The sequence below is a fragment of the Malus sylvestris genome, chromosome 16 (assembly GCF_916048215.2).
Source record: "Malus sylvestris chromosome 16, drMalSylv7.2, whole genome shotgun sequence".
Classification (NCBI taxonomy): Eukaryota; Viridiplantae; Streptophyta; class Magnoliopsida; order Rosales; family Rosaceae; genus Malus; species Malus sylvestris.
The window spans coordinates 22601823-22673911 of NC_062275.1; the positions used below are offsets into that span (position 1 = coordinate 22601823).

General features: G+C 36.5%; 2 protein-coding genes and 3 long non-coding RNA genes across 9 annotated transcripts; 3 read left to right on the top strand and 2 right to left on the bottom strand.

Moving 5' to 3' along the window:
* Positions 1 to 5868: 5868 nt before the first annotated feature.
* On the bottom strand, positions 5869 to 15011 carry LOC126606971 (uncharacterized). 3 transcript variants are annotated; one of them, XR_007617437.1, is made up of 5 exons: positions 14846 to 15011; positions 7904 to 8063; positions 7730 to 7798; positions 6951 to 7009; positions 5869 to 6056 (listed from the first exon to the last, which is right to left on the bottom strand). It is a non-coding gene; the product is annotated as an uncharacterized LOC126606971 (long non-coding RNA). The 3 variants fall into 3 exon arrangements; XR_007617438.1 differs by lacking the exon at positions 14846 to 15011 and adding an exon at positions 8147 to 8304 and having other exon boundaries at positions 7900 to 8063; XR_007617436.1 differs by lacking the exon at positions 14846 to 15011 and adding an exon at positions 8147 to 8300.
* On the bottom strand, positions 12247 to 14782 carry LOC126606970 (uncharacterized). Its single transcript, XR_007617435.1, has 3 exons — positions 14429 to 14782; positions 13650 to 13708; positions 12247 to 12755 (listed from the first exon to the last, which is right to left on the bottom strand). It is a non-coding gene; the product is annotated as an uncharacterized LOC126606970 (long non-coding RNA).
* A 2884-nt stretch (positions 15012 to 17895) lies between the features above and the next one.
* LOC126609209 (uncharacterized protein At2g27730, mitochondrial-like) lies at positions 17896 to 18935 on the top strand. The gene is made up of 2 exons (XM_050277190.1): positions 17896 to 18027; positions 18452 to 18935. Exons 1-2 carry the CDS (start codon positions 17896 to 17898, stop codon positions 18659 to 18661), a joined length of 342 nt encoding a protein of 113 aa, XP_050133147.1. The 3' UTR covers positions 18662 to 18935.
* Positions 18936 to 21698: 2763 nt separating this feature from the next.
* LOC126606973 (uncharacterized) lies at positions 21699 to 23027 on the top strand. Its single transcript, XR_007617439.1, has 2 exons — positions 21699 to 22347; positions 22440 to 23027. It is a non-coding gene; the product is annotated as an uncharacterized LOC126606973 (long non-coding RNA).
* Positions 23028 to 31039: 8012 nt separating this feature from the next.
* On the top strand, positions 31040 to 47356 carry LOC126606965 (myosin-8-like). Of its 3 annotated transcripts, none has more exons than XM_050274379.1 (38): positions 31040 to 31623; positions 32293 to 32421; positions 32906 to 33049; positions 33312 to 33457; positions 33540 to 33696; positions 33864 to 33922; positions 34102 to 34261; positions 34654 to 34803; positions 34875 to 35011; positions 35121 to 35267; positions 35379 to 35480; positions 35933 to 35990; positions 36087 to 36188; positions 36300 to 36337; positions 36474 to 36600; positions 36719 to 36889; positions 36992 to 37123; positions 37227 to 37336; positions 38537 to 38597; positions 38932 to 39109; positions 39207 to 39412; positions 39791 to 39910; positions 40757 to 40855; positions 41473 to 41727; positions 41893 to 42032; positions 42124 to 42238; positions 42433 to 42507; positions 42639 to 42809; positions 43496 to 43630; positions 43730 to 43912; positions 44412 to 44543; positions 44624 to 44694; positions 44788 to 44887; positions 45022 to 45078; positions 46141 to 46197; positions 46350 to 46430; positions 46518 to 46600; positions 46686 to 47356. In XM_050274379.1, the coding sequence occupies exons 1-38, from the start codon at positions 31621 to 31623 to the stop codon at positions 46798 to 46800; spliced, it is 4506 nt and encodes a 1501-aa protein (XP_050130336.1). In that variant the 5' UTR covers positions 31040 to 31620; the 3' UTR covers positions 46801 to 47356. The 3 variants fall into 3 exon arrangements, 2 of the variants coding, with proteins under 2 accessions (XP_050130336.1, XP_050130335.1); XM_050274378.1 differs by lacking the exon at positions 31040 to 31623 and adding an exon at positions 42322 to 42342 and having other exon boundaries at positions 32281 to 32421; XR_007617434.1 differs by lacking the exons at positions 31040 to 31623; positions 46350 to 46430; positions 46518 to 46600; positions 46686 to 47356 and adding exons at positions 42322 to 42342; positions 45708 to 45844 and having other exon boundaries at positions 32281 to 32421; positions 46141 to 46195.
* Positions 47357 to 72089: the final 24733 nt, after the last annotated feature.

Genomic DNA, 72089 nt, shown 5'->3' on the forward strand with positions numbered 1-72089 from the left:
GTTTCGTAGAATGTGTATCCCATCAAAACAATAGATTCACTAATACTTAAGAGTTTATTCATACTTTCATTAAGTATAATATAAAATTTTGTGGTATCGACTAGTGTAAATATTTTAAAATTGAAGATCGAGTTCATTTATTGTATTCATATAGGGTCATTGTATTCATATTGATGATTATGCCATACCTAATTTGGATGATCGGATACTTGACAATGAAAATTTCCATACAAGGGTTGGCATGGAAGAGACTCATTTTCATGAATCATTACCGTATGTGATGATATTAATTAGACTATGTATTAATTAGACTAAATATATTAATTATTTTATATATTAATTAGACTATGTTTCAATTCGTATGTGATGATATTTTATTACGTATTTTATTTATTTAAATCTTAAAATATTATATGAGATAACATTAAAAAAAAAAAAAAGTGCTGGTTAATTTTTTTCTTTGGGTTAAACATTTTTTTTTCTTTCAAAATAGTTGTCGCTTTTATCCAACGCCATTTGTAAGATCCCACATCGCCCAAGGGAATGATCCTTATATGTATATTGCCATCCCTACCTAGCATGAGGCCTCTTGGGAGCTTACTGGCTTCGGGTTCCATCAGAACTCCGAAGTTAAGTGAGTTCGAGCGAGAGCAATCCCATGATGGGTGACCCACTGGGAAGTTCTCGTGTGAGTTCCCAGAAACAAAACCGTGAGGGCGTGGTCGGGGCCCAAAGCGGACAATATCGTGCTGCGGTGAAGTCGAACCTGGGATGTGGTGGGGGCCAGGGCCGAGATGTGACAATTTGGTATCATAACCAATCCTTAGTTGGATGTGTACCGACGAGGATGCGGGACCCTTAGGGGGTGGATTGTAACATCGCACATCGTACAAGGGTGAGGATCATGTAAGTCTTATATATATATTCCCATCTCTGCCTAGCATGACGCCTTTTGGGAGCTCACTGGCTTCGGATTTCATCGGAACTCCGAAGTTAAGCGAGTAGCGCGCGAGAGAAATCCCATGATGGGTGACCCATTTGGAAGTTCTCGTGTGAGTTCCCAGAAACAAAACCGTGAGGACGTGGTCGAGGCACAAAACGGACAATATCATGCTACGGTGGAGTCGAGCCCGGGATGTGGTGAGGGCACGGGCCGGGATGTGACAATTTGGTATCAAAGCCTAACCCTGGCCGTGGTGTGCCGACGAGGTCATCAGGCCCGTTAAGGGGGGTGGATTGTAAAATCTCACATCACCCAGGGGAGTGATCCTTCTATGTATATTCCCATCCCTACCTAGCATGAGGCCTTTTGAGAGCTCACTAGCTTCCGGTTCCAGTCACATCCCGACCCGGGCCCCCACCACAACCCAGGCTCGACTCCACCGTAGCATGATATTGCCTGCTTTGGGCCCCGACCACGCCTTCATGGTTTTATTTCTGGGAACTCACACGAGAACTTCCTAGTGGGTCACCCATCATGGGATTGTTCTCGTCTGAACTCGCTTAACTTCGGAGTTCCGATGGAACCCGAAGCCAGTGAGCTCCCAAAAGGCCTCATGCTAGGTAGGGATGGGAATATACATATAAGGATCACTTCCATAGGCGATGTGGGATCTTACAATCCACCCCCCTTAAGGGGCTCGACGACCTCGTCGGCACACCACGGCCAGGGTTAAGCTCTTATACCAAATTGTCACATCCCGACCCGGGCCCCCACCACATCCGGGCTCGACTCCACCATAGCACGATATTGTCCACTTTAGGCCCCGACTACGCCCTTACGGTTTTGTTTCTAGGAACTCACACGAGAACTTCTAAATGGGTCACCCATTATGGAATTGCTCTCACGCGCTACTCGCTTAGCTTTGGAGTTTCGATGGAACCCGAAGCCAGTGAGCTCCCAAAAAGCCTCATGCTAGGTAGAGATGGGAACATACATATAAGACTTACAGGCTCCTCACCCTTGGGAGATGTGGGATGTTACAATCCACCCCCCTTAGGGTCCCCGATATCCTCGTCGGCACACATCCGACTAGGGATTGGCTCTAATACCAAACTGTCACATCCCGACCAGGGCCCCCACCACATCCCGGGCTCGACTCCACCGTAGCACGATATTGTCCGATTTGGGCCCCGACCACGCCCTCACGATTTTGTTTATGGGAACTCACACGAGAATTTCCTAGTGGGTCACCCATTTTGGGAATGCTCTCGCTCAAACTCGCTTAACTTCGGAGTTCCGATGGAAACCGAAGTCAGTGAGCTCCCAAAAGGCTTCGTGCTAGGAAGAGATGGGCATGTACATATAAGGCATAGATGATCCACTTCCTTGGCGATGTGGGATCTAACAATCCACCCCCTTAGGGGCTCGACATCCGCGTCAGCACATTTCTGGCCAGGGATTGGCTCTAATATCAAATTATCACATCTTGACCTGGGCCCCCACCACATCCCAAGCCCGACTCCACCGTAGCACGATATTGTTCGCTTTGGGCTCCGACTACGCCCTCATGATTTTGTTTCTGGGAACTCACACAAGAACTTCCCTATGGGTCACCCATCTTGGGAATGCTCTAGCCCGAACTCGCTTAACTTCAGAGTTCCTATAGAAACCGAAGCCAGTGAGCTCCCAAAACGGATAATATCGTGCTATGGTGGAGTCGGGCTCGAGATGTGGTGGAGGCCTGGGTCGAGATGTGACAATTTGGTATTAGAGCCAATCCCTGGACGAAAGTGTGCCGACGAAGATGTCGAGCCCCTAAAGGGGGTGGATTGTTAGATCCCACATCACCCAAGGGAGTGGATCCTTTATGCCTTATATGTACATGCCCATTTCTTCCTAGCACGAGGCCTTTTGGGAGCTCACTGGCTTCGGGTTCCATCGGAACTCCGAAGTTAAGTGAGTTCAGGAGAGAGCATTCCCAAGATGGGTGACCCATTGGGAAGTTCTCGTGTGAGTTCCCAGAAACAAAATCGTGAGGGCGTAGTCAGGGCCCAAAACGGACAATATCGTGCTACAGTGGAGTCGGCCTTGGGATGTGGTGGGGGCCCGGGCCGGGATGTGACTCCATTGATCGAATTATTTGAAATACTTAGGTGGGAATTTTCCCTCTTGTATCTCTTAATTCGACGCCATGTGAGTAGTGTCAGTTAAAAGCGACGTAAAGTGACTTGGGAAGAGAAATTCAATCAGTCACTTGGGAAGATAACCGTCAGTTAGTGTGTCAGATGTGCTGTCATTTTTAACCGACGCTGTATCCATTTAAACCGACACTGCGTATATTTCAATAAAGTGTGTCAGAATCTAGTGTCGGTTATAACCGACACCAATTTTCATTAAACTGACGATGCCTGAACTTCAATAAAGTTTGTCAGGCTTCATTTAATTCAACATGCATATCAGTAAAGTCTGTCAGAAGTTGGTGTCGGTTTTAAGTGACATTAAGCTTAATTTATTTCGACACTAGTGACTTTTATTTCGACGTCATGCAGTCAATGTCGATTTTAACCAACGCCAACTCTATATCCATATTTATACCCTTTCTTCCCCATTTCATCGGTGCCTTCATTTCTATCTTTCTCCTTCTCCATCCCCACCCATGTGTCCATTTCTTCCCTCGTTTCAGTTTTTCTCCTTCTCCTTCTAGAAACTTGTGCTATGGATCAACATTTTGAAACATTCTGAGGAACTCCAATTCGAAAAAGAAGAGTTAGAAGGTGGTTCATTTTTAAATTATTATGATTATTAATTTTTGTTTCTACATTGTAGTCTAACTAGTATTATGCTTATATTGAAAATTTATTTTTTGTTTCTTGGGTTTTAACTGTTTTTTCTGTATTTGTAAGGATCAACTCAACAAAGACGCGGACCCTCAATTCCCAGTTGGGAAGAACAACCTTGTTCATTTGATTCATCTGGAGAATGCATTAGTTATAATTCTAGTGCGTTTTCTAGACATGTAGCGGCAGAGGTTAGAGATTACAAAAATATTCCAATGGTGAGAGATTGGCGTTTGATCAAAGAAGAAGACAAGGAAGTGTTCTAGAATAGAATAAAGGTATAAATATTTTTTTTTACTTGAAGATTGTAGAATAAGTCAGTGATTATAATAATAATTAATTAGGTTGAATTTTTTTGATGAATTTAGAACAATGTTATTTTTCAAGAAGAAGATATAGTGCCAATGATCCGCCACATGACGCTTAAGATTGCGGAGCATGCACATAAAGAGTATAGAAATAAATTTAAAAAAAAAAACGTATTATACAAATAAACCAGTCAAGTTTGTTATGGCGGATGAGTTTTTGTATGTTATATGTGATATAAAATGTTTGTTATGGTAGATAATTGTTATTAATTTTTATTAATGTTTGCTTTGGCCTAAAATATGTTGGGAATTATTTTCTATATAATTTTATTATTATTATTATTATTATTATTAAATAATTTTATTTTTTTATTATTAAAATATTTGGTGTCGCTTATGGACGACATCGCAAGAAATATTTCATGTATTGAGATGTTAGGTAATGTCAGTTCGAACCGACAATAGGTTTGATTAATTTATTATTTAAATTGTTGATGTCGGTTAGGATCGACAGTAGGTTTAATATTTTAATTCTTTAATTGTCTTGACATCTCTCAGAACGTAACGTCGCTTCTAACCGACATAATGTTGGATGTCGCTTTTAAGCCACGCTGTTGTTTTATTTTATTTTATATTACTTTGCTTCTTGGTGGCGGATTAAAAGAACTAACCGACGTCAATACCCTTTTGGTGACGGTAGCAATGGTGTCACTTCACCTATGCGACATTGCACGACTTTATGTTGGACTTTTACCAAAAATCCGACAGTAATTGAGTTTTATTGTCAGTTTTTATACCGCCAGTGATAGCCTCTTTTGTAGTAGTGTTACCCTCCAAGATACAATAACCTATGATCCTCGTAAGCGTACACTCGCAATACTTGAATCGAGTGAACAACTTGATTCTTTCCTTTGACATATAAGAAGTGGAAATTATAATAGCATTTGAGATAATACAAGAGATTAGGAGAGGATGATGGGACTGTGTTTTAACTAGGTGGGGTTTGTCCGTTGGACGAAAGAAAAGATAAATCATTCATAAAAATTGGCGTAAGCCCCAAAGATAATATGGGACAAAGTAGGCTATACATGAAGGCCAATTAACAGCATAGAACGTTGGCCATTATAAACCAACGGTTATAAATGAGTTAATGCATCAGTTTCAGTTTTACAGATAAAAATTGAAATTAGGACTTTAAAACCAATTGAATATTAAGTGACCATGAAGAGTTGTATTTTTAAATACACAATCAATAATTTCAACAATTTACTAATATTATATCTTATATACACACTTCATTTACTCAATGGCCTTTTTTAAAGCAATGCAGAGAAAGCTTAGGTGAAGATTACATGGTTGCATGCAAGGCACCAACTTTCTCTTGAAGAGCGATAACCATTACACCAGAAAAACCCCAACCCTTCTCCCTTCACATATATTTTTTTTAATTTTGCAGGATACCAGTATAGTGCTAGCCACCTTTGTATTAATCTTTGCATTTGAACTTTTCCACTTCTTAAAAAGACACGTGTCATTGTATTACAAAAACAAAAAAACAAACGAGGAAAAATAGAAAATATAATTTCAAAGGCATTAAGCCCTTGTTTGATAGAGATGATTGGCTTGGATATGACTATTCACTATATTGAATACATTTTGTTACAACCCGTAACTTAAATATTGTATTTTAATCTCAAGACGTGTGAATAACTATTTTACCCCTGAGTGGGTGTCTTAATTAATTTATCGAGCCTTGACTCGAGAATAATATTCGTGTAACTGACACACCCCGTCCCGAAGGAGGGCATGCTGGCCGTCACGTGAGAGTGACGTAACCATTTGCACAGTACGGAAGCTTTAAGATACAATTTATAAGTTGATACACCCGAAGGTGAGTCCTAATTTTGTCCAATCTGTCAGAACACCGTCGAATTCCTCGTAGTCACCACACCTTTGTGATTCCTGAACCTGGAGGGGCGCAAAACCAAAATTGAGTGGGTCAGTAAAACAATTCTTTTCCAAATCCAAACATTTCTCAAAACGTTGTAACCCTTCTCCGTAAAACCTGTATACTTTCCCAAAAATGTAAAATATAAATATACATATATATTCTCAAAACTTCATTTTTACTATCTCAACATTTTTCTTTATCAATCATGCCATGCCATGTCTAATTCAACAGTTAAGTATGGATGCATCAACAATAATCATATCAGGTGCAAGAAAGTAATCAACCGGAGGCCCTCTAATAGCCTGTACGGTTGAACCTAGAGCTCAAAATCTATCACTCTCACTCTGCCGGAGTCACCTCTGTGACCCGTCCGGCCTTCTGCACACAAGTTACGCTCTAGTGCTTCTCATAAATCATCTGTGCACATAATCTAAGGTCACCCACCAGTCGGAATCTCACTAACACTCTCGCGACTGGCCTGTCGTACCCACTCCGCGTGGACTGTACGACTAGCATCTACTTGGATCCAAGGCGAGCGTGCGATGCGGTGAATACTATAAGCACTAAACTATGGTGCAGGATTTGAGCTCAATATACATCAACATCATCATAACAGAAATAAATACTCACCTGTGCGTCCACCGCACCATTTCATACATATGCATCATAAATCAATTCTTACCTGTGCGTCCACCGCACCAATTCATACATATGCATCATATATTAATTCATGCATGGCATTTCAACTCACATTTCTATATACTTTTCATATCAATTCTATGCATGGTATTTCACTTCCCGTTTTTCCACATAACTCATATGCATTTCATTTTAAACATATTTTCATTTCAATTCAATTTCTGGGAAACGTCAAGTATATATATATACGGAAAACAAAACTGCCCACTCACCTGGAGTTCGTCCAACAACTCCCTAGCACCACACATCAAGGCGTCATGACGATCGCCGCCTAGAATAGTAATCAAATCCAGGCTCAGAATTCATATCGATAGAATATATAACTTATATAAAATACGTCACTACGTTGATCGATCCGGAAGATCTGCCACTCAGATTTTAAATCCATAACTTCCAGAGGTCCACATTATACCTCTAGGACAACATCCTAAAATTTCATTACCATCCAACGGTCGGATCTCCGTCAATTTCCAAAACTAAGTGACGGTTAACATTTTATTTTATGAACTTACAATTCCAATTCCGGAAGATCCGTAACTCGGATTCCCAATCCGTAAGTTCCAATAATCCTCAAATATTACGTATTACAACGTATCAAATTTTGGTAACGATCCAACGGTCGGATCATCAATTCACATTTTCACCTAATGCGAAAACTATAAAACGTTATTCGAACACCTAACCAACAATCCTTAATAACTTTCTCATACGGTGTTCAATTTGGGTATATGAATATAACACAGTGATCTACTCGACGTCACGGACGTCGACATATTTTTAAAATAATTTTTTACTGTAGAACGCGCCCCCACGCGCCAAGGAAGGCACGGACCTACGCGCCCCCACGCGCACCTTCTTCTTCCTTGGGTCGCCGGACTGTTTTTTTTCCGGCGGCCGTTTTTCAAATTGCCATAACTTTGTCATTTCTCAAAGAAATCAAGTGATTCAAAAACTAAAGTTGTAGCCCTTGAAGAGAAAAAGAGAATAGTACCTTGCACAACACCTAGTTCGCCGTGGTTTGGCCGGAAACTGCTTCGAAAGCCTCGGAGGTCGCCGGAAACTGGGTATTTTTCAAATGAGTATAACTTCTTCAATACTCAACGAAATTGAGTGAAACAAAAAGGAACGTTGTAGTACTTGACGAGACGAAGAGATTGATACCTACCTCGACTCCTAACTCGCCGGATATTAGCCGGAAAAAGCCTCGAAAGCTCCGGCCAAACTTTGAACTTATCGATCTCCGTGTTCTTACGTCCAAAAACTTCCAACGAAGCACTCCGAGCTTCCTTGGGACCTCACTAAGCTCACTGTGAGCTTTTTTTAGCCTAAAACGTAGTCATTTAGAAGATCATGAATAGTACCATTTCACGGTGCTTTAAAAACTTGGGTTTTTCGAAATGAAACTCACCTGAATTTGGTATCCCCGTGTTCGTGAAGTCCTCAGGATCACGATGGTAGTCTTAAATTGGACGTTCGTGGAGGTTTGATTGAGGTTGTGTGTGAGTCCGTATGTTCGAGAGTAAGAGAGAGAGAGTGAAAGTCTGAAATGGAAGAAGAAGAGAGAGAAGGAAAGGTTACGGGTTTTAGGGAATGTTTTGAGGGTATGAGGATCCCACCTCAACCCATACAATAATATTAACACCTAAAATAAAATCTAAGCCTAAGTTCTTAAGCTACATAACAAAATAATTAACCAAAAACTATGACTTAGATAAGATCCAACATTATTTTTACTCACCTTGTCACGTTTAGGGATAATTTAGTACTTTCACGTCCTCGGAATTAAAATTCCGGGACGGGCTGTGACAATCTCCCCTTCTTATAGAATTTCGTCCCCGAAATTCCAACAACCAATCCAAACATCTACTCATACCAACCTCGGTAAATCTCTCTTATCCGATTCTCTTTCCCCCACATAATTTTCTACTGAATGGTTTCCTCACCAAAACTTTTACCACTTACTCTGTCTTAATTCTCAGGACCTTCTTTTTCCAATCCAAAGTCGTCCTTGGTTCCTTATCAAGTCGAATCCAATTTAATTCTCAATAGTTGCACCAGAATTCCATGAGACGACTTGCCACCTAGTGACAACGCATCGAACACAAAATACATTAAGTACCGTTGCCCTGTCTGGGAAAAAGTTATTACTCAGCACTGGAGTAATTGTACTAACTTGGTACATTGACCAACTATCACTTCAAATTCGATCATAACCATCCTATGTACAAGGAAACTTGTACACATAATCCAAAGTAATATCTTTCCATTTCCACTGCGAAACAGAAAATAGTTATCTCAATCCAAAGGTTTATCTCTTTCTGCCTCAATCTGCTGACCAAATAAAACTGTCGAATGGTATGATAAATCTTATTACTTTTGGAATATTGCAGAAGTTGAACAGTGAACTTCGTCCAATATTTGCTTGCTTCAAATCCTCAGCATTAGGCACATACTTTTTGTTTTCTTGTATCCACATACCATTTGATTCACGAATCATGTACTCATTCTTTTTCCCTTCTTTCTCTGCCTTGGTTAATTCTTAAATTTCCTCGTCAAACATTTAAGTTTCGAGTACGAACTTACCAAAAATGCCTAACTTGAAAATTAGCAAGTAGAGCTTCTTCTCGATCTCCAGTTCTCAACTTTACTTCAGTTGATTTCCAATCCAGAAGAAGATAATCTTGGCAAACGTACCAATCATTAATTCTTACTAGAGTCTTCTCATCAAGTGCTCCAGCTACAACAATTCACGATCACCCTGATCGTACAATCATAATCACTAAGTAATTCAATTCACTTTCGCTGCCTCATATCAAAATCCTTCCAAGTAATGGATATTGAAGACTTTTTGGATTCGTAAAAAAAAAAAAAATTTGCATTCTCACTAAAATATAATGTCTCCATAACTTCACAGCAAGGATGGTAATCGTGACTTCCAAATCACCAGTAGGGTAATTCATCTTATGAGATTCCATTTGTCGTGAAACGTATGCAATCACCCTAACATTTGCATCAACATGCATCCAATACCATTCAAGAAACATCACTAAAAATTTATGATTACCACTATTCTCTGGGATTACTAAAATACGTGCATGAGTGAGGAAATACTTCAGTTGTTGAATCCTTTGCTCACAATTTCCTTCCCACTCATACATAACCTCTTTTCTCAACAGTCTCGTCAATGACAAAGCAATGACTAAAAACTCTTTCACAACCATCCAAGATAGCCTGGTAGGTTAAGAAATTCCAAATCTCAATTACGACTCGTGGTTGTTCCAAATTCTCAATTTCTGCTATCTTTTAAAGATTCACTTGAATACCTCAAGAATATATAACAAATCTCAGAATGCCACCTGATTCATCTAACTTTAGCATTTGCTACTTAGCATACAACCAACGTTCTCTCAATCTTTGCTTCACCAACTTAATATGTTTACATGCTCTGCTCTGGCTCAGAATATGCCAGAATATCTTCAATGAAAATGATATCTATTTATCAAGGCATTATTGGAATACTTCATCCAATAATTCATAAAACAGCATGAGTATCCATATAGCATCACCAAACTTCATAAAGACTATAACAAGTCCAGAAAACAATCTTAGGAACAACGTCACTCATAATCTTCAATTGATAATAAACAGACTTCAAGTCAATCTTTGAAAATATACAAGCACCTTTGAACTGATCAAATGAGCGTCAATACACCACAATGGATAACGGTTCTCAATCGTTACCCGATTCCATTATTTATAATCAATGGATAGCCTTAAAAATCCATTTTCTTCCTCACCAACAAACTGGGGTTCCCCCAAAGCGTTGTACTAGGTTGAATGAAACTTTTATCAACCAATTCTCTCAACTGAATTTCCAATTCCCTTAACTCATCCTGAACCAATCTCCAATATAAATTTATACCTGGCAACAAATCAATAATGAACCTCATATCTCTGCCTGAAGACAATCCAGGTATACTTTTAGGGAAGACATCAAGAAAAGTCTAACCCCTTTTTCATTTTTCACACTTCTCCGAGCAACATCCTTAAGTACCACATGAACTAAGTATTTTTGGGCAGCCTTTCAAAACAATCTCTTTGCTTTCACAGCATAAATAATGGCTGAACTCACTTCACTTTGTATGCCCACCAAAGTAATCTCTAATTAATCAACTCGATGGAAAGTAACTGGTTTCCCGTAACATTCCATCTAGTCACAATTATAACCAACCAATCTAATGGAAATAATTTAATTGACCCAATACATACTTTATTATTACTGAACATTCTAAATAAGTACAATACTAACATAAAATAATCCACCGGTTTACTTACTTAACGAATCCACGAATAAGTTATTAATATTACGGTCTGCAGCCCGCAATACTGATAAATCATCGTTGTCTCGATAAGTAGGCAACCACTCTCAAAGATATAACATTACTATTGTGATACTCAATGCAAAATACATACACTCGTCTCAACCACATTTATTTACTACTCTCTAGGTAATAACATACATAATAAGAAATATATCAGCCGAAGTCAACTAGAATGACCAATACGGCTGATTCAACTCTTATCTCAATAATACGTCGGCCGGATCCACTCTGCGTGGTCGGTACGGCCGAGCCTATAACTCACCAATTTCTCATGTGTCAATCGAATCCACTTCTCATGGTCTGTACGGCTGAACATATAACTCATCAAATCTCTCTGTACTCACGGTCAATCCGACCAAACTACTAAGTCCATAACTCTGCTGAATCAACACTATGATATCATGGAAAATTGTTGAGCACAACTGATTCTAGGGACGATTCACAATTATGTGTCCCCTCTGTTCACATAAACACATTCATTAATTTCACACTTCCCAAAGTGTTAATTTTTGTACCTGCAGCACAAAGTACATTTCCTTTACTCGAGACACCTTGTCTCAAATATCTGGTATTACCAGTATATCCATCACTTTTACTCTGACCAACGACATTAAAACCTCAGCTGGAAGAATTAACTCTAGCTTCACTTCTTTCGAAGCTCTGAATCCTTCTATATCCTTGATATGACGAATCATTAACTTTATCGTCTTCTTTTAATTCCCATTCATTTCTTATTCTTCTTTATTCTCGTTGCTCATGTTCTCATAGTCTTCAAGACTCAACAGCATCTCGTATATTCCTGGTAAGAAGTATAATGGATAGTGGTCACCCAAAATAACACTTCCCTTTTTGCCACCCAGCTTAAAACAACATAACACCTCCACCAAATTAACAACAATATCTGGATGGAACGAGGCAAGTCTGAAAACTTTCTATAATATCCCTCGATCATCACCTTCCTTGTCTCATATTTGTAAACTCTTGTTTACTACCATCGATAAATGCCAGAGGGATAAACTTTTTCTTAAACAAGTCCTTAAACAATTTTAAATCGGCTGCTTCCTCTGGTGACAACAATTAATACTCCTGCTTCCATCAGGATACACGTTCATAACTCAAACCAGGTAGTCGTCTCAACCCACCTGTCAGAAGGAAATTTCCTTTAACTTGCATATTCCGAAACATCTTTTCCAATTGGTTAAACCGTCACTCCGCTCCCTCAGGTTCATCATTTCATAAGGTGATTCAAATTCAACTCATAACTCGTCTTAAAATGTCCATTTTGATAATATACTGAATCACCATAATAATAGTTTCCCCTAAACCGCTAAATCAGGGAGACTAAGTTCCTCTAACTACGTGGTTTGCTACGAGGCGGTGTAGTTATGACAGAATTCACTAGAACTTCTCAAAATGTCCAAGATTGCAACCATGCTCTGATACCAACTGACACACCCCGTCCCGAAGGAGGGCATGCTGGCCGTCACGTGAGAGTGACGTAACCATTTGCACAGTACGGAAGCTTTAAGATACAATTTATAAGTTGATACACCCGAAGATGAGTCCTAATTTTGTCCAATCTGTCAGAACACCGTCGAATTCCTCGTAGTCACCACACCTTTGTGATTCCTGAACCTGGAGGGGCGCAAAACCAAAATTGAGTGGGTCAGTAAAACAATTCTTTTCCAAATCCAAACATTTCTCAAAACGTTGTAACCCTTCTCCGTAAAACCTGTATACTTTCCCAGAAATGTAAAATATAAATATACATATATATTCTCAAAACTTCATTTTTACTATCTCAACATTTTTCTTTATCAATCATGCCATGCCATGTCTAATTCAACAGTTAAGTATGGATGCATCAACAATAATCATATCAGGTGCAAGAAAGTAATCAACCGGAGGCCCTCTAATAGCCTGTACGGTTGAACCTAGAGCTCAAAATCTATCACTCTCACTCTGCCGGAGTCACCTCTGTGACCCGTCCGGCCTTCTGCACACAAGTTACGCTCTAGTGCTTCTCATAAATCATCTGTGCACATAATCTAAGGTCACCCACCAGTCGGAATCTCACTAACACTCTCGCGACTGGCCTGTCGTACCCACTCCGCGTGGACTGTACGACTAGCATCTACTTGGATCCAAGGCGAGCGTGCGATGCGGTGAATACTATAAGCACTAAACTATGGTGCAGGATTTGAGCTCAATATACATCAACATCATCATAACAGAAATAAATACTCACCTGTGCGTCCACCGCACCATTTCATACATATGCATCATAAATCAATTCTTACCTGTGCGTCCACCGCACCAATTCATACATATGCATCATATATTAATTCATGCATGGCATTTCAACTCACATTTCTATATACTTTTCATATCAATTCTATGCATGGTATTTCACTTCCCGTTTTTCCACATAACTCATATGCATTTCATTTTAAACATATTTTCATTTCAATTCAATTTCTGGGAAACGTCAAGTATATATATATACGGAAAACAAAACTGCCCACTCACCTGGAGTTCGTCCAACAACTCCCTAGCACCACACATCAAGGCGTCATGACGATCGCCGCCTAGAATAGTAATCAAATCCAGGCTCAGAATTCATATCGATAGAATATATAACTTATATAAAATACGTCACTACGTTGATCGATCCGGAAGATCTGCCACTCAGATTTTAAATCCATAACTTCCAGAGGTCCACATTATACCTCTAGGACAACATCCTAAAATTTCATTACCATCCAACGGTCGGATCTCCGTCAATTTCCAAAACTAAGTGACGGTTAACATTTTATTTTATGAACTTACAATTCCAATTCCGGAAGATCCGTAACTCGGATTCCCAATCCGTAAGTTCCAATAATCCTCAAATATTACGTATTACAACGTATCAAAGTTTGGTAACGATCCAACGGTCGGATCATCAATTCACATTTTCACCTAATGCGAAAACTATAAAACGTTATTCGAACACCTAACCAACAATCCTTAATAACTTTCTCATACGGTGTTCAATTTGGGTATATGAATATAACACAGTGATCTACTCGACGTCACGGACGTCGAAATATTTTTAAAATAATTTTTTACTGTAGAACGCGCCCCCACGCGCCAAGGAAGGCACGGACCTACGCGCCCCCACGCGCACCTTCTTCTTCCTTGGGTCGCCGGACTGTTTTTTTTCCGGCGGCCGTTTTTCAAATTGCCATAACTTTGTCATTTCTCAAATAAATCAAGTGATTCAAAAACTAAAGTTGTAGCCCTTGAAGAGAAAAAGAGAATGGTACCTTGCAAAACACCTAGTTCGCCGTGGTTTGGCCGGAACCTGCTTCGAAAGCCTCGGAGGTCGCCGGAAACTGGGTATTTTTCAAATGAGTATAACTTCTTCAATACTCAACGAAATTGAGTGAAACAAAAAGGAAAGTTGTATTACTTGACGAGACGAAGAGATTGATACCTACCTCGACTCCTAACTAGCCGGATATTAGCCGTAAAAAGCCTCGAAAGCTCCGGCCAAACTTTGAACTTATCGATCTCCGTGTTCTTACGTCCAAAAACTTCCAACGAAGCACTCCGAGCTTCCTTGGGACCTCACTAAGCTCACTGTGAGCGTTGTTTAGCCTAAAACGTAGTCATTTAGAAGATCATGAATAGTACCATTTCACGGTGCTTTAAAAACTAGGGTTTTTCGAAATGAAACTCACCTGAATTTGGTATCCCCGTGTTCGTGAAGTCCTCAGGATCACGATGGTAGTCTTAAATTGGACGTTCGTGGAGGTTTGATTGAGGTTGTGTGTGAGTCCGTATGTTCGAGAGTAAGAGAGAGAGAGTGAAAGTCTGAAATGGAAGAAGAAGAGAGAGAAGGAAAGGTTACGGGTTTTAGGGAATGTTTTGAGGGTATGAGGATCCCACCTCAACCCATACAATAATATTAACACCTAAAATAAATCTAAGCCTAAGTTCTTAAGCTACATAACAAAATAATTAACCAAAAACTATGACTTAGATAAGATCCAACATTATTTTTACTCACCTTGTCACGTTTAGGGATAATTTAGTACTTTCACGTCCTCGGAATTAAAATTCCGGGACGGGCTGTGACAGTAACTTCTTAAGTTTCGTAATCCTATTTAATGTACATTAGTATAATGTTGAAAGAAATTTACGAATCAAGATTGAGAGGACCAAATTGTAATTTTTGCAACTTTGGAAGGCAATTGAGTAATTTCACTTAAATAATTTTAAGTTGGACTGTAACAACATGTCTCTAATTTTACGGATTTATTAATTTTAACAGTGTAAAGTGATGAAAATGCGCCTAGAGATTAGATTGTTGATCTTCGTTGACCATCATTTTGTGACGCGTATGAACAACTATTTTACCGTATACTCAAAGTACTTGATGGTAAGAACACGTAGGCGCAAGCAGAATCAAATTCGGAGTTATTCCTCCTACAAAATCCTCAATTTTCATTGATCATCATGACATCAGATTTTGTGGTATCCACCTGTGTAAATATTTTCAATTGACGATCAAATTAGTTCATTGTATTCATATGGGATCAAGGAGTGTAGCTATAAAAAATCATCAAAATCGGAGTTAAAATAACCGTTAAATCGTGATTTTTCGTTTATAATTGTCGAAAAGTTTTGTGTCGCTACTTGATCTCTGAATGTTTGTTCTTTGCTATTTTTGGCGTATGCGATCTTGAAACATATACAAAAAAGTTTGACAGTTGGATCGTTGAAATTAGTTTCGTAGGATGCGTATCCCATCAAAACGATAGATTCACTAACACTTAAAGTTTATTTATACTTTTATTAAGTATAACATAAGGTTTTGTGATATCCACTAGCGTAAATATTTTAAATTGAAGATCGAATTCATTCATTGTATTCATATAGGATCAAAGAGTGTACCTATAAAAAATAATCAAAATCGGAGTTAAAATAACCACTAAATCGTGATTTTTCGTTTTATAACCATCGAAAAGTTTTGTCCCGTTACTTGATCTTTGAATGTTTATTTTTTGCAATTTTTTGTGTATGCGATCTCAAAGTAAATACAAACATGTTTGACGGTTGAATCGTTGAAACTAGTTTCGTAGAATGTGTATCCCATCAAAACAATAGATTTACTAACACTTAAAGTTTATTCATACTTTCATTAAGTATAACATAAGATTTTGTGGAATCCACTAGTGTAAATATTTTATATTGAAGATCGAGTTCATTCATTGTATTCATATAGGGTCAAGGAGTGTAGCTGTAAAAAATCATCAAAATCGGAGTTAAAATAACCGTTAGATCGTAATTTTTCGTTGATAACCGTTGAAAAGTTTTGTGCTGTTACTTGATCTCTAAATGTTTTTTTTTTTTGCAATTTTTGGCGTATGCGATCTCGAAGTATATACAAATAAGTTTGACGGTTGAATCATTAAAACTAGTTTCGTAGAATGCGTATCCCATCAAAACAATAGATTCACTAACACTTAAGAGTTTATTCATATTTTCATTAACTATGACATAAGGTTTTGTGGTATCCACTTGTGTAAATATTTTAAATTGACAATCAAATTAGTTCATTGTATTCATATAGGATCAAGGAGTGTAGCTGTAAAAAATCATCAAAATCGAAGTTAAAATAATCGTTAAATCGTGATTTTTCGTTTATAACCGTCGAAAAGTTTTGTGCGTTACTTGATATCTAAACGTTTGTTTTTTGCGATTTTTGGCTTATGCGATCTCGAGGCATGTACAAAAACGTTTGACGGTTGGATCGTTGAAATTAGTTTCATAGAATGCGTATCTCATGAAAACTATAAATTCACTAACATTTAGAGTTTATTTATATATTCATTAAGTATAACATTCTAGTATAAATATTTTAAATTGAAGATCGAATTCATTCATTGTATTCGTATAGGATCAAAGAGTATAGCTATAAAAAATAATCAAAATTGGAGTTAAAATAACTGTTAAATCGTGATTTTTCGTTTTATAACCGTCGAAAAGTTTTGTCCCGTTACTTGATCTCTGAATATTTGTTTTTTGCAATTTCTGGCGTATGTGATCTTGAAGTATATACAAACATGTTTGACGGTTGGATAGTTGAAACTAGTTTCGTATAATGCATATCCCATTAAAACAATAGATTCACTAATACTTAAGAGTTTATTCATACTTTCATTAAGTATAATATAAGATTTTGTGGTATCGACTAGTGTAAATATTTTAAAATTGAAGATCGAGTTCATTCATTGTATTCATATAGGGTCATTGTATTCATATTGATGATTATGTCATACCTAATTTGGATGATCGGATACTTGACAATGAAAATTTCCATACAAGGGTTGGCATGGAAGAGACTCATTTTCATGAATCATTACTGTATGTGATGATATTAATTAAACTATGTATTAATTAGACTAATTATATTAATTATTTTATGTATTAATTAGACTATGTTTCAATTTGTATGTCGCTTAAAGGATTACTCAGATTCGTAGATTGTATCTCCGTTTTTCTTTTGTTGCCAGACGCTTAGATGGGGTTTCTATTAGAACACCTGGTTTCTGTAGTGGATTACAATATGACCCATGCATTTTTATTGTTTTAGATATTCAGATTTGTAGGATCTCATCGTTGTCGTGTCAGTCCCACACATTTGGAAGTTTGTGGTACTCTATTTGTGGAAAAACCTGTGTGTATAGATACTCATAAATATGTTGATATGCTATATGATGCGTGAATGATTGCCTTGATTTTGTCTGTTTCTTTATCATATTTGCAATGCTATTCTGATACATCTTCTCACAGTTCTTGTTTGTTTGTTATTTTGCAGAAAATCGAGCAAGAGAAGCTTGAGAAGCTTGCACGTAAAGTATGATAAGAATGCTTTACTTTTTATGTCCTTTAAGAATTAAGCAATCTTAGATGCTCATCACGTTAAAATGTAAAGCATTCTTTATTTATTTTAGCAGATCACTTATGAAGGTTTTTGTATTGTTCAATGAAAGCTCGTTTAAATTGAAAAACAAAATAATACAAGTGGGGACCATACATTGGTGTGCACATATTTTATTCATCTCCTGTCCCTCTGGTGGGGATAGCCCGACAAAACTGGAACCACATCACTTGCGCTTTATAGTGCGATTTGTTGGTGTCAATTTTTATTTTTGCGTAGCTGATCACATATTTATTATGTTTATCACAAAATCAATTTGATTTATACGTTCGGGTTGATTTATACACTGGTTGGGATTGGCATGCCGCTGCCACAATATGCTCAATTTGAACATTTTCAGGGCCCTAAACCAGAAGAGAAGCCAGCTGGAAGCTCAGGGGGCTCAGTCTCTGATGCCAAACCAAGTGCCTCTTCCTCTGGAGCATCAACACCCAAGGTATCGACTGATAAGTACCGGAATTGTGCTGTTGTAGCTGGTGTTATGACTGCTGCTGCTTCTCTCGGTTGGTATCTCAAAGCTAGTCGAAAGAAGGAAGAAGTGCAGAACTAAGATTGACGTGATTTGATATGGACTATCGAAGCTTCAGTTGTTATAACTAGTTCCGGATGTATACTGTTTTGAGTTCCGCAATATTCTCGTGACCTTTTCTGTTTCGGGAAATATATGCGTAAATGATAGGTGTTTAACACTTGGTTTTCCAGTGCGATTGTTTTTCCATTATGTTAACGAGTTAACAAGTAGAAAATGGTGTTGAATTGTGTTACCAGGTGGGAATGTCACTGGGGCTCAAGGAGTGGTGGTAAACGTAGCGCAGGTTCGTTAATTTGTGAATTACTTGCACCACCATTATGGCGTTCTGTATTAATAATACATATGTAAGACTTTTTCGGTAACCAAACATTTAAGTTGGACTGTAACAACCCGTCCCTAATTTTACGGATTTCTTAATTTTAAAAGTGTGAATTGATGAAAATGCCCTTAGAGATGAGATTGTTGATCTTCGTGGACCATCATGTTGTGACGCGTATGAACTACTATTTTACAGTATACTCGAAGTACTTGATTGTACGAACACGTAGGCGCAAACAGAATCAAATTCGGAGTTATGGTGAAGATTTTACGAAACTATGAAACTCAAGGGTATTTTAGTAAATTCATTATCCTAGATATTTCCCCCTTATTGTTTTAATAATTTTCAGGCTCGTGGGACCCACACCTCACCCAAGCTCTCCTCTCCATCTCTGCCACTCTCTCCCCATACTCTAGGAACTTTCTCGGTCTCTCCTCCCTTACTTTCCCCTCATCTCTCAAATTTCGACATAATAACACAACACCGACAGTGCCACCTCGCCTCACCAACTCTGGTGAGCTGCAATACTCGTTGACCCAAAACCAGACCACCATCATCATTTCTTCACCGTCTCGAACCCAGGCCAGGCCATAGAACTCCGGCAGTGGCAGAGGCCACTGTTCATTTATTCCCCCGACGAACTCCAACGATCTATTAACGTTTCCGACTAGGTAAGGACTGACACCACTCTGTTTCATTTTAGTTTTCAATTTCTAGCTCGATTTCGAGCTTACACGTGTGTTTTGGTGACAATATTGCATAAACCAACTCGGGGAAGCTATTTTCCTATATTCTAGCGAAGTTTGCATGGTTGCAAAACCATTTTTCGACCTTTTTCGGCCACTACTCAACCCTATATTGGTATATTCCTAATCTAATCTTTCATAGCATCAAATCCATATTTAGTATGTTGCAAATGGTTATGATTTGAACCCAAATTGGAGCTCAGGAAGTTTTCTCGGCTAAACTAGCCCAAAAATCGACAGTTGCATCGGTGAACCCACGACCCAGAACGGGTTAACCTGACCTACGAACCAAAATCGGATCCGCGAACCGACCTAAACCCTGTGAACCATTAACCTTAACCCAGATCCGACCGGGATCCATTTCAAAATTTGGAGGGAATATTTCAAGGGAATATTTTGTTAACTTTCCAGTTAACTTTAACAGAATATTCCGTTTGAGGATGAAATAATCCATTAAAGTTAATTGTTGACCGTTAGTTGACTTTTGTTGATTTTTTCGAAATTTTCTCGAAAACCTTCCTAGACTAATTTTGATGTCTCGATTCCATTTTTGGCATCCATTTAGTGAAATTCCAAAGTTTTAATGTAGTTGACTGACTCGACTGCTAGGTTGACTTTTTGGTTGACGTCTGACTTTTTGTTGACTTTTTACGGTATTTGCCCGGGACCATTCTTAAGGTATTTCGATGTCTTGATTCCAAATTCGTGGTCCGTTTTCCCAAATTTAATCATTTTAGTTGAGTTCTACTAATGGATCCCAATATTATGCTTAGGTGCGATTATTATTGGAGACTCTGGTTTTCCTAGCTCGAACGGATGTGACATCACAAGTAACTGTGAGTGGTTCTCTGCTTTTAAATATTATATATTTATTTAGTTTCCATTTATACAATTGATAAATAATTTTCTACGTTACGCTTAGATTAGATTAACGTTTATAAGACTTAGCGTATTGACGAAATTTATGAAATTATGCTAGATCTTGCAAGATACACAAGTATGCGTATTATTATGGGATGCCTTAATCGTATTTATGGCCATGAATAGTATTATGTTGCCTAGAATTATCAATTTAACGTTGCATGATCATATATACGATATCTGCTCATCTTGTGCTACACTGGTGTTAGTACTCGCCCAGGCCAGGGCCAGTCTTCATGTGTATGTTCACATCTCATCATACGCACACTTTGGATCCATTGTAGGTGCTAGTCCTGTCCTAGATTTCTATAGGCAATTAGGACTCGTATGTGATGCGCATAGTGCCAGTCTTCATGCGATTGTAGCACTAGAACGTAAATCATTTCTCACCCAGTCATGTTCATGTCAGAATACCTCTGCATGAACTCGTGTGTCAGCATATGTCAATGAGCATTTGATATGATATGTTCGTTTATGCGATGTGTTGTGATTACCTGACATTATATGTTTATATGAATTATTTTGAAGTATTGCATTTTAGAGATATTGCTAGTTGCAATATCATACTATACATAGTATGTTATAATTGGAAACTATACTTGTTTTAGGGCGATGGGTTATTGCATTTTTTTCGAAAATGTTTTATAAAGCTTTATTTTTAAGCCCACTCACCCTTGTTTTTCACCCCTTCAGGTTTTTGTAGCAGAGCTTTCGTGTCATTAAGGATTCTTGGCAAATGTTTGGTATAGGAGAGTAACTTCGATGATATAATTCTTATCCTACTTTTAATGTACTTTGCTTATACTCTAACATCATGTGTGAAATGAGTTCATTCCTGCTCACATGCGCACTCTTGCATTTTGTCACCTTTAGGTTTAAATTTATTCATATTTTCCACATAACTATACTATATGACTTTGTCACCTTTATGGTGTCGGCCAGCGCAGCTTGATTCGGAGTCCAGGTGGACATTCTGGATCATGGTGTTTCAGGGACTTAACCCACACCTAGCCCACTCTCTATCCTCTCTTCCTCACCATTTTTGAAATCCCCCTCTCTAAACTCTTTCTTCCTCAACTCTCTCTAAACCCGAGAGAATAGAGCTATCACTCTCCCACTTACCTTCACAACTAAGCCCTATTTTCTAGATAATCAAAGTTTGTGGGATTAAAGGATCATAATGGTGCTCTCATGTGAGATCGATGCAGTGAAGACTTGGGCAACATTGAAGCCGAGAGCTCCATAGCTCTCAAAGCTCGAACCCAAGTGAATTATGCCTTCTTCTCTAAATTTCTGGGTTTGTGGTTTATGTTTTAAACTTTGTGATGTTGAATTACATATTTAACTTAAGGGTTTTAACCTCTACCATCATATGTGTTTTGAACCCAACCCCGACGACGAACTCTAGCGAAATGCCGACGAGTTTGAAGTTGGTGGGTGTTCCCAACACATCAAATCTCTCCCTCTGATAGATTAGGTAAAGTGTTGAACTTAATTTCGATCTCTAACCCCTGCATGCATGTTTATACTTTTTTCCCAATTTTTGACGAATGTGGTTATGGGTGCATAGATCATTCTCGAATTGAACCCAGGTATTGAATTACCTTGCTACATGTGAAATTTTGTCTGTGAATCATTGAGGTTAATGTGCATGCAACATGTCTTCGTGTTTTCTAGAATCCGGCGAACAATTCCGAGTGAAGCTTGTGGAATCCGAGGTGGGTTCGACCCCTTCTACCCCTATTTTGGTTGTAGTTGAACTTTTAAACATTTTTAGGACAAGTTTCATGATTTTTATTATTTTTTTTAGATGAATTCAAGCTCGGGAAGCTCTGAGCAACTTTCTGGGATTTTTTTCCAAATTCTGGTAAAGCTCCGGCAACCGGTGACGGTGACCAACAGCAGCCATCGTTAACTTTGATGGCAAAGACTGAGATTCCGTTAGTTCTAACCGAATCTTCCAATGGAAGAGGCATATTCCGTTATCTATTTTAAATCCCTCACCGCACCGGCATGTGGCATCGACGACGAGGAGTGTGATGCTTACTTGCTGAACCGCGGCGGCACGTTTGCCTTTGACGGCGAGTGTTTCCCAGAGCGTGACACCACTGTGGTGGCGCATGGTAGCACGTGGTCGGAGCACGGAAGTAGTGCGTGACAGACCCAAGACCTAACCCTATGTTTTCAGTGTTTTAAATCACGTGGTGCCCTCTATTTGTGCAAATTTGAAGCCTAAATGGTTGAATTGGACAATGTTCCATTAAAATGATGTTTTAAGCTTATCTTAGCTTATAGTGATATTCACTGGGTTGATTAAGGATCAGAAGGATTCAAGCAATGAGCCTATTTACGTGGGACATTCTGTTTACCTGTGAGTGCAACCCTTCAAAAAACCAAATGTTTTTGCATTATATATATCTATGTATATGCTTATATGCCAAATTTGTGGATGCATATTATTATGTTAGTCTCAGACAAGACTTAAGATGAGATTCATAATATCTTTAGATCATTCGTGATCTATTTTCACCACATGGTCATCATGTGATATGTCGTATAACTATCTTCGGCCGTACATTTATTTGCAGGTTATATTTGTCCTAGTTGACGCTAGGGTTGATGATTGTTATCAGTATTGAGATTAGCTAGTTGATGCTAGTATATTTCCTACTTGCTATACTTATGTTAGTGGATGCTAGCGTGATTGATTGACGGTAGGTAAGATTTCTGAACTTGACTTGATGGTTTTTCGTTGAGATTGATGAATGAGATTTTACTATTATGGTAGTATTATATTATATAGTTTTTCGCTATATATGTTTTCAAAATAGGGGTTATTATGTTTAAATGATGATTTTTAATTGTGATAAAACTGGTCCACTCACGTTTTATTTTATTGACCCCTTTAGCATGTAACAAGACTAAGGAAAACATTGGTGGGGATGAGTGGACTTGGCAGTGAGGCTTTCATCCTCTGAATTTTGGGTGATGGCTCATTTACTGCAGTTTTATCTATGGTGTAATAATTATTGCATGATTGCACTTTTGATTATGCATAACACTACACTTTGTTGTATGTATTGTGTGAAACTTCTAGCTGCTCTTATGTGGTGTGATTAATAACGGGGTTAAACCCAAGATAATAATTATTGCATGATTGCAATTTTGATTATGCATAACACTACACTTTGTTGTATTTATTGTGTGAAACTTCTAACTACTCTGATGTGGTGTAATTAATAACGGGGTTAAACTTGAGATAATTTGTGTCCCCAAGTGGAGCGGATGATAATTACTTATGCAGCAGCTTTGAATTTATTATTTCAATGAACATCTTTTAGTTCAAATTCTTGCACATCATAACTATCTTGTTATGGCTTCGTCATTGAGTTGACTTGTGACGTCATCTTCGGATGGGGTCATATAGTCACTTTAGTGTTGGCTAGCACATCACGACCTCGTATCTTGTGTTATTGGGGTTGGGGTGTGTCAGTTTGGCATCAGAGCATGGTTAGGGGAAACATACATTTGTATCGTATGATGCCAGTAATTGTGCTAATTATGTAATGTCTACTTGACATAACTATGCCACCTAGGCGTGAATATACTCCTAGTTCGGGGTCACAACAATTGATTGAGGCATTGGCTAGCTTATTCCTAATGCAAGTCGTGGTCGCACTCAGGCAGAAGTTGTCGTGAGCCATGGTGCCTACTCTCTTGGTGGTCTTGGTGCTGGAGAAGAAGCCGAGTCTTGGCAAGAGCATATGGTCAGATCCACTTAGTCACAAGGTTGGGCTATTTTAGCCCATGTGCTTGATCTTGCCCCCCTAGAGCCCAGCTGATGAGGAAGGACTGCTCTAAAGATCTTGTTTTTTTTTTTTTTTTTTTTTTTTTGTATAAAAGATGACATGTGTCATTTGAAAAAAAAAAATACAAAGATTGCTAGCATTTCTCTTTTGATATATTCTAATCACTATGTACTACTAGCTAATATTCCATTTCTAATAGATCCTAAAATTACTTGGGAAGTACCTTAAAATGGGATAAATTTCTTAATCTTGGGATAGAAATAGGACATTTAAAATATGCACATGCCATGCGCACACGATGTACAACAATTGGACAAAAATAGGATTTTCCTACACCTTGAAATGACCTAATTGCCCCTTTATTTAAATGGGTTAATTTGTAAAACTAAGTTAGCATTTCTTCCTCCTTGTTAGCATTTCTTCCTCCTTGTTCGAAAATTTGTGGCGCCCAATTCTTAGCTCTAAGAACCCTAACCCCCAACGGCGTAACCCTCTTCCACCCCATTTTCAACCAACGCAACCTTTTCCACCCCATTTCCGGCCAACACAACCCTTTTCCACCCCAGTGTCCGACCGACACAACCTTTTCCATCCACTCTATTTATTTAGGAGATGTTGTGCTATGCATTTGCACATCCTTTCAAAATATTTGAAAAAGTTGTTTCCACCCCAACATTTACACATCCTTTCCAAAAGATTTCAATGGCAAAATCCAAAAAGAGGTATGCTTTGAAATGAATTTAATTACTTGAAACTAGGTTTTGTAAAATTGGGAACTTTGGGTATTGGGTGCGAATTAGTGTTTTGTATAGTTAAGTTGATGTTAATTTCTGTTGTGCATGTGGTTTAGAGGTTGGTGGAAATTAATTGATTGAAACATGTTCATTAATTCGTGCATACTGCGTGCATAATCCATGCATGTCTATATATTGGGCACGCGTGAATTCAAGCTTTATGTGCTCTATGGATGGTCTTTGGCAGAAAACATGGAAGGTGATGGTTCCTAATAAAATTAGGCTGTTTCTTTGGCGAGCGTGCCGTCACTCTCTAGTGGTGAGACATAATCTGGGAAGGCATCCAATTCGGGTTAAGAATATATGTGAATTATGTGGAGCTTCTGATGAAACGGAAGCATATATATATTTTTAACTATGAATTTAGCCGAGCGTTTTGGTATGGTACGTCATTACAAATTGATATGAGCTCTTTTGGGGCACAAGACTTTCCGGGGAGATGGAAAAAACTCTTAGACCGCGTGGGTCACGGGTAGGATGTGGATTATGTGCTACAACGAATTGCATTTGGTTTGTGGCGTACATGGAAATGTTGCAATGAAGCTATTTTTAACGATAATTGTATCATGCCTCATCGCAATTGAATTGTGGCAACGTCAAGTAACCGAGTTTTAGGCGGCAATGGACGTGGAGCATGGTGAGGGGGCTAGATGGGGATGGCAAGAAACATGGACGGAGGGAGGTAAGGCCCAGTGGGGGCACATGCCCCCTCTTATCCTTTTTTTTTTCCATTACAAATTATTCAATTAATCATTCTCATTTTTTTTTTTTTGCTTTGCAGATTATTCAATTAATTATATTAAAATAATGAAAATCCTCTTTTAGTTTTTAAATGTCCCTTCGTTTTGGATAGTTTTCTCACACACTAATGTCTAAATCTTGTTGAGTTGCATGTATTTGGTTAATTAGTACAAATGAGCATTAGATTGTCAACAATTAAAGATAAAATTAGACAATAGAGTAATAAAATTAGGCATTTTGTAATTAATTTTTTCTGCATTTGTAAAAGAACTAGCTTTATTTGTCCAAAAAATGAGCTCAAATTTTTTAAGGTGCCCCCTCTTAGTTAAATTTTTGGCTTTGTACCTGGCAAGAAATGATGGAGGTTATTCCCAGGCTGAGGTCAGCGCAATGGGATGGAGGAAACCTGACTTTGGCAGGTTAAAACTGCGTTCTGATGGAGCATGGAGGAAGGAGACAAGGGTAGGTGGAGTGGGTTCGGTCCTGCATGACTTTGCAGGCATTCCAAAGTTGGTGGGAGGAAAAGGTGGGGATTATTTCTTGTCATCCATTATGGTTGAGGCGGCTGCCATACGACAGAGGAGGCGCTGGAGGTGGAGTTCGATTCGGAAGGTTTGGTTCAAATACTAAATAAGGAGATTCAAGCTGATGTGTTGATGGAGGTCTATTTGGTTGATATTTGGAATATGATGAGATCATTTCAATCGGTGAAGTTTATCTTTACCCTTCAACAATGCAATCGTGCATCTCATATGATGATGGCGTACATTCTTAAGCATCGCAGGAGATTTGGTTGGAATGAGTCAAGACTTAAATTTTTGTTTAATATTCTAGCAGAAGATGCAAATGTTTTTATTCGTATTTAATTATTAATATAATTCTATCCTTTGTCAAAAAATAAAATAAAAAGACAATTAGTTTGACAAATTTTTTTCAGAAACAAAAATAGAACGTCCCCGGTCCCAAAGACCACGAGCCAACAGAGAACCCAATTAATTATTTGTATGATTACATTCCTCAAATAAAACATTATAACATGAAAGAAGAGTAGCCCCGACCCCGACAACAAATCTAAAAGCAATACATGAATGAAAGATTGTGTCTTCGATGGTTCTTCTTTCCAGTGGTGGTGGCTATGGGACGATGGTGTAACTATTTGGCAGGAGGTAGCTGGTTCCTTTGTTCAAATCTAGGATTTATTTCCTTTATGATGTTATGGCTCTGTTATTGGATATGATTATGTGTTTCTTTATGTTGGGGTTGTTTTGTATTGTCTGTAAATATTTCCGTTTCTCTTTCTCGTTAGTGCAGTTATTTTGATATCGATTATAATAAGAAAAAAATAATAATTGTGTAAAGAAAATCGCTGCTAACTATTCCAAAATTATATTATCAAGATGTAAGTCTAGAATAATAATTCTTCTTTATTCATATTTGTGCTTCACTTTCATGGAAGGATAATTTGAGTCCACATCACGTTCTCTTACCATTGCAAATTCACAATCGTAATTTACTGCATCCGCATAGGTGGTCAATCCAACGGCCACCACCCGATATCAGGTCACCCCAAGAGACGACATGTGTCGTCATCTTCATAGAAGCGACAAAACGACTTTCAAAAGCGACTGAGGATTCACTACAAGAGGTCCTGGATTGGTGGAAAGTTGATCTGGCAAACGGGTCGTGTCTGTCGTGTTTGTGTCGTTTTTTTGTAACACATGTTATATTAACGGATCTTATCGTGTCACATCCGTTATCTTAACGGGTCCTTAACAGGTCGGGTTGGGTAAAGTGACCCGACCCGTTATAACCCATTATGACCCGTTAAGAAAAAAATATTTTTTTTCTTAAATTTGCACATATCACACATTACCACATAAATATTACTTCAAAACATTAAAACACAATAACAAATGTGTTTTAATGTTTTGAAGTAATATTTATGTGGTAATGTGTGGTATGTGACATTTGTCGTTTAAGTACTACATTTACACTCGAAAATAAGAGCCTAATAAACAAACATTCATACACTACTAGTCTATTACAAAATATTAAATGTGCAAGGATATGCAAAATGAAAGAGTTTTTGTTTTCAAGGTTGTGAAGCATTTCTCAAAAGTTTAAACCTTACCAATGGAACTCAAAGCTTGCATGTTATTCCTTTTACAAAATCCTCAATTTTTATCGATCATCATGACATAAGATTTTGTGGTATCCACTAGTGTAAATATTTTAAATTGAAGATCGAATTCATTCATTGTATTCATACATGGTCAAGGAGTATAGCTGTAAAAAATCATCAAAATCGGAGTTAAAATAACCGTTAAATCGTGATTTTTTGTTGGTAACCGTTGAAAAGTTTTGTCCTGTTACTTGATCTCTGAATGTTTGTTTTTTGCAATTTTTTGCGTATGCGATCTTGAAGTATATACAAACATGTTTGATGGTTGGATCGTTGAAACTAGTTTCGTAGAATGCGTATAGTATCAAAACAATAGATTCACTAACACTTAAGAGTTTATTCATACTTTCATCAAGTATAACATAAGATTTTGTGGGATGCACTAGTGTAAATATTTTAAATTGAAGATCGAGTTCATTCATTGCATTCATATAGGGTCAAGGAGTGTAGCTGTAAAAAATCATCAAAATTGAAGTTAAAATAACCGTTAAATCATGATTTTTCGTTGATAAACGTCGAAAAGTTTTGTCTCGTTACTTGATATTTGAATGTTTTTTTTTACAATTTTTGGCGTATGCGATCTCGAAGCATATACAAACAAGTTTGATGGTTGGATTGTTGAAGTTAGTTTCGTAGAATGTGTATCCTATCAAAACGATAGATTCATTAACACTTAAGAGTTTATTCATACTTTTATTAAGAATAACATAAGATATCCACTAGTGTAAATATTTTAAATTAAAGATCAAGTTCATTCATTGTATACATATAGGGTCAAGGAGTGTAGCTGTAAAAATTCATCAAAATCGGAGTTAAAATAACAGTTAAATTATGATTTTTCGTTGATAACTGTTGAAATTTTGTGTCCCGTTACTTAATTTCTGAATTTTTGTTTTTTTGTGATTTTTTGCTGATGCGATCTTGAAGCATATACAAATTGAATGGTATGTATATTTAAGCCGATCCAATAGTCATTAATTTTTAATATTTAATTTAATATATATATATAATTATTATAGTTTTTGTTAAATTAATATATATAATTATTATAATATTTTTTAGGGTTATAAAATTATAAAATTAATATATTGCTTATCGTGTATCATGTTACCCATGTGTATACCGAACCAACCCGTTATTTTAACAGGTGCTTATTGGGTTACCCGATAACTACCCGAGTTATTATCGTGTCGACCCGAATACCTGTTAATTTCATGTCGTGTTGTGTTGTGTCAGGTTATCAGATCGTGTCAAAAATTACCAAGCTTAGTAGAAAGTGACCCGGGCTGTTTATTGGGCCCGCAAAAATCAACTAAACCAACGGGAGGTAGTTGCGTTGTGCCCCATTCGGTGGCAAGGAGATGGTTGGTTTAGTTACGAAAATGCCCTGCGGACAACGAGAGAATAACTACAGTGCCAGTAGTTGATGAAAAAGATATATTTTTTTCTTTTTGGTACAAAGGAAGGCCTACAACCAAGGACCAAATCTTGCTAATTTATCCTCAACATAGTTTCCTTACCTATAAGTGTGCTGAATCCTACATTTGTCACCATGCATTGAAAATATATAAGACGTCATCAGATTAAAAAGAGGATGCAGAGGATCACAAGCCAACTCACCAAACATATATGCAATTTATAATCCGACTCAATAAATTAATGATCACTTAAAAGGAAATCATTTCACAACTATCAAGTTCACCACTAGATTAATAGATTACCTGATTGAGTTACTTTTACTTAATATGGTGGTTATGCCAAATATGAACTTGTGAGTCTTTCACTTTTATAGAATTCCCATTTTTTCCCAATGTTGTTACTTCAACAGGCTTATAACTTTCTAACTAATTTTATTGAACTTGTCATTTGGGAAATATAGGCATGTTGAAGGATGCAATTTCACATTGAAAACATGACAGAAGTAACTAATACTTATAAATGAATTGTTTCACTATTAACAACACTAAAGTTTGTTGTGATAGAACTCAACACGTGCTGGGTTGTACATGTGATAAAATTTGGACAATATCAATGTGATTAATAGTGGACCGCACACCTGACTTTGAAATCTTAACAAGGCATACTCTTGCTTAACCCTAGTTTTACCCTTACTATATCAAAATTGGTAAATACATATACTTCGCTAAGCATTCACGGAAGAGGAATTCAAAAACCAATTGGCACACAATATTCTGATCTATGTGCTATAAACAACAAAAAAACCAATGGTTCGTTTGGGATTGTTTCCGGAATGGACAAAAGTGTTTTTGGCCAACTGAAAGTGCTGTGGACTGCATTTGGAATATCAAGTTAAAGTGTTTATGAATTTTAAAAGCATTTTTTTTCTTTAGAGAAGAACCTGCTTGAAACTACGTACGTAGTACGTACATAGAAGTGCTTCTACATTTCTAAAAGTCTAAAAGTCAAATTCCATGAAGCCATAAACCAACGTAAAGGTTTGGGGAAGGGGCACTAACAGAAATTTAAAGACAAAATGAGGGGTGTTTGTACCATACTTAGGCCTCGTATAAATACTCGGGAGACTCAAGTGTAATTATGTAATAAATGAAGGGGCGAAGTAGGGAGCCCTTAGTCTATAAAAGGGACTCCTCACCCTCACAAACCTCAAACTCTCATGCTCACAAACAGAGAGCTCTCTCAAACTCTCTCTTTCTCTGGGGACTGCCCTCACACTTGTAATCCATAATACAATCAACATCACTTGTAATCCATAATATCAACATCAGTGTGGACGTAGCCATAATATCAACATCAGTGTGGACGTAGCCCAAACATTGGGGTGAACCACGATACATCTTATGTTCTTTACTTTCTTGCAGATTCACGGTCGGATTTACGTTGTTTCAAGATCCCTTCGGTTTTGTGCATCAATAAGGGGCACTATGGTAACTTCATGTTTAATGTCGAGTTACGCGTTCATGCTGTTACGCTTTTGACAGACAGAAGCCAAACAGAGGCTGAGAGCGAGGGAGATATAGAGGGAGAGAGAGAGAGAAAGAGGAGAGAGAGAGGGCCAACGGCGAGAGAGAGAGAGAGAGAGAGCGCCGAAGGAAAGCGCACGAGAGAAAATTAGAGGGAAAATAGTTGCAGAGGATCTTCTTCTTTCTCTTTCAGGGCGGATAAAAGGTCCGCCATTGTTACCCCTCTGCAACAACATTTCCCATGTAAGACCCCTCTTCCAATTCCCTCCAAACACACCAAATTACAATTTGCCACGCCAAGTCCGTAACAGTCGGAGCGACATTGTCGTCCTCTTACGTGCGTGCTGCTGCAGCTCTGAGTTTTGAGAAATTGGGCACGCATTGGTGGTTGTTCCTACATTATTTCTCTGAAGAGAAGAAACCCCATGTTTTTTTTGACATTGGGTGGCGGCGGTTGCTGAAGGGTTCTAGGGTTTTGGGAGCTCTGCCTCGGATCTGAATCTAATCAGATTTTTCGTCCGCAATGGTAGCTTTTTCCCATTTTCTTGGTCTCCAAGTTTTTGAATTTTTTTTCCTCCTGTTAATTTTAACTTTTGACAATTTGTTGCTTTTGCAATTGAAATTTTGATGAAGGTTCAATGCATTAGCTAAGTTGAGTATATGGGGGTTAATTCGTTGCTTCAGTAACATGGGGTTGTTGGAACTGTTTGATTATAGTTTAAGGCAGTTAAAATTTCGTAAATGTTCGTTCTTTTGTCGTGGTAAAAGTTTGAGTCTCTTTTACAACACATCTTTGGCCATTATGTAACGGTTTTTAGTGCTTCAGTCATTCTTATCTTGACAAATGAGAAGCTTATGAATCTGAAAGAGCTTAAGTCCACCTTTATCATATGAATGGATGCTATTGATTCCAGAAGTGCATCCTGCATCCTGGATAAGTGTTAAGTGTTTGATGCTTCCTTCAATCAGAATGTGATTATTACGTATATCAAATGGAATGTATGCTAAATGAGTATCACGTCACAGTTTTGTTGTAGAATCTTCCTTTGAGTTCAGAATTATAATTGCATCATAATCTCACTGTCTAATGCTTGCTTTTCGTGTCTGTTGTGTATCAATTTCTTGGTGATTTTAAAATTAAAGATCTGGCTTGCTCTTTCTTATGGACGGGTTGATTATTTCAATGTCCACACAGGCTGCCAATGTCAATTTGGTGGTTGGTTCTCATGTTTGGGTCGAGGATCCTGAGGAAGCCTGGATTGATGGAGAAGTTGTAGGAGTCAATAATGAAGAGATTGAAATAAACTGTACATCAGGGAAGACGGTCAGTGCTGCTTTTGTTTTCAAAATTCTTAATGAGCCTTGCTTCCAGTTTTGTTAGCCAACATATAACTTAATGTCGAACTTCAGCATGACTTTGTTTAGCACCTAAAATTTAAATGCAGAACTATCACACAGAGGGCCTACAAGAGCTATCATGTTTGTAGGAAAAGTGAGAACGAATAATGTTAAAAACACTTACTAGATTGGTAGAATCAAAATGTTTTACTGGCATAGTATATCTACATCAAATCAAATAATGTTCTCTGTTGACTGAATAATGACTCAATTTTCATATGACTACACGTATTTCCTGTTCCTCATTTTACATTTCCTTTTGACATAGACAGAGCCATCATGTTTATTTATTTTTCAACAGAAGCCTTCCTGTTTATTGCATGTATATTGAAATCTAGTGACAGGTCATCCTTGTATATTACTGAATTTCATGATCATCTCATTGACTATTTTTTCCCCTTTTGTTGTAGGTTACAGTCACAGCATCTAGTGTATACCCAAAGGATCCTGAATTTCCTCAATGTGGTGTAGACGATATGACAAAGTTGGCTTATCTACATGAACCAGGGGTTTTGCAGAATTTAAAAAGTCGATACACTATAAATGAAATATATGTGAGTACTACCCAGACATACCCTCTCTGTTGACGGATTGGTAGATTTATTTTTGTTTAAATCCTTTTCACCTCAAGTATATGTGAGTTCCTAAAAGTCATCTATGTCATGTTATTTCCCAAAAGTGCATTCTCTTCACCTCTCAACTGTGGTCTTTAAACATGGATTTTTTTGTGCACAGTCAATACTGTAACTGACAATATCTTTTTAAGAGGTATGACTTTAAGTGCAGACGGATCTAAACTCCATAATGTATTTCCAGACTTATACAGGAAGTATATTGATAGCTGTGAACCCTTTCCGGAGGTTACCTCATTTATATGATAATCATATGATGGAGCAGTATAAAGGGGTGACTTTAGGTGAGCTGAGTCCACATCCTTTTGCCATTGCTGATGCTGCCTACAGGTACTTTGTTGAACTTTTCCATTGGCTTCACATTTAAAGTGTGTGGTGTGACATAAAATAAAAAGTATTTTTTTTAATGCAGACAGATGATTAACGAGGGAATAAGCCAGGCAATTTTGGTCAGTGGGGAAAGTGGAGCCGGAAAAACGGAAAGTACAAAGATGCTTATGCGTTATCTTGCCCATATGGGTGGAAGAGCTGTATCTGAGGGGCGGTCTGTGGAACAGCAAGTCCTGGAGGTAACAAGTTTACGATGTTCTTACTCGTGTAGTAGTACACTAGCATTACAGTTCTATTTTCGTTGTCTTCTAAAGTTGTCTATAATTCATGACTTTTTTGGGAAGTGACTTGCGCTAGTGATAAAATCCATTCCTTCACTTATTTTTTATTTTATTTTTAATGGCAGTCTAACCCTGTTCTCGAAGCATTTGGTAATGCAAAGACTGTCAGAAACAATAATTCCAGGTGGGAACCTTGTTTCTTTTTCTTCTACCGGGATTACCAGTTAAAATATTTTTTTTACAAGTCTGATGGGATACCTAATCTTACAATGGAAGGTTGTTATTGAGAGCGTATCTCTTTCAGTTATATCTTCTATTCATTTGGGTTAATTTCCGCTCTAATTGAGCTTAACATAATTGCAGTCGTTTTGGTAAGTTCGTGGAGCTTCAGTTTGATAAAACGGGGAGAATCTCAGGAGCTGCCATTAGAACTTATTTATTGGAGCGATCCCGAGTTTGTCAAGTATCTGATCCAGAGAGAAATTACCATTGCTTTTATATGCTCTGTTCTGCACCTCCAGAGGTAAAATGATCTCCATCTCCTATACACATACAATATGTTCTACATATGGTCTGGTGCTATTATATAAGGCCATGATTAATTGTCTTTGACTAAAAAGTAAACACGTTGAATTAGAAAAATCCAGAAAATCACTGGATAATATAGATCCTAGTTGTATTAACTAAATTATTCTACTGCTCAGTGCTCACCATTCCTATATTGATATGGATTTCTAGTTTGTTACTAGCTGTTGGTGCGTTCGTGTGGAATTTTTGTTGCATGGTAGTGCCACTCTTGGTCATTTAGAGTGGGAGTTTAGTTTGAGATGATTAAACCTAAGAACAGTTCCTTATCAAAATGACATAACTAGTTCTTGATATAAATTTCTAACATTTGGATGTTTTTCTTGTCAGGATGTTGAGAAGTACAAATTGGGAAATCTAAGAACATTTCATTATTTAAATCAGTCAAACTGCTATGAGCTGGACGGGGTGGATGATTCTAAGGAGTACCTCACAACTAGGAAAGCTATGGATGTGGTTGGGATCAGCTCTGATGAGCAGGTATGTCACTGGATAGCTATAAGCATTAAATATTCCGTCAAATATATTGACCATTGTTCTGCCTTTTTTAGGATGCAATATTTCGTGTTGTAGCTGCAATACTTCATTTAGGCAATGTTAACTTTGCAAAGGAGAATGAAACTGATTCTTCTGAACCCAAGGATGATAAATCTCGGTTCCATCTCAAAACTGCTGCTGAACTTTTCATGTTCGTGTCCATTGCTTTTTGCTTTTTTTTTTTTTTTGTAAATATCCACATGTGATTTTTGATGTTTTCATACATAAACGGCTAAACTTTTGTCTTCAATTTATGTTAGGTGTGATGAAAAATCTCTTGAAGATTCTTTGTGCAAACGTGTGATTGTGACCCGTGATGAGACCATAACGAAAAGCTTGGATCCAGATTCTGCAGCCATCAGTAGAGACGCATTGGCCAAAATTGTTTATTCAAGATTATTTGATTGGTAGGTTTATGAATTTACTAGTTAGTTCATTGTTCAGCAAAAAACTTTCTTAATTGACATATCTGGTTCTTATTGTTTTTTTTTTTTTATGTGGTGAACTGATTGCCCCAGGCTTGTGAACAAGATAAATAACTCTATTGGTCAGGATCCTGATTCCAAAAATTTGATTGGAGTTCTGGATATTTATGGATTCGAGAGTTTCAAGACAAACAGGTGCTTAACTGGTATGCTTTTATTTTCATCGTTTAAAGGTTAAATTATTTAGAGGACTGCATCAATTCCTTCTGTTTTTTGGATTGGGATCTTGATTGAGAAAGTTAAAAATATTTGTGGCTGTATGATGCCATTTAAATCCTGAATAATGTCCTAAGTGTTTTATTCGCGCAATCACATCTGGTTCTGAAAACTTTCAACTGATACCACAGCTTTTGCTTCTATCAATGTCCTAAGTGTTTTATTCGTGTTATCACATCTGGTTCAGAAAACTTTCAACTAATATCACAGCCATTGCTTCTATGCATTATTCACTAGTGCAAAACTTGACTGCTCACACATTTCTGTGACAGCTCTGTTCTGTTCTCACTTCTTAGGTTGGCTTGGTTGCTTTGTTTATATTCTTGAGTTCAGTCCTCATGTGTTTAATTTCAAAACTGACTGGTGTGCAGCTTCGAGCAATTTTGTATCAATTTGACAAATGAAAAATTGCAGCAGCATTTCAACCAGGTGTGGGCATGGATACATAATATGTATTCTTTGGTATTCTTGGATCCTCCCTACTGCTCTCATTTACTCAATAAGTGTCAACATTCTGCTTGACAGCATGTGTTCAAGATGGAGCAAGAAGAATATACTAAAGAAGAAATTGATTGGAGTTACATAGAGTTCATCGATAATCAGGATATTCTTGATCTCATTGAAAAGGTATGCCAGTTTTCAATAATTTGGATTAAGGTCTGCTCATTTTTCCTTTGGATTAAGGTCTGCTTTTTATATCGTGTTTTGTTTTTCTGATATATGCTTTTATCATTTCAGAAGCCTGGTGGCATCATTGCTCTTCTGGATGAGGCTTGGTATGCACTGGAATATAAAAGATTAATACGATACCCCCTCCCTCCTCTTAAGATATCAAATTGTTGACTATTTACTACGAAGTATTTTTCATTTATTTCTTGTGATTTGGTGACAAGCTCTTGTTATTCTTTGTAGTATGTTCCCAAGATCAACACATGAAACATTTTCACAGAAGCTTTATCAAACTTTCAAAGACCATAAACGTTTTAACAAGCCGAAATTGTCGCCTACCGACTTTACCATTTGCCATTATGCTGGTGATGTAAGTTTTGAATTCAACACTAACCTCGTATATAAACTATACCAGACTAATCAAACCCTATCAAGGAGAAGTTATCAACTTGCTTGATATTTATGTCGTTGGAAAATTTGGTTTTCAGGTTACTTATCAAACAGAGTTCTTCCTGGATAAGAACAAAGATTATGTTGTTGCAGAGCATCAAGCACTCCTTAGTGCCTCCAAATGCTCTTTTGTTTCAGGCTTGTTCCCTCTTTTACCTGAAGAATCTGCAAAACAATCAAAGTTCTCCTCAATAGGTTCTCAATTCAAGGTCCCTTTCTGTTCTAAATTTCTAATGAAGCTTATGCTCATTCATCAGTGAAATTTTGTTTATGTTTTTTTTGTTTTTATTCGTTATCATCTTCTTAAACAGCAACAACTGCAATCATTGCTTGAAACGCTAAGTGCCATTGAGCCTCACTACATACGCTGTGTAAAGCCAAATAATCAACTCAAACCGGCCATATTTGAAAATAGTGCTGTTTTACAGCAGCTTTGCTGCGGGGTAAGCATAGTGTGTAGTCCCAAAAAAAAAAAAAAAAAAAAAAAAAATTACCAGTTGCACCTTGCATAGTAATGCAGTATGACTTGGCATGTATCTAATCCAGGGAGTAATGGAGGCAATTCGGATTAGTTGTGCTGGATATCCAACTAGAAAGACATTTGCAGAATTTACAAGTCGTTTTAAAGTTCTGGCACCTGAGGTTCTAAATGGAAGGTAGTTTCATCAAATTCTCTGAATATCAATTAATCTCTCTCTCTCTCTCTGTATATGTATATTCTTTGATTTCATGTATCTGTATGGTAACCTGGATTGTCGGCTTTTCTCTAATACTTGATGCATGTTGCTTTCCGTTGGTGACTATAGAATTTATCTCACGATTCCCAACCTGCATTAATGGACTATCGATCTATCTATTTATCTTTCTGGAACATCATCGATGTCTCCACCAATTGATCCCACTGACCACACATTGTATTTAACACAATGAAAATGAATGTACTATGTTGATGCACAAAACCGGAGGGGTCTTGGAGCAACGTAAATCCGACCGTGAATCTGCAAGAAAGTAAAGAACACAAGATGTATTGTGGTTCACCCCAATGTTTGGGCTACGTCCACACTGATATTGTATTTCTCTATTTGTGAGAGGATTGTGAGGAAGAGAGAGCTTGAGAGCTTTGCTCTGAATATGAGAGCCCCCCCTATTGTGAGGGTGAGGAGTCCTTTTTATAGAATAAGGGCTCCTCACTTATTACATATTTGCCCCTTCCTTTATCACATAATTACATTTGAGTCCCCCAAGTATTTATACGAGATCTAAATACGGAGGCCCTAAGTATGGTACAAACATACTATATTTGCACTACCTACGTAGAACTTCATGGATGTCCTGCAACAGTTGATTGCATTGACCGCACAATGAACTCAACATGATTAATGCACTATATATTTACAACAAAGATATATGCATTACGGTGCTACATATATTTATCTATGTGGGTGTCTGTTTTCCTCTTTCTTTTTAAGGATGTGTTTTAATGTTGCACAAGAGTAATGGACTATGTACACAGCACAAACTATAACAGTTTTATGGCTGGGGGAAAACAAGTGTTTTGAAAACTATATTGGGATAGAGGAGGAGTTGCTGGTCATCATTCAATATCTTTGGAATTTCAACAGTCAAGAAATTCTCACTAGTTGGAAAATAACTGATCTGTGATATTCTAATCACTTTGGGCTTAAGGTCCTGTTTTGATGGAGAAAATTCTATTGTTTTGTAGGCTAGTTTTCATCGTCTGCTTAAGTTGGATATCTTGCACTTGAAATCTATTACTCAGATTTTTAGTGTTAAGATTTCTTCGTCTTATTTTTTCTGTAAAAGTTCTGTTAACTTTCTTAGTTTATTATTTTCAGCGTTGATGAGGTCACTGCATGCAAGAAGCTTTTACAAAAGGTCAACCTCAAGGGATATCAGGTATTTCAAACAATTCCGTTGCTTTAACACAGTTATTTGGAGCTACAGTTAGATTTTATCACATTTTTTTAAATTGTTAAATAATTAAGTGGCAACTCATTATATTTCCACTCTTGTAGTTGTTTTTATGCATTCATTTGCTTAAAAGGGGTGACAGTTTTTCTTGTCACATAGATCTTGTCTTTATATTGCAGTATAGTGTTACTGCACTGCGATTGGAAAATCTACTTTTTCAGGAATCAAGCTGCTTTTTACTACCAAGCTTTACATGATCCTAACCTACAATCTTTTGTAGGGTTAAAAGGACACTCTTCCTGATATGTTTCTGTTGCAGGTTGGGAAAACAAAAGTGTTCCTCAGGGCTGGCCAGATGGCAGAATTAGATGCTTATCGAAGTGAGGTATTGGAAAGATCGGCTAGCATTGTGCAGAGAAAAGTTCGCTCCTACCTATGTCGCAAAAAATTTGTCCTGTTGCAGTTGTCTGCCATCCAAGTCCAAGCCTTATGTAGAGGTATGGAAGAATTTTCACCTTGTACTTCTTGGTGATTTGTTTCCTTATAGCCCAAGAGCTGGTACTAAGAGTTTTTCTTTTCTTTGACTGATTGCAGGACAAGTTGCACGCCGTCGATATGAAAACATGAGAAGGGAAGCTGCTTCTGTGATTATCCAGAAATATGGTCGCTCGTATCTTTCTAGGAATGGTTATAAAAACTTGTGCTCTTCAGCTGTTTCTATTCAAACTGGTATGCGAGGGCTGGCTGCTCGTAAGGAGCTTAGGTCCAGGAGGAAAACAAGGGCTGCAACTGTGATACAGGTGAAGATTACATTTCTTTTTTAGTATAGCAATAATTTCTGAGATATATGGGGTTTCGTGATTTGCTCAATATCTCAATACAATTTCTTTATCTTTTTCTTGTACAATATAAGAAAATATGTTATAAAAAAGCTTACCAAAATGAAAAGTTTATTTATTTGTTTTATTTCCCAAAATTCGTGTGATAGAGAAGAGAAACCCCTGTTGAGAGAAAGACTATTAAAAGAGAAAACCAAATGTACCAGATCCTGATTCCAAAATTTATATTTAGGTTTTCTTTAGTTTAAGGCTGGTCGTTGTAGTTCTCCGTTGGTTTTAAGTTTGTCATCTCTTTTATGCTTTTATGGTTTTACGCATTGATTCTGATTATTATTACAGAGTCATTGCCGGAAACACTTAGCCCATGCTTGTTATTTGAGGATGAAGAAAGCAGCTATTGTGTGGCAATGTGGTTGGAGACAAATAGTTGCTCGTAAAGAGTTGCGGAAGCTAAAGATGGTGATACCATCTTCCTTTCTTTCTTTTGAATTTTTCAGCTTTTGATTTTCTCCTTTTGCTTTTTTGATGCCTTGTCTTACCTTTGTGGGTCTGCTTGTTAACTTCGTTTCCATATTTTCTCACGGTGTCTTTTGCTATGTAAATTTCCATGCTATTTGTATTTAACAAGCTTTTGTCTTGTCTACGATCCACATCTGCAATCTGGTCAAATTTGTTGGTTTTCATTAAGGGTGAAAATAATACTTGAGTACTTTAGCTATGATACTGGAGTAGGCAACTGTAGTTTGATCATGCTCTGCATTCAATAGTGTTCTCTCTAGCGTTTTCTTTTGACAAATTCTATTTTTCTACTGTTTAATTCTCAACCTAAAACACCTCAAGATCTTGACTCAGCTGCTTTGCTTCTTTGGCCTCATTCAGAACACAATGGAATTCCTATTTCAGTTCATTTGGTGGTTTGAGTCCACAATTTTGTCATATATACTATTATATTTTGTGTTTGAAATGACAAAGTGCTCTAGAACTCAATTGAAAAGGCTAAAAAAGTGACAATTTCTTTAACAAGAAAAAAAGCTAAATATGTCGGATCTGGTTTTATGGACTTCCTTTATCTTGTCTAAGTGATGAATTCAACCATGAAGAAGATGCATTCTAAAAGATGGTAACAACTAATGAAAATCATGGTCAAGTCTGCTTCATTAAACTGCCAGCTCTCTCTCTCTCTCTCTCTCTCTCTCTCTGGTACCTTATTTGAAAGTTTGTTCCAAACCAATGTATACTGGTTTCAATCAGAGTGTATATGCAAAATGAGCATTATATTTTTATATTAATTTGTCTTTTTCTCAGGCTGCAAAGGAAACTGGTGCTCTCCAAGAAGCCAAAAATAAGCTGGAAAAGGAAGTTGAAGAGCTAAGCTGGCGCCTGCAGCTGGAGAAGCAAATGAGGGTAACGATCCCTATCTTCTCTGTAATATGTTAATGCATAATATCCTACGTAGCTACCATGAAAGTTATCCACAAAAATAAACTATGATGATATGATTTCCTGGTAAATACTCCAACTGTTCCATTTGTTAAAGTTTCCTCATGTTCGTGCCTTTGAAATATTTGATATAAGGCTGTAAGGCTGTAAAAGCATTCTGTATGTAGGCTGAAAAAAAATTGTGTTTTTAATTTTTCTGCTTGGAGTTCTCTATGAAATTTGGTTGATGCAGTAACAACTCCTTGGTTAGAAAAGAAATATACTCTTTCCAAGCCTAACAATAAATTCTATTTGGCTCAAAGAATAAATAAATATATTTCTGTACTCTCTCTTCTCCTCTCTATTTTATCGCTCTCTCAGATTAAGCCTACATGGCGCCTGCATCTTGTGTGCTGTCCTATATCATTGGTTCACCATGTAACTTTGGTTTCAATTGTTATTTATACATCCATTTGGATTCTTGTTGATTAAGGTTCTTAGCTTAACAAGAGCACAAGGAATAAAGCTATTTTGACTTTTATATAGTAAGTTTGAAAGTGTTACGTTATATGCATAACAAGAGAGGGATTCTTTAAATGCAGGCTGACATGGAAGAGGCCAAAACAAAGGAAAATGCGAAGTTGCAGTCTGCTTTGAAAGAGATGCAACTTGAATTTCAAGAAACTAAATCCCTGCTTATGAAGGAACGTGAAGCTGCAGCAACAGCATCAGAGGAGGCAGCAAAAGCAGCTGAGGCTGCAGCAAAAGTAGCTGAACAAGTGCCAGTTGTACAGGAGGTTTCAGTTGTTGATCAGGAAATAGTCAATAAGCTTACTGCTGAAAATGAGCAGCTCAAGGTAAAGGCACTAAAACTCTTATATGCATTTGTTGGTCTTGTGTATTTCAGGTATATAAACTATAAAGTGAAGATTTATGATTGCATTCAAATATACAATTGTCAGGTTTTTTTCCTTTGTTTTATTTTTATTTTTTAAAATGATTTTTAGCCCTGATCTTTGCAGGCCCTCGTAGACTCACTGGAAAAGAAGATTGATGAAACAAAGAAAAAGTTTGAAGAAACAAGCAGGCTCAGTGAAGAGCGGCTCAAGCAGGCTACGGAGGCAGAATCGAAGATAATTGATTTGAAGACTTCCATGCAGAGGTTCTGTCTTGACTTCTGTCAAATTGGATTAGGATATATCACTGATCGTTACTCTGACAGTGAATTGAATAGTTGAATTTTCATTCCTCAGGCTAGAAGAAAAACTTTCTGACATAGAAACCGAGGACCAAATTTTGCGTCAGCAAGCATTAAAGATGTCAGCTTCTATGAAAATGTCAGAGCATTTGGCAGGAATAGAAACTCAGGTAGGCTTCCCATAGGAATGTTTGTTTCGCATTGGTCCTGCTAAGAACATTTTATTGATTTTGTTTCTCCCCTATAATTGCAGCCTTTGGGGAATGGTCATCATGTAAGTGAACACTTAAATCAAGGCATTGTTTACCATAGCTGGTGTTTATTTTTTGTTCTTTGTACGATCCTAAGGTTTGATTTAATGTAGGAACCACTGAGACCTACACCATCAAAGAAATTTGGCTCAGAGTCTTTCAGGAAATCCCAAATTGAAAGACAACATGTATGTAGTTGAGAAGCAAATCGTTCTTTCCAATTTTTTTTTTCTTTTATCTTTGTTTACTCTACCTATTTTATTTTTTCTTTACTTTTCCTCATGAAGCTTATTCTGCATTATTGATGTATTTGGTGCAGGAGGGTGTAGATACTCTTATGAAATGCGTGACAGGTAATCTTGGGTTCAGTGAAGGAAAGCCAGTGGCCGCAATAACACTATACAAATGTCTTCTCCACTGGAAATTATTTGAAGCGGAAAAAACTAGTGTATTTGACCGACTTATTCAGATAATTGGTTCTGAAATTGAGGTAAATTAGTATCCATTATAAATTTTGTTTTACTAGTATTTTAGAACTGAACCAGTCATCAAAGCAGAGACGGGAGAGGATGGGGGGTTAGACCCTTTCACAATTTCTGTTGCATTGAATTATTTTACAAGACTTCTATGCTAACTGATGAGTGTATTTGATCATGAATTCTATAATTTGAAGGGGGTGCTTTTCCTCATAGTGTTTTTTTCCGGTTACTATCAATTACTTGAATCTGAATACAAAACTACGGACTGTTGAATTTTTTATAGCACACAAGAAACTCTCTAAAGATGTGTCCCATATTCATGAAAAATCACTTTTGCTGAAAATTAGACAAATCCAAACCTACTTAGCCATCTAAATGTAATCAACTAAATATAAATATGTAATTTTACCTGAAACCATTTAGGCATCTATATATGTGCACTTATATATCATATATGGATTTATGAATGACATATATGCACGTTCTTGTATCTCTCTCTCTCTCTCTCTCTCTCTCTCTCTTGCATAAAGGTTATTTAAGTGGTTAACCAAATCAATAAGATAAAAGCTTTTGAAGCTATCAAAAGAAAACAAGAGTTGAGTAAATTTTTTTAAGAAATGCAGGGGTCCAAAGCAATTTGGGATTTTATCCTGCACTGTTTATGGAACTTGAGTTTAATGACATATGTTTGTTGCAGGACCAGGATAACAATGATCATATGGCTTATTGGCTTTCCAATACATCTACATTGTTGTTCTTGCTCCAGCGGAGTTTAAGAACTGCTCCACGAAAACCTCCTACTCCTACATCTTTATTTGGAAGGATGACCCAAGTAATGAAATCTATTTTATCCATGTACCATTTTGATATTTTTGGGTATCAGATTTCTTTCTTCTTGTGCCTGATATCATATGATGTTCGTGCTTTGTAGGGCTTCCGATCGTCTTCTACCAATCTTTCAGTTGGTGCTTCTGATTTAGTGCGGCAGGTTGAGGCCAAGTATCCGGCTTTGCTCTTTAAGCAGCAACTTACAGCATACGTAGAAAAGATATATGGAATCGTCCGAGACAATTTGAAGAAGGAATTATCACTTCATCTTTCTTCTTGCATCCAGGTACAATGAAGTTTGGTATTTCATCATTGGAACTTGGCATGAGTTTTTACCTTAGTTCTTATATTCTTTTAGGTCCTAGGATGGAAGAGTAATTGCTTTCAGCTTTAATTTCTCCTATTAACTTTTGCTATGCTCCTGGGTTCATATCTTCTAGAAGTAAGCATGTGATTTAAATGCTAGTGTGAAGATTAACTCTGGTCAGTTTTATAAATTATTGCAACGGGCCGGTAATTTGTACCATCTGATTTAAATGCTATGTTAACTCGGATGCCTTCTATACCAGTTTGGTTAGGTTTGTGATTCATTTTGTTACGTAAATTGGTGAGAATGCAAGTTAGGTACCTTGGTTGATGTGTCAAAAATTTGGTTGCCGAGAATTAGCTTTGATTGATGAAACATTGTGGTTATCCTAGGGTTTTCTTACATGAAACATTTCAGTTTATTATATCCTATGGTATCATTTAGTTAATTTGGGTCACATGTTTCCTTGATAATTCAGGCACCCAAAACAGCAAAAAGTGGTGTTTCAAAATCACCTGAAGGATCAACTGGGAACAGTCCTCAGGCTAATCCTTGGAATAGCATCATTGCAAATCTTAGTGGGTTTCTCTCTACATTGAACGAAAATTGTGTAAGCAATTATTCTTGACAATTTTAAGGTGGTTAGTATCCCTTTGGAACATTTTAATCCAATGATTGACCTTCTTTCAGGTGCCTCCAATTCTTGTCCAGAAGATATTTACTCAAATGTTCTCATATATCAATGTACAGATTTTTAATAGGTAAGTTACTGTTATATTTGTCAGTAAATATTTCATAAAGTTAAATATGACGGGGTTAACTTGTGGCTGATTTATTGCTTGATTCTGCTGCAGCCTTCTTCTTCGTCAAGAGTGCTGCACCTTCAACAATGGCCAATATGTGAAGAATGGGCTAGCTGAATTGGAGCTATGGTGTAACCTAGCAAAAGAAGAGGTACTGTCTTAAACTTATCAGCAGTGAAAGGTTAATTTTCAATTTTTTCCCTCCCTTCCATCTTGAAAATAGTTTTGGTTGTTCCGTCATTCTTTCTTTTGATCATTGCTGGTTGATGTTTCAATACATTGCAGTATGCTGGCTCATCATGGGATGAACTCAAATATATTAGGCAGGCTGTAGGATTCTTGGTACGTTTCTCGGTTGTGTTGCTAGTTATTGTACAAATCACTCCGAGTAGTAATCATACGAAGACTGGAAATATTAATAACCATTTATTCTTTAAATTTGTTATGCTTTGTGTGTTAAATATATAAGGATTATGAAAATAAAAATATTTCTGTATTCATCAAGAGGAGTATAAGATCTGATAAGAGAAGAAATGTGACGATGTTAAAATTTTTGCAACTGTTGACATCATTATACATAGGGGGGTGGTGCTCCCTGCTTGTCAAGCCTTCCATGCATTTCAAGCAGCCTACATCCATTGCTCTAGGGATGACAATCCTGCACATCATCATGTGTTGCCTCGGTATATATGATGTGTCGGGTTTGGGACATTCCCACCCATGGTGCCGGCAACGGTGGCGGTCCCCCTCCGCCGCCGCCACCATGGGTGCGTTTTTAAATTCCCCACTTAGTGGGAAAAGGCTTTGTTGTTGTTGTTGTTAACATCATTATACACAAATGCAACAGATGGAGCAATTGTGTTAACTCTTAGATAATTAGATATTATAATGAAATTGGCATGGACTTCCCTTTCTTGCCTATGTCCCGTCACAGATTTGTGAAGTGTTTTGCATTGCTTGTCAACCTGTAGGTTGTAACTTGTATGCAATTGAATTGTTCAGAAGTACCCAATGATTTTTCATTGAGCAAGTGGCAACATTTCTGACACTCATTTGTTTAAGGAATTATGAAGACTTGGTTTTGTTGAAGTTTCCGTTTGAGAAAAATGTAGTTACCTGATTTCTCCTATACAAAGATGGTTATTAAGCAAATTATTGGGCACGGTACTGAATTCAAATTGGTAAAGGCTATTCACACACCCTTTTTACCTCCCACACACCCTTGTTAATTTTTGTCCATTGATATTCTTCAATTCATTCGATGTGACGGCTGAAAATTGAGAGGGGCTTGTGAGAGGTGAAAATCGGTGTGGATAGCATCACCCATTGGTAAATTAATCTGTTAATCCTTTTTCATTTGGTGGTTAACTAGTTCTGAATTGAAGACTTATTTGATCTCTGCAGGTTCTACACCAAAAGTCCAGAATCTCCTATGATGAACTAACAAATGACCTATGCCCTGTAAGTCTCTCTGCGAAACTGGAAGATGAAATGAATTATTAGTCCGCATGTGGTTGAAGCTGCGGATTTGTCAATAGATTTCAGAGCATTTATAAATAAACTTGATTTTAGAGTTTGCACTGTCTCTAGATCATTTATGCTTCTCTCTTCAGGCATTGAGTGTTCAACAACTTCATAGAGTATGCACACTATTTTTGGATGACGATTACAACTCTCAAAGTGTTGCCCCTGATGTGAGTTGAGAAAACTGAAAACTTGATTGGAAACTGCAAAGCTTAATCCGTAATAGTCTGACATAGTGAAACTACTTTCTTTTGCAGGTCATTTCAAGCATGAACTTTCTAATGACAGATGACTCCAGCGGTGAAGATAGCAGCTCCTTTTTGCTGGATGACAATTCCAGGTTAGGAAGTTTCTTTTCTTCGTTTTGTTTCCGTTTATAAATGCTGATGTTGGAAACTTCTACTAACCATGCTTTGTGAGTGCAGCCTTCCTTTCTCAATTGAAGATATATCTGGTTCCATGCAAGACCAGAGCTATTCAGATGTAAAACCTCCTGCAGAGCTTTTGGAGAATCCAGACTTCCACTTTTTACAGGAGTAAGGCGGTCACTTCCACAACTTTCCTCTTTGTGGTACACGTTTTTGACAAGGATTTAACCGAAACTTCAGTTCTTTCAAGATCTGCCCCAAATTTTTCACCACTTCAGGTGCTCATCTTCATTGTAACTTCCATTGTCCTGGGTGTAGTATTCTTATATCCAGTTAGAATTGTTAAATTATTTTAGGCTGGTTCGGATAGATAGAGGGGCATGATAGGCTTCACAGCTTGATTTCATTCCATAACGGGACATCGGTGCAGCATTCTTTATAGGGATGGTAGCAGGGAAGAATATTGTGAGTGTAGTTTGGGTGGGAGGAGTTGATCTAAAAAACTACTGCTTCTGCCACAAATCTTCATTTGTACAAAGTGGTAGAATGTATTACAGTACAACGTACATATAGTGGATTTATTTGCCTCAATGCTTTGAGCAAAACCTGTTGCAGACACAGCTATTCTTCCTTGTATTTTTCTTCTTGTTCTTTTGGTTCTCCGTAGAAACTGTAATTGAACTTTTATTGTGGACTTGGTGTATATACATATCAGAAATTTTCTCTTCGTCCTGACGTGACCAAGGAATATGGCCACTCACATGTAGATTTGATATCAACGGTGAATAATAAATGAATGCGCTTTAGTGTTTTAATTTGAACTCTTGATATCTAATCCAAAGATTGATGACCATAAATCCTTAGATTTGACGGCAAGTGTTTTAGATAACAAAACTCGTACGGAATCTAGAAGTTTTGAATGGTAAAGTCATTTTTCAGCGTTATGTTCTGCAATTTTTGACATCATTGCAGAGCAATAATAATTTGAATATCAAGGCCACGTGAAGGCTAGACAGGGGGTGAAATATCTAGGAGAAAGGTTCTATACTTTGAGGAAGAGAAAGCTTAGGGAATTTGATAACAGGGTATTTTATGAGTGAATTTTCAAATCGTGAGTGTTATTTCTTTGTTTTGTTGGATGTGATAATGTGGCTAGGTTTTGCATTGTTTTTCTGTAGCGTTTATAATTATGGACATTCCTTTTTAGTGATGTTACAAAAGAATCATCTCTATCTAATAATTAGAAACCCTAGCTCTACGAGAACCCTCATCTAAGTCCAATTGACTCCTCGTCCAAGAAATATTAGGTCTTCTTCAATTCGGAGAACTAGGGTGATTTTTGGAACGATGAGTATGAATATGATAGTTTATTGGAATGGTAAGAGAAATAAAAGAAAAATGTACAAAAATGATTCAAATTCTTTGAGTTGGGAAAGTTATGCGTGACTTTGTGGTACATATCAAAGTCTTGTTAACTATTGAGCAATTTTTGGCTCATCTTGGACCCAAATAGTAAAATGCCTAACTGAAAACACCCATGTGATAGTGAACAGTTTTCAGTTTTTATTTCAAACATTTGGATCAAAACACAATTTCTAAATTCAAAATTTTTGGAATCAGATAACATTTGGTATATGCCTAGTTGTAAGTCAATTAATTTTGTAGTATACAATGTTCATCATTCTTAATATACAAGTGTTGTGAAAAGCTATCAATGAACATAATAAAAATACAAAAGGTAAATTACAAAATAGATAACACATAATAAAAAAACGAAAGGTCAATTACAAGATGCATTAGTTTAGTAAATCTCTAAGTTTAGAAATATTCGGATTCAAAATATTTTGGTTTCAGATCGAAATAGTAAAATTCAAAATTCCATTCCAACTTGCACCTCTGCTGAGAACTAATTGTTCTAAAACACTTTCTCGCACAATACTATGTAAACCGCTTGCCCTTGACAATTACAAACGTTTAAATAACTAGGCTTACTTAAGCTCTCTTTGGTATTGTTTTTTTTTTACCAAAAAACTGTTTCACTTTAAGCAATAAAAAATATTTTGTAAAAATAAAATATTCTGCTTATTTAATACCAATGACCTCTAGACAACAGTTTTTAAAAGCACCAAGTCAGCTGCTTTCATAAAAGTGTAGCTGTTAATGAATTTTTCCAATTCCTATAAACCCTCACTAGTGTTTAAACTAACATTGTTAATCCTTTCACACACATTTTCTCTAACCACCACCACCACTGCCATTGCTCCTACCATCATTGTTACCCCTGGACTCCCAACCACCACACTCAAATATTGACACCACCACCATGTCACCACCATTATTGCTGCCATAACTACCACCACCGACGCTGCAACTACTATCGTTGCCGCCACCACCACCATTTTTGCTACCGTCACTATCACCACAACCGCCATTGTCACCATACCTCCAGACCCCAATCGCCACACCCTAATATTGACACCCCCACCACCGCCATTCCCACTAGGCCACTGCCATGCCCATTTTTGTTATACACAATTACAATACTTTTACATTAAAAATTATCAAACTTTTATAATGTTTTTTTATACTTACAACACTTAAAAATAAAGTTTATCAAACACTTTATTGCTTTATTTTACTCAAGTGACACTCTACTGCAGTGATGAAAAGGAGTGTTGCCCTTACAACATAGCGTGGGTTCGATTACACAATAGTTTAGTGATATTTTTCTTCACTTATAAAATAAGAGATCTTAGATTCAAATTTAATAGATGGCAAGGTCAATACCAAATTATTTTTTCAATCATATATTTCTAAGCCACTCATCCAACTTGATTTGGGTAAATCTTAAAAAAGAACAAAATTTTCTATGGATATGGATGTATAATTTTCAGTTGGAGTATTGTATTCTTATGGGTGGGTTCACCTGGTTAATTATGGAAAAAGATCATCTTTGGATATCTTCCATCAAGGTCACCGGATCAAGTGATTCGGGTATTTGAAATTTATAACTTTTAAGAGATCAAAACAGGTTAACCATTGGATAAAATTTCAAATACACGAATCACTTGATTTGGTGGCCTTGGTGGAAGAGATATGGAGGATCTCTTTCCGTAAATTATTTAGCTTGGCAGCACATGCTTTGGTAGAATTTCTTAAAAGCAATCGTTGACCAATTTCTGAGCATCTGCTTAACCCTAGCTCCAAACCTCATGTGATCGCATGTGTCCCCATGTAAATTCACATCAGATTCTCTCCCGCAAAGGGAACAAATTTGACTCGAAATTAAATATACATATTCTGATACCATTTCAGTTATTACAGTTGTGGAGTTAGTTGCATTTGCATATCTGTATATCGTACTACTGTTTTCTTAAACAATTAAGAAATTAGCTTAGGGGCATGGAGCATGCATGATGGATGATCTGTTTTCTGGTATATACATGAATCATATGGAATTAATGTTGATGACTTTCATATTGTTGTACATTTTCATTAATATTTTTATTAGGGTCAAACTGAAGTTTCATTTAAATAAAAATAGATTACAAGGGAGAGATTAACACTAATTAATACTAATTTATATGGTTCCAAGATCAAGTTATGCAGCAGATGGGAGTTTTATCGTCGTAGTGAAAATTAATGAAATGCCTATAAATCCACTATAAACCCTTGTGCAGATTCGATTTTCACCGACCCTCTCTCCTTAAAACTAACAATTCAATCTATTAATGTTGAAAAAAAAAAATCACGTTATGCGTGCATAATGGTTTATTCCATGGAATATTGAAGGCCTAGAATTGGAAAAACAAGCCCCAGGCCCAAACCGTGGGTTGGTGGAACTGGGCTGAGGACTGGAGGAGGCCCAAGGACTTGTCGTGTTGTAGACGCCCTAGCGAAGGCTAGGTGGGGTCTTCGACGAGAAGACGACAACAGCAGCTCCATGGATGTTAAATTGCTTGTAATTTTTATTTGGAAGTTTTGTCAAATTCAGGAGAAGTATCCAAAAATATATTTGGTTGATCTTAATATACTTTTTTGTCCCTTAAGGTTTTTGCTACCTGACTAGGTTTTAATGAGACACTAATTCTGAGCCGGTCATACGTGTGCTCTACTTGTATCTAGAAGATGTTTAATTTTGACTTGATGCAACTTCTCACTTTTCTTCTTAGACTATGAGTTTTATCGTACCATAGGTTTTTACCATAGTGAGGTTTTGTGAGTTTTACAACCTATGCATTCTTCCATATGATTTGAGATTCACATTCGCTCATTGTGCCGATGACTTCATCAACTGAACTTATTTCATCGCTAAAGACCTGATGCGACATTTTTGTTTGAGTATTTACACACTCAATGAGGAGTGTTGCATTCCTCATTTGGTTAGGATTGTGATTGTGTATTCCTATTGGGATTCTATAGGATCTTTTAGACAGTGTCTTATTTCAATTGTATTACTTGAAATGCAAGGATTCTCCCTTCCTTACTACTATAAATAAATGTACAATGAGGTGAGATAATACACATCTCAGAAGATAAGTGCGAATGATACCAAATTTAGATACCAAATAAGATATGTGCAAATGGATGGAAACATGGAATATTTTATTTCTGAAGATACATATCATATGCAACAATTATTATGGAGGAGTCGAACGAGAGATCACATAGTCAAATCAAATTAGTGAAAGATTTGGGAAGCTATGGGAATGTGTTTGTGCCAATGATGGCTTATATATGGAGGCTTAATTTTGGGTAATTTTTCATTTCTTCTTGTCATGTTCCATGTGACCATTATTTCAATATGCAAAAACAATTGAAACCCCGCATTCACAAAGCAAATCAATGGGGATTAGCTCTAGATCTCTCTCTCTCTCATAAAACATTTATATGTATTATATATATATATATATTGTATGCGTATGTGTATGTGTGTATACACATTTATAAGAGTTGTATATAAGTTACATCAAAGAGGAGGTAAAAGTTTAAACTAATTAGTATATGGTTAAGGCAGTCTTGTGACTAACGGTGATAGTTTTGAAAGACCAGTACGATAATACAAACTGAATTTGATACAAAGTTAGCGAGCTTGAGTTGGCCATTACAAACACAATTAACATGTTAACATGTCAAATACAAGTAACCCAATTTTGGCATTCGGTATTATATCAGAGAAAATGATTAGTGTTTATCTTCAATTTCTTGATATACACTATATTTAATGTGTTTGTTAGCATCATGGTCAAGCAAACTTTCATGTATGATTTTAAGAAATAATGTATAAGTGTTAGGTTTTAAGTTGGGAAATTCATATTCTAAATGACTTAACATACATTCTGAATTATATTATCTAATCACTGATGAAGTTTTCTTTATTTCTAAACGAAACCTAACACTTATACACTATTGTCACTTACTACTATAGTCTAGTGATATTCTTCTTTACTTGTAAGTGAGAGATTTTAGGTTTAGTTCTCGCCAAAAACGAATTCGAATCACATTATTATGGCTAGCCCAGTGTAAGGCTTTACCCACTAAAAAAAACCACTTAGTACTATAGTCAAGTGATATTCCTCTTCATTTGTAAGTAAGAGGTTTTAGATTCGATTATTGCGCAAAGGCGAATATGAACTATATTATTGCTAACTCGTTGTAAGACTAAGCCTATCTCTTCATGTTAGTGTAGGTAATATCGTTTGTTAAAAAAAAAACACTTATACACTATCAAGCAAACTTTATTATTCCAAGTAGATCATCGCTCTCCTTTTATAGCAGGCTCAAAGTAATATTGCAAGGCAGCTGGGAATGATGAAACATATCCACACACGTATGCAAGCACACACAACACAAGACACCGAAAGCCATTTTCTCGTATATCAATAGTAATAATTAGAGGAGGCCAGCATCACCATTTTGGAATGATCGATGCTTCTACTTATTCCAAGGCCCTAATGTCATATTTCAAGAACTGAAACGTACTCATCATCTTAATCTCATATTTTCTAAAGTGTACACTTCCATAAAATCAAGGTTGCATGCACGTATGGTACCTCTTTTCCCTCCATATGATATTTTCTTGTTTGCTGTAAAATTCATAATATTTTCCGAGTATTTACTAATTTTTTTTTTAACAAACGATATTATTTAAACTAAGAAAGAGGAGGTGGGCTTAGCCTTGCAATAGGTTATGTGGTTCAAATACGCATTTGATGATGATCGAACTTAAAACCTCTCACTTACAAGTGAAGAGGAATACCACTAGATTGTAGTACTAAGTGACAAGTATTTAATCATTAACCGTTTGTTAAAATGAAACACTAGGATGATGTTTCTGTTGTGGAAAATCATTAGGTGTATATGTCTTTTATTTATTCTGAGACAACATATCTCAAAATATTCTGTTTGATTTATTTTTTAAACTCAAAATTCTGAAATTTAAAAAACCTATAGAAATATTGAATAAAAATTGGAATGTATTTGAATATTCAGAATTCAATATGAAAATGTCAAAGCTCACCTACATACACTTAATTATAAACTTATTGATTTTAAATATGTTTTAGTTATTATTTATATATCATTCAATATGCTTATATATGATTTTTTTTTTTGGAACAATTACACATACGTTCATACTATAAAACTATATTTTAAAAAGAGACTAAGTTTTTTATTTATTTTAGAGAGAAAACTTATCCATGTGACAAGTGATGTCATGATTGTTTTTAAGTTACTTTTGCATGCATTTACATTTTAACTCTCTGTAATAAAAAGATGAGTCTCTATCTTCTCATTTGTACTACGTATTTCTCTCACCTCCTTATTCTTATCTGTCATTTTTTTTCTTTCTCTCCCCTCCTTCTTCCTACCCGTGTCGCTCTCTTTCTCTCTCCCCTCCTCCTTCGTCATTTCTCTGTCTCTTCCTCTCTCCTTCCTCCTCCTCCTCCTTGGTCATTCTCTCTCTCCAATTTCTATTTCATACTTCTCTCTCTCCTCCTCTTCTTCTACATATTGTTTCCTAGATTTATGAGCATTTTTTTTTCTCTAAGAACGATTGGAATATTAGATCTTAGATTTTTTGTTTTATTAGTATATATTTTTAAGTATTTGATTTTGAGGTTTCGAATGATTTGGATGCATTTTGAAACTGATCACGCAAAAATGCTAGAATTTTGAAACTGATCTTACAAAAGTCCTACAAATTTTGAAATTGATCTTCCAGAGTGCTGGAATTTTGAAATTCATCTTGCAGGAATGATGAAATTTTGAAACTGACTTTGCAAAAGTGCTGAAGTTTTCAAACTGATCCTGCAAAAGTACAACAGGTCTTGTAGAAATTAATTAATTGTAAAACAGGTCTTGTAGAAGCGCAGAAATTAACCTTTACAGATCTAAAATAATTTTGAAGTTTTTGTAGATGATGCCGGTTTGTAGTTTTGGCTTGGTTAAGTTACAAGTCTAATAGGGCATGACTAGAAATTTAAAATTTTAGTTTGCTTGTTTTTTGGGTTAGGTTTGTCAGGGTTTGGACTTTTGTCTCTCCTTGAAATGATTCGAAACTAGTGGAGTTCTATGAAATGTGTTTTGTATTTTTGTCTCAATATGTAAAGCTCTTTGTGTGTTTTTTTTTTCTTCTACAATGACAACTCCTTTAATATTAGAAGCAAAATTTGAGAACTAAAAATATAATACGTAGAGATAGTCTCGGAGATGGGATACTTTTGATCTTAGTATTGAGGAAATAATACAACTCCCATAATTTTGAAAATTTCGGAAATAATCTGATTCTGAAAAAGCCAAATTGGCTTGAGTTTTTAATATTCTAAAATACTGATTCTGAAATTGAAATTCATATGCATTTTTGAAACATTTTTTTAGTGAATTGTTTTTAAAGAAATGATATTATCTACACTAAGAGAGGATGAGAGTTGGTTAAATCTCTCAATAGACTAGCAATAATCTGGCTCAAATTTGCTTTTGGCGAGAATCGAACCTAAGACCTCTCATTTACACGTGAAGAGAAATACCATTAGACTGTTTTTTCTCCTATTTAATTTTTTTTTTTTCCAAAACGGGTTATGCATTATACTAAAACTACTCAAATTAAACCGTGAAGTTACCGGTGTATTTTTAGTGCAATGATAATGAAGTTGCAAAAATATAATATGCATGATTTTTTTTAGTGAAACATACGATATTCATTAAGCATAAAAAAAGAAATTGTAATCTTTTCAAAGCTTAGCTTTTCGGTTTGCTCCCCCTATGTGGTCAGCCTTCTTACCAATCTGCTCCCTTTCTCTTGATGGAATATAAACCTGAGCTCCAGCTTAGCTTCGTTCTTCACTGGCGCTTGCCGGATGTATAACTCATCCTGCTCCAAAGGTAGATCATAAACTATAGAAGTGAACCTCTGAAAAAAAAATTCTTACCGGAGTTTTTCAACCCAAAATCAAAGAAAAAAGAGACAACCATAACAAAAACTACAAAGAGATAATTTGCATGATATTTACACCCAATGATTTTCCACAAAACAACTTGAGAAGACTGACTATAAGATGGATATATTTTTTTCTCTAACTGTATGAATCTAAAACTTAACTTACTTTGATGCTAATTATGCCAATGTAAAAATCTGAAAACTTAAGATGTCAAAAATGAAAATAAAAAGAGAACAAACCCAGTTAATAGTCTTAAGCATAATGTGAATATGTATATATTAATTACCTGTATTTCATAAAGGTCTATTGAGTTAATTGATGTTGATGAGAATGATAAGGTTCCCTATATAAATATATCATATTTGATATAAGGATATCTATTTTAAGGGGAGTGGGATATTCTATATTTTAGAGAGAAGAAATTGAGGCAAGTCATAGAATTAATCAATCACTAACTATATAGATATAGAACTCAACATAAATATTAATAATTCATTGAGTTGAACTTTAAACTTATCACTTACAAACCGTAAAATTAGTTGGTACCATTTTATCTCGTATTAAAAACTAGTTTCAATGCAAGAACAAGGCATAGATGCATGGTGTGATTTCAAATTCCAATAGGTTTTGTGAGGCCTCCCCAGGTGCAAATGTGAATCTAGGACCCAAAATCACCTACTCCACGTGGTCGCACCATGCATGCATGTCCTCGTCAGCTTTGTCTCGATGAGAACGTATACGTTCGTTGAACTAGAGATATCCACGATTGATTCGTGTAAATTATATCTCTATTCAATTTCAAGTGGCTTTTGAGTCTTGATAAACTAAATATCAAATATAAGTCTTCGCAGCATGCATGGGGAGTGACGACACGAGCGCAGTTTACTTGAACCCTAACCACTTTCCTAGTTATACTCCCGTTTCTTAATTCTTTCCAGTTTTGGAATCTCAACCAATGCTGCCCTTTTTGTAGTGGTTGTCGTTACGCCATATCACTAGCAGAAAAAACAACTTGCGCGACGAACCAATTTCGTCGTACAAGAGCACCTTGTGCGACAAACACAAAGTGTTGTTGTGCAAAACAGAGAGGAAAGGAAAAAAAATAAAAATTGCGTGACAAAAAACTTCGTCACCCAAGATAACTTAACACGACGAATAAGCCTTGTCGTTGCGCAAAGTCAACAAGAAAAACGGTCGCGAGATTATTTTGGCGCGAGAACCTTGCGCAACGAAAACTGGACTTTGAGCGACAAAGGATTCGTCGCGCAAGTTCCTGCCAGTTTTCACTCTAACAATTCATTGTAGGTGAATCAGGAATCAATATTGCATTTAGTACAGATGTTTGAGCGATGAAGAATTCGTCGTACAAAGGCCTTATCCTTCCTATAAATATGCACTTCTGTTGTCCTTACTCCTTACAATTCTATTCTCCTTATTCATCACAATTCTGTTCGTGGTGAGATGGAGGATAAAAACAAGGATCAGGGTGTGACCGACGCGACCCGAATGATTTGAGGCAGCATTTTTAGTTCACACATGCGATTGCTGTAGCCAGGGGGAACAATTGTCCTACTGCTGAGTGGCGTTCTTGGAAAGATGTGCCCGAGAATGCAATGAAGGCGGTGATGGAAGAGTTATTAGTAAGTATATTGTTGATGGATCAATAAGTAATTTTGTGAAATTTTTTATTATATGTTGGACTTAATTATTTGCATATATGTGTAACAGTGTAAGTATACTCTTGATGATGATACGAACGAACAGTTGATGACGTTGATGGAGGATGTGTTGGAGGGAGGATACAATAGGTGGCGTTATGAAGTCCAGCGGAATGGAGGACCATCGAAATATCAATTTTAAATTTATGTTTTGTATGAAAATATTTAAATTTAAGGTTTTTTTTTATTTTTTTATTTTTTATTTTTATAAGTTATGTATTTGGACTTAATTAGGCTTTAATTCATGTTTGGGTTTTTAAATAATTGAATGGATTAAATCAATTTATTTAAGGTTTTAATTATTTGTAGAATAAATATTATAACTGAACATTTAAGGTTTTAATTATTTTACCGAAATGTTTTTTTTTGTCTTCCGATGTTTGTGCGACGAATAGTAGTAAGCGTCACATAATGGCTCTTTGATCGACAAAGACATTCATCGTGCAATATTACTTTACGCGAACCTTGTGCGACGATGTTGGAAATATGCCCTAAAGCCAATCATATGATGATACTTTACAAACATTTCACATGTTAAACTAATCTAGTTTAATATAAAGGGTAAAAATTATTATTTAAAGCCGTCTCATATAAATGTTATATGCTTAAACGATAAGTCCAAGGAATATGTAATTGGGAGAATGTGATCTAAAGAAGTTAGATTCATGAGATCATTCTCTTTCGTATACATATCCTAAACGTTCCTGGATAGGATTGCCAATTGGGCATTGACTGTCAGTTAAGATCAGTACATTATATGTCTTCTCTTAGAGAGAGTGACTGGTCTCGAGTCATTGGTGTGACTGACACCAAGACAAGCATGTAGGTGCTCAATAGAGAATGAGTCTACTGAACGCGATCAACAAGGAGTTCTCATACTCATGTCACATGAAAACTCATGGTTGGGATAATGCAAAGTAGTCATTTGACCTGAGGCATCATAGTTGTCTTATGGTTTGGTCCTTGATCTTTGACCATGTCAAAGTCACTCCGTCAAAAGGTGTCCACGACATAGTTAGGGTTAAGCCACTTAGCCATGGAGGCAAGTGAATGCACAACAAGAGATCTCTAACCTTCAAACCATTTAAGGGAGAATACTCTATGATATGATTAAGAATCTCTAACCAGAGTATGAATGAGATTTAGGAATTCGTCACATTCAAGGTAATCATATAAGTAAGAGAATCACATTGGATAGTAAACATGAATAAATCATCAAATCAAACAATATGGTCAAGAGTATTGTATTAGATAAAGACTGTATTGCATTGTAATCCCAAACTGAATAGGTTCTTCACCTCTTCTGATTAGCTTGGGTAGCCATGACATACTGCTTTATGTCACTCATGGTTTGTGGAAGCCCTAAAAGTGTATAATCACTAAAGGGAGAATTGAAAAGTAAGCTTCAATTCACAATCGATTTGAAGAGTTCTAATCGCCCACTGCCTCGCTAAAAGGAACCTAATGGATCGTACACTGTGTAAGGTAGAGATTGAAGAAACAATGGAGATGAGTAAGGATAATTAAATGGTTTAATTATTTATGGCTAGGATTAATTAATATGTTAATTAATCAAACGAATAAGTTCGTTTTAGACCTCAGGTTAGTTTTGGGCCTCAAGGCCCAATGGGCTTCAAATGTCAAGTCCAATAACTCAAGTTGTATGACTACTTGAAAACACAAATGGCATGAAAGCCCAATGAACGCACATGGCCGGGCATAGAGAGTGTGAGGGAGAGTTGGGTTTTAATTTCAATTATGCCACTCAATGTAAGTGGCTATAGAAAGGAAATTATAACCTATTCCCTTATAAAGGATTTTCTAGAGAAAAAAAAAACACAAAATGCTCTCTCTTCTCTCAAGAGGCGACCCACCCTAGGTAGAATGGACTAGCATCCATTTCTTCCTAGGTCACTCAACTCTTCCTTAATGCTCTCCTTGGTGTGGAAACTTAGAGATTCCCTTTCTCGGGAACTTGAAGAATCCATTCCTTTATCCATATCCAAGAAGTTATGGAGCCAAGAAGTAAAGTTCCTCCATCCACATACATGGAGCCAAGGAGCAAGGAGACTAACGAAAGAAGGCTCTTCACATGGGTGAATATCCTTTGCTAAGCAAAGAGGTGCTTCAAAGGTATAAAAATTTCTCAACTTTTTTATTTAAGATTTGAGCTGAGTCTTGGTTCACCACAACTACTAGGCCTTAAATTTCATGGGTAAAGTTTTGTTTTTGAGTGCCTATACAAGCATGATTCCGCCTTTAATTGTTAATTGCATGCATAGATGTTGCTTAAATGAACTAGTTTTCATAAATTTCCTTCAGACGAACCATTGGTCACTCAAAATGTGTGGAGTTTTATATAAACACGGTTTCAAACTTCTATTTTGTAAAGGTTTTATATCAAATGATGGCCGATTCAATTTCAGAGTCAATGAAAGGTTTGGATGGAGAAGGCTCTCGTGAGGGGAAAGGTAAAAATAAATTATTGTTGACTTAATTGTTTTACATTTGATATGGTTGAAATTGTTGTTTTAATAGGCTATATTACGTTTTAAATATTTGTGGTAGGAAAAAAAATGAAGAAATATGTGGTAACTTAGAGAAATACCAATGTAAGTGTTTGCCCTCGTTTGCTGACAAAAGTTCGGCTGAAGCGTACGCCAAACTTAATTACGATATAGGGGGATTGGTGCAGGAGAAGTGTTCTATTAAGTTTAACTCTTGGAAAATGGTGCCTATGGACATGAAGAACTCGATGGTGCAGCATTTATCGGTAAATTTATATTATCGAATGTGTAATTGTTTTTGTTTAAAAATAATTTGTTCGCCATATTTAATTTAATTTTCTTGCCATTACAGGTTCTTTGGGATGTTGATGAAACCGATGAGAAGCAGCAGAAGTATGTGGACGACCTTTTGAAGAAGAAGTTCCGGGAATGGAAGTTCAATGTACAGCGGGCTGCAGATCGTGCACAAGTTGATAATGCGACTGTCGATGCAACTGCTAATGACGAAGGGGAAGAGTAACCTAATTTGATTATTTTTTTTTATGAAATAAAATTTGTTTAAACGTTATGTATTTGAACATTATGTTGGAGTTTATTTTAAAATTTTTTGTTACATGTATGGAAGGCTTAAAGTTTACATTAGTTATAATATATATTTTAGTTAATAAATTAGTTTTAATAAATATTTTGGTAATATATAAGTTGGTTTGATAATTTGAATTGAATATAAAAAAAAATTTACATTAATAAGAAATAAAAAGGAAAAAAATGAAAAAAATAAATAATGTAACTTGCGCGACGAACCTTGTATTTGTCACGCAAATGGATTACATTATTAAAGATATAAATAAAATGGAAAAAAACACTTGAGCGACGAACATAATGTTTTCGTCGCGCTAAGATAACTTGCGCGACAAATTATGTATTTGACGCGCAAAGTGTTTGTCCCAAAAGTGATCTTTATAACCTGATATTATAAGTTGCAGAGGGAGAAAATTGCAGTTTTCTCCCCTGCAAATTATTCTTTCTATTTTATTCAATTTGGGAACCGTCGGTCCCATTTTCTCTCAATTTCTTCCTTTAAAACTTCATTAATCTAATCTCTAGGTTCATCGAGGTATTTCGTTGTGTTTGGTAAGGGTTTTTGTTATTTTCATTTAAAATTATCAATGCCAATTCATACTAACACCGTCAAAATTGCTGTGTATAGGAATATTGTGTGTGACTAGCGCTCAGTGGATAACGATTTGGAAGGTATTTTCTTTGTTTTATTTAAAAAAAAAAAGAATTAGTTAAAGTATATTGAAATTATGTTGTTAAATTTGTTTATATTAAGTTGTTAAATTATATTAATTTTTATGTTATAATTATGTATAATGTTGAATTGTATATGTACAAATTTGTACGTGATGTATGTGTTGTGATGTACGGAGTTAATTGAAATTAACTTCGTACTTGATTTTTTTAGTAAAACTTAGTTTCCCATTTGAGGATTAGTTGGATGTTGCACATGGATGCGAAAGCATGACTGCGATCCAGTTGATTCTTGAATTGTCTCATTATTTGGACAGTTTGGGAATGCAAAGTTATGCCACGTCGTTTACGGTTAAAGGATTAGGTTTCAGTCGTGGGAATTTCGGTGTCATCTCTGTACGGTCTTTGGGTGGCACATAGGTATTTCATATCTATGTTGTGCACTTGAAGAATTGTACAGAGATGATGGCAAAATTTCTCCACATCGAAATCTAATTCGAAGTAGGCATAAATTATGTGACATAATTTTGCATTCTCAAATGGGATAGGGCCTTTACCGGAGGCATAAGGTGAGAAGATCATGTGGAAGTTCTTGTGATTGTTGTACTGTTATTGTGGTTGCAGGAATGATGGATAGAACGTGGATGCATAACTCGAACAGATGCGCCAACGAATACTTGAACGAAATCGAGGATTTTATTGACTTTGTACATACACACAACCTGGGTGTAACTAGAATCCGATGTCCTTGTAGGAGGTGTAACAACACGTTAAGGGAAACTTTTGAAATTGTTCGATTTCATTTAGTAAGGAATGGAGTGGTAGAGACCTATAATATTTGGAACCATCACGGGGAACAATTACACAATGCTTCGTCTTCAAACGTGACAAGAGTGGGTAATGTTAAACCTAATATGGATCCTAATGAACAAGTCATGGAAATCTTAAATGATGTTTTTCTATTTGTGTTGACAAATACCAATCAGGAAGTGGAAGATGATGTGCCAACACCAATGGATAGGGGAGAATTCAAAGAATATGAAAAATTATTAAAAAATGCCAACCAAGAGTTATACCTGGGGTGTGATGGATTTTCCGTTCTCATAGCTATTGTGGAACTGATGCACGGGAAAATAAAGTATAGTATGTCGAACAAGTGTTTTGATTAATTTTTGGGGGTTTTGAAGAGAATGCTACCAAAGGACAATTGTTTGCCAAAAGACCATAGAAACGCTCAATAGGTGTTGAATGGTCTCAGATTGGGTTATAAAAAAATTCACACTTGCAAAAACAATTGTGTGTTGTTCTATAAGGAGAATAAAGCGTTGGATAAATGTCTTGTATGCAATGAGTCAAGATTCAAAATGACATCTCATAATAGATTGACGAAGACCCCACAAAAAGTCATGTGTTATTTGCCTTTGAAGCTTAGGTTGCAGCCGTTGTATATGTCAACGCATATTGACATGGACATGAGATGGCATAAGGAAAAATGGGTTGATGATGATGTCCTGAGACATCCTGCAGATGGAGAGGCATGGAAAGAGTTTGATCGAATGTTCCTTGATTTTGCTGATGATTCTCAGAACGTTAGATTGGGACTTGCCACTAACGGATTTAATCCATTTAGGGTATTAAACCAACACCACAGTACTTGGCCAATTTTCGTATTTCCGTATAATTTGCTGCCATGAAAATGTATGAAAAAAGAATACATGATGATGACTCTATTGATAACTGAGGATCCTGGTAGGTCAATCAATGTATACTTACGACCATTGGTGGATGAGCTAAAAGATTTAAAGACACATGGTGTGCGCACAAACGATAAGTGTACTGGCAATATGTTCACTTTGCGGGCTGTAGTGATGTAGACTGTGAACAATTTCTCGCATATGCAATGGTTTCCGGGTGGAGCACTGAGGGTTATATGGCATGCCCTGTATGCAAGGAAGACATAACAAATAGTTGGCACACCAGAAAAGTTTGTTACCTTGGTCATCGGAGATGGTTGCCTTGGGACCACGAGTGGCGAGAGAAGATAAAAAGTTTGACGGGGAGAAAGAACATCGCCTCAGACCCAGAGAATGGTTTGGTGATCAGATTTTGGAATAGCTTAACAGTTTGAATTTTGCTCCTTTTGGGATCAATGTCAGTAGGACCAGACCTTCTATACATATGAACTGGACGCACAAGTCTATGTTTTTTGAGCTCTCGTATTGGTCAAAATTAAAATTGAGACACAACCTTGATGTTATGCATGTTAAGAAAAATGTATTTGACACATGTCGGCACAATTCTGGATATTAAGGGCAAGACAACGGACACGATCAAAGCTCGTCTTGATTTAGAACAAATGGGAATACGATGGGGTTTATGGATGAATAGGACAGTGATAAAGACAGTAGGGATCTTCCATTTTTTTCAATGAAACCGAATGACAAAAAAGAATTTTTAAAATTTTTATCGTCTGTAAAGTTTCCTGATGGGTATGCTTTAAATATCGCACGTTACGTGAATGTTGACGAGGGTAAATTAGCTGGCCTAAAAAGTCATGACTTTCATGTGGTTCTGCAACGCCAACTTCCTATGGGTATTCGACATCTCTTGCCAGCCGATGTAGTGAAACCAATCATGTTGTTGTCCAATTGTTTTTCGCAATTAACGTCAAGAACGTTGCGAAAAAACGGACGTTAATCAGTTGCACCATGACATTGTGCAAGTTCTATGCAAGTTTGAGATGATATTTCCTCCAGCTTTTTTCAGAAGTATGATACACGTGGTGGTTCACTTACCAGATGAGGCATTGCTTGCTGGACCAGTCAACTTTCGATGGATGTATCCAATAGAAAGGTATATATTCCTCATCATTTTTATTAATCAATATTAAATATGTTATGATTAGTAAAATTTGTATCGTATCATTTTATTTTGGTAGGCTTCTCAGAGACTTGCAGAAAAGTGTATGAAACAAAGTGAAACCCGAATGATCCATTATACAAGCTTGGGTGGCATATGAGGCGCTTACATTTTGTGGAATGTATTTAAAGGATGTTGAGACAACTTTCAATCGTCCTCCTCGCAATAATGACGGGGGTGTGAGGTAGGAGAAACTTTCAGATTTTGCCCAAATCGCTCAACCATTCGAAGATCTGATACGAGGCGAGTTGTTTTCCTAGAAGGACATGGAGGTAGCACATTGTTTTGTACTCAACAATTATGACGAGACACTGTCATACCTAGACGAGCATGAAAATATGATGAAGCAGGCACATCTTTCATATTTTTATGCCAAGAAACACCGTGAATTGTTTCTCCAGTGGTTTCTCGAATATGTAAGTTTGAAGTGTTTTGTATTGGACATATGTAGTGTACCAATTAATTTGCTTGGACTAATAAATTTAAATGTTTGTCTAATATTAGGTGAATCAACTGAAAGCATCAAATTCCTCGGCGTATAGTGAAAAGTTATATAACTTGGCGTTCAGACTGATTCGCGTTGAATTATACTCGGGTTGCCATGTCAACAGCGTCAAGTTCTTAGCGGGTGCACGAGATGACAAGTTGTGTACGCAAAACAACGGTGTTCATGTCCTCAGGGGAAGCGAAAGTACAAACATTGGATTCTATGGCAAACTAACAAGTGTTGTGCAATTGCTTTACAAAGACCGGTGCCAAGTGATCCTATTTAAGTGTCAACGGTTTAATACAAACCCAAATAGGTAGGGAAGTATGAAAAGAGATCATGGATTACTGTTAGTGAACATTACCAAAACTTGGTACGATGACGACCCTTACATCTTAGCAACCATGGCAAAACAAATTGTGTATCTAGATGACCCTAAAGTCGGGAGGGGTTGGACAGTTGTTCAGAAGATGGATCATAGGAACGTGTATGCTATACCAGAATAAGACCCTACTGATGACAACATCGACAACGTTGCTAACCAATTTCTTGAATCTTCGATGGAAAGTGGTGCAGAAACACTCTGAGATACTAATCTTATCCAAGAACCATTTCAGATAGAAATAGTATCTTCAATCAAAATATTGATTCAGTCAATCACAATTGACCTCAATAATCTTCCACGATACGATGGTCCAGTGCGCACAGACAATGATGGTGACATACCTATTGATGATGAGGAATGGGACACTGAAAATGATGATAGCGACGAAAGTGAAAGTTATTATAGTTTGGAGAAGATTAAGGCAATTTATTTGTAACTTTTTTTGTAAAACACATGAAATGGTTAATGCATTATATAGAGTGATGAAAAAAATGGTATGAATGATTCCCATTTTATATGTGAATTACTTTATAAATAAATTTGTTTTATTTGTAAATAAATTATATGGTTAAAACATAATTGTGCAACGCACAACTTTTGGTCGCGCAAGCGTTTTAATTTTACGTGAGAAGATCAAATTTTCAGACACTTGTGCGATGATTACATATATTTCATCACGCAAGTATCCTTTGACGGATGAAATTTATGTATTCGTCGCGCAAGTGTTTGAAAATTAAATTAAGGAGCTTTTTTTTCGTGGAAAATTTAAAAAACTTGCGTGACGATTTTTAATTTCAAGTAAAGGGTTAGAATTAGGGCTGTCAACCTTTGGAATTTGGGGAATTGTTAATTTTTTTCATGTGTTGTATGTCATAAAGTGCTTGTTATATGATTCTTTTTCCCCCCAGAAACATATATAGTTTAAACAGTACTTAGTTGCTTTTGTAATGTGATAGTGTTTAAGCCACGATTTAGATTCTAGGGTAAGATATATGTATCACCCCTTTAGTTTCTTAACTGTTTTAGATTCTAGGGTAAGATTAGGGTTCTTACATTTGGGGTTTTTTAATTTCAAATAAAGGGTTGAATTAAGGCCATGGGGTTAGATTTAGGGCCTTGTCTTGCTCTTGATTGAATGTGAATAGAAAATAGGGAAATTTGTTTTTATTGATTATTCTGGCAGTAAAATCTGTATTGGTTCATAGTTTCACACTTGCGGTTCTCATTTTCCTTGTTTGATATTCCCATAGTTTCTCAGGAACCAAACAAAGCTTTAGCTTACAACTTGTTTGGATCGAAATTTTTGTTGCAACTGTTGTTTCTGTGTAATTTTCACTGCAATCATCATGTAGTTTTGACTGCTACAATTTTCGTGTAACTAGACTAGAATACAAATGAAATTATTTGTGAAATTTTAAGAATTGCGTGTTGACTGTGTTTTCAAATCGTTAGGGTGCATATGCACTTGTTTGTCACATACTTTCCTTCCTTCTAACATTGTATGCAAAGTGATTCAGTCTGTTGAGAAATAATGGAAATCAAATAACAAATCAAATGCATGAAGACATAAATAGTGTTGTAGCTTAATTAGTTAGTCATACAATTGGATTGAGATAGTTATAGAATTAGGGCCGTGGGGTTTTTTAATTTGAAGAACAGAAATAGCTTAATTAGTCTACTAATGCTTCTCTCTCGAAAGCCTTGACTCCTAAATAGATAGAAAGTGTTATTTGCTGCTACTCACTCTTTTCTAAATATATTGCATTGTTAATTATTACAGTTAGCAAACTCTATTAATATCCAATAGTTATATGATTTCTATATGTAATGTGGATGTTTAAAGAGACTGAGAATCACTTTATATGGTCCCTTTTCTCATTACTACCTGTGAAACTATTAAGTAATTATGGTGGAAACTGTTTGTATTTATGTTGCTTAGTAAATACACACACAGCGTGCGCACATAACTTGCATACATCAACACACACACACACACACACATACACACACACCCAAATCAGCATACATGGACACACACACATATAGAGTACATACACACACCCATACACAAAGAGCACGTACATACATACAGATGCATACACTCATAGACTATGATTTTGCCTCCAACTACTCCTTTATGCTAGTTTTTTCTTATAAGTTATAATTGCTGGGTCTATATCCTATCTCAATTAATTAGTTTGTGTATAGTCTATCAATTTTAAGTTTGTTTCTACCAAAATTGAATTGGGTTTAGAATTAGAGAGTTTTTAAATTTTGTTTTAAATTTAAACTGAAATTATTAGCATGTGTACTGTAAGTTAAATCTTTGTGTACGAAACAAATTTATTTCCAATTTTGTAGATGTCACAGCTCATTAGAACCCGAAGGGCGATGACTTCTACACCTAGTCCGACGATTACACCTACTATTGTTGCCACTGCTCCGGCAGAGATGGACCATAGGCCGGTGAATAGGGTTGACCCAATTGGTCCTCCAATCCCACAAGTGCAGACATCGTCGACTTCTTTGGTGGTGCTACCTGTTAGCGCCCGACGTACTCATTGTTGCCCCCGCACTTCGGACCAAATGTCACCATCGGGATCCACAACCGATGCCTCTGATACATGGCCAGGTATACAATCTTAATTCACTCCTTCATCCCCATGTTAACTAAGTTTTTTTATTTTAGGTTCAATTTGTTAAGTTATGTCATGTAAGCATTAAAAAGTTGTCATCGTTCCGAACCTTTTATTAAACTATTGTGATCATTGTGTTGGATACGTATATTGTTTATGTTATTTTCAGGGTTTTGGGAAATGTTTTAATTATAGGGGAGGTTATGCCAAAATTATAGTAGGATTTGTTATTAGTTTTGGGTTAATGTTTTTTTTTTTTCATTTCTTTGCAGCAAAGAAAAACACCTGGGGACCTTGTCAGCAATTGAAGACAGCGAAGGTCACTCAGGTGACCAACGACCGTATCACAATCAGATACGAGGAGTGACATTGGGCAGCACCAACGGCGGAGCAACATAGTGCATTGGCCCACGATATTAGGCATGTCTTGCAAACCTTTTGCCCTGTGCGGTGGAAGTCTTAGAAGGTGACGCCGAAGGTGACGAAGAACACGGTGCACAATCCGTAAGTAGCGTCACCTTTTTAATGCTTTTCATGTAAAATTTATATGTTTATATTTATTACTGTCTTTTATTACTAATGCTTTCATAATATTTGTTACATTGCAGACAAACTACAATTTGGAGGACATGAACGAGGACATGTTGGCGTACCTCAATCGACCCTTCTTCGAACGCTTCAAGCAGTGGAAGAGTGACTTGCACCAATATTTCAAGCAGTTTGATGATCCGCAAGTCACTCTCGAGGAGGGTTTGCCCGAAGGAGTTCGAGGACTGACAAGATAGTTGGGTTTGGCTATGCGGTCATTTCAGAAGGCATGGGCTATGTGGTGTGGTTTTAATTACGACTTCTTTCATTTTACTTTTTTAATTTTTACTAATGTTTATTATTATTTTTTTAATTTTCTTTAAGTATTACAACTAATAAGTTTATTTTTTGTATAACAGAAGAAGGCGAAGGCAAACAAGATCAATCGGGAGAAGAAGACTATTCTCCATCATTCGGATTCGAGGCATTTCTCCTATAGGATGGAGGCCTGGCAGAAGGTATATATTACAACTTTCATTTCCAATTTTAAAATGTTGCTAATAATTTTTTTTTGTACTAACATTTTCCTTATCTTTTTCGATTTCAGAAGGGTTCAAAATTTCCAGAGATCGATGTCTTTTCTGACGTTTATGTTCGGCCTGGGCATGAGTTGACCGAGTCACTTCATGTAAGTAATTTCTAATGCATTAAAGATTTAAAGATTTATACTAATTATTTCAAATTGTTTTCTATTAATAATCCATGTTTTTTTTTTCACAGGCGACTATGGTGGAGAAAAGTCAGTCAATGCTTCAGGAGTCCACCTCCCAGCTTCCCTCAGACACACCGATAGAGTTTGTGGATCCCCTTGAGGATGCAGGGTTTCACATCCTGACAGAGACGTTGGACCAAACTTTCGGTCGGAGGCCAAGCACATATTGTTGGGGGATGGGAAATGCCAGGCGACTGGACAGTGGAGCCTCATCATCCTCCCAATCAGAATGATGAGGAGTGAGCTGGCATCTACAAGTCTTAAATGTCAATGCTTGTACAAGCCCTCAAATCCTCCGGAATATGTCTCCCCAGTTTTCCTGCACCACCGCCCTCAGAGCCCTAACACACCGAACATGCACAGCATTCAAGCCCGCCTACCTCCGACCCCGTCCCCAACCCACCCCTTACTAACAGCAAGATTAGCAAGCACCTCTGAACGACTTGCCTATAGATTATTCCGCTTTTTTTTTTCATAGTTTTGCTCCTGCTTTCTTCTAAAACTTTGTATTTGTATGTACATTTTTATTTATATTATAAATAAATAAAAAATTTATTTATTAATTTTCTTTTTTTTTTTTGGGTCATTTGTATGAATATATATATATATATATATATTTTTTTTTTTAAATTTTCCTTTTATTCTATTTATTATTATTATTTTTAAATTTCACTTGGGTGACACCGACTAGTCTTCGTGCAAAATTACGCGCGTCTTAGGTGTTTCGCCGCACATTACCACTCGCGTCTTCCATATTTCGTTGCGCAAATTTTTTCGAGACAAATTTTTGACGTCCCCAAAAATTTCTTGTGACAAATCACACTTGTACCCTTTTATATCGTATGACGAAAGCCTTTGTCCGTATAGCTTTCGCACGACGAGTACTAAAGCATCAAGCAATTTTTTAGATGCGCAACGAATTTGCACTTATTCATCGCGCAAGGTCTTTTTTCACGACCTTTGCATGACAAATTATGTGCGACAATTTCTGCGTCGCCATAGTTTTTGTGCGACCTAAAGATGCTTTGCGCGACAAAGTCTCCCTTGTCACGCAAACTGTTTAATTTAGTAGTGTATGTAAAAATAGTGGTAGAATTGGCTGAAAAAGAAGAACAAAAAAGGGCCAGCATAATCTTAGCTTATTCATCAAATAATATGTCTAGGCTATATACGTTAGCATCGATACATGTTATTAATAAAGCTTCAAGTGAGGCAGTTCTTAGATTGCACTGTGAAAATCACGCCTATATATTTTTTCAGTTTTCCATCATAAAAAAAATTAGTTAACAAGGAACTAACCAACACAAAAACATCAAACTAATTGAGCAAAAGTAAAATGTTTACACACAAAAAAACACAAATTTCTAGCGATTTGGTCAAACATGCCTAAGTCTAGTACTCCGGTGATTACTTGGGATATTGCACTATTTTTCAAGAGCCCCTTGATTATGAGAAAAACTCCTTTAGTTTCAAACCCTAGATCTCAGTATCTCTCACGCGCTCGCACCTCTCATAAGTATCTCCCCTTAATTTTTGTGATTTTTACATGCTTTACCACAAAACTAATATTTCACAGCGAGTTAAGAATTGAGATTTATTTTTGTGATTTCTAGATGTTTTCGTTTCCTATGCACTACGAACATGAAAGACCTTGAGCTCCAAATATTACGCTAGGTATTTTTTTATTTATAGTGCATAAGATACGAAAATATAGCTTATTATTTGGAGCTCAAGTGTGTTTGAGCATAAATAAAAATAAGGCTTGATGTGAGGCGTATCCATTTTTATTTACGCAAAAGTCACACTACTTTGACCAACCAACTTTGAAGTCCAAACCAGGGCTTGGACACCACCTCACTTCACTCTAACCTTCCCGAGGCCTCAGACAGAAATCCCTTCGAACCGCATGCATGCATCATCTAATGACGTTACTACCTCAATTGTGTGAATTGCCACAAGACATAGCTAAAGATCACCTACCAGGAATTACAGTCACTATCAACGCCAAATGACCAATCTACCTCTGCTCTAGCTCAACAGTATGATCGAGGTTGCTTATTCACCATTGCCTATAGATAGAGCTAGAGGCCCTCAAGCCCAAGACTTTCGTCAAATTCAATCTCTACGATTAAAAAAACCTTGAGTGGTTCTTCAATCAATCCAACTATTTTTCAGCACAAACCCTATTGCTTTTCAGCTAACCCTTCTTAGCTCCTCAGCTACAATCTCAAAGCCTTTCTTCAAAAAAGACAAAAAACCGTGTCTACGATTGCTGAGATCTAAAACTTTGAGAGTTCTGCCACTCTATTGTATGATTCGAGTGATGTGCAATTCCAACCACCAAATTTCCTTTATGAGGCCTATGTTTTGTACTAAGTGTAATCTGACACCAGTGATCTCGATGGACACCTCTAGCATATTGCACTCATGGTCTGGATCTTGCTAGAGTTTTATTGCTTTTTATACATTTCGAGTCAATGCACATTTCAAGTCATGTAGCTTGACTCCATCATGAAATGATTACATTTGTTTCTCATTTTAGTTTCTATTTTGCTTTCATTTTTCTTTTTAGGAAAACATACATAAAGTTACATTGAATTTTAAGTCCTCATTCACTCGAGGCACAAAAAATAACTTAACCGAACCAACGTCCCACTCAGGGCACAATTATTTCGTTAAGAAATCAGATTTACACACAAATTTCACACACAAGTGAACACAGATTGTGAAATTCCTTCGCCAGATTTAACTATTTAAATTCCGCACGGAATATGGGCTAGGCTCATTTTTTTTGGCGAGCTTTAAGATAGCATGTAGAAAGGGGCTGATTTTATGTTTTTCTCTTTAATTTTAGGATATGTAGTTAATAACGAAGTTCTTTTTTCATAATTAGTCATTAAAAATTTGTAGACTCTTTGGGGTCACTTTTAGAATTATCAGATAGAGCTCGATCCCACAAGCTCATAGGCAAAAACCATTCATGAATCGAAGTTTTAACGAAGAAATTATGAGTGTCGTAAGTCAAGGGAAAAACAGTAAATGGACCTGCTATAAATCAAGGTATAAAATATCGATGATATCGGAAATATCAGTAGTAAAAAAACACGGAAATTTCAATGGAAATATTGGGATATTATCGATATCGATAAAAATTGAATAAAAACCATGGAAATTGTAAGAAAAACTTGAAAATTTTTATTGAAACTTTGCAGGATGTTTATTTAGTCAATTATCTATTAGTTTATCACAAAAAATTGGAAGGAAATGTATTGCATGATAGATTTAACTGATTTAAGTTGATTATATAGCGAGCTGGCAAACATTGTGAGTGTAGAAAATATGTAGTAATTAATGAAAGAAGTTTAAACACACCATAATTATTTATATATAATGAATTAGTACAATATTTTACACTTTATACATTGCATGGTAAAATACATGAGTGACTTAGTACCACATAGAGTTCCTATGAGGTTCAAAATTTTCATATCTTCATCATCTCTATGTGTAGAGTAAGTGTATTGTGAAGAGTAGTCAGTAACCATGGCAATAGCTTTCAAGAACCAAAACCCAAAAGTCAATAGGAAAACGAATACTTCGGTATTTTTCGAGATTTCGGGATTACCAAACAAATGGGATTTGGAAACCAATCCCATATCGAAAATTTCGGTATTTTTCGGGATGGTTTTGGTTTGGGTTTGGGACATTTTTGGTTTGGTTTGGGATTTTTGGGAATATTTTCCAGCCCTACCATGTAAGTGACCAAATAAAAAATAGAAAAATTAAAAACCACATGCCATTGACTAAGTAATTA

What these genes read in the sequence shown, in the direction of transcription:
- LOC126606965 (XM_050274378.1), top strand. Translation starts at nt 32,281, where the DNA reads ATGTCCACACAGGCTGCCAATGTCAATTTGGTGGTTGGTTCTCATGTT. An exon ending in GAGAGTTTCAAGACAAACAG is followed by an intron (nt 35,481 to 35,932) that starts GTGCTTAACTGG and finishes ACTGGTGTGCAG; the next exon opens with CTTCGAGCAATTTTGTATCA. An exon ending in GCTCTTCTGGATGAGGCTTG is followed by an intron (nt 36,338 to 36,473) that starts GTATGCACTGGA and finishes TATTCTTTGTAG; the next exon opens with TATGTTCCCAAGATCAACAC.
- LOC126609209 (XM_050277190.1), top strand. Translation starts at nt 17,896, where the DNA reads ATGATTGCCTTGATTTTGTCTGTTTCTTTATCATATTTGCAATGCTAT. An exon ending in TTGAGAAGCTTGCACGTAAA is followed by an intron (nt 18,028 to 18,451) that starts GTATGATAAGAA and finishes GAACATTTTCAG; the next exon opens with GGCCCTAAACCAGAAGAGAA.